This window comes from Apus apus, chromosome 12, assembly GCF_020740795.1.
Source record: "Apus apus isolate bApuApu2 chromosome 12, bApuApu2.pri.cur, whole genome shotgun sequence".
Taxonomy (NCBI): domain Eukaryota; kingdom Metazoa; phylum Chordata; class Aves; order Apodiformes; family Apodidae; genus Apus; species Apus apus.
Genome location: NC_067293.1, coordinates 18,061,564 through 18,133,652, shown reverse-complemented (window position 1 = coordinate 18,133,652; position 72,089 = coordinate 18,061,564). Strand labels below are relative to the sequence as shown.

The window sequence follows — 72,089 nt, the reverse complement described above, 5'->3', positions numbered from 1 at the left end:
CTGAGAAATCACCTTTTGGAGCCCAAATGAGCACTTGGGTTCTGGTAGCACTCCCCTGTGCTGGCTCAATCCCTCAGCAGCCCAACACACTGGGAAGTTCATGGAATGGAATGTCTGGCCAGGGAGCTGGAAACAGGTCCTGGGGACAGCCCTGGTGCCACCACAGGACACCTGCCCCAGGGAGCAGCCAAACCAGGCTCACCTTCAGGGAATGTCCCAGCCACAACAGCCCTCAGCCTTCATTTTGCAACACTGAACCACAGAGAAGGTGGTAATACAATCAGCCTTCACTGTTAGAGGGGAAAAATTAAATTTGCCATTATTATGCCTTCACACAAATCCTGGTGGAGGAGTTAGCTTCCATTTGCATTAAGCAACTGTCTTTCATATTGCACTGGTTAATACCAATGTCTTTGGAGGTCATCAAACTCAACAGTTAAAAAAAAATTAATCTGAGATTTTACAGTGGTTAAATACAGTTAAATAATTAATGATGAGGAAATTGAACTTCCCATTGAGATTGGATTAGGAGCCAATGTGGGACACCACTGCTGTAGAGCCTGTGTCCCTGGGGAACCTCCCAGCAAAAATCAGCCTCTTTATTGCTTTCCCTATCACTAATAAAATATGAAAGCAGAGAATACAATAAGATTTTCATATCATATTAATGACCTTCAGAATGCAATCAGACCAGCAGCTCTCACTGAGCAATTTGCTAACATAATATAAAATTGTTAATATGATATGAAGGTCACTAAGACAGTATAAAAATTAGTGTAATGACAGCAACTAACCCAGGCCTTTCAGCAAAGAGAACCATTAACTGGCAACCTCATTTTTGCAACCAGTACCTTGTGCACAGGTGTCAGGCACAATAGCAACAAGAAGCCACGTAGTGTCCTTTGGCTTGGAGGACTTCATCCTCACCTGCTTTGCTGGCTCAGCCTGGTGCAGGAGGGGGCATCTCACCTTGGTCATCCACCACACATCCAGGGGTAAAGCCAAAATGACAAAGGAAGGAGAAAACATAAAAGTTGAGATGACAATTTAAAAGACAAAGCAGAAGAAAAAGGCAAAGGAGAGAAGGAATACAAAGACAAGCAGAGAAACACCTTCAAAGCTAGTTGGAAAACCCATCAAGGTGGGAATTGGGAGTGGGCTGAGGTGCAAGTGTAGGGAATCATGCAGCTCTGGGAAGCAGGATGGAGGAAGGAGGAAGCTCAGCATGAAGCCAAGGGCCAGGGCTGTGGCTTCCAGTCCTGTCTCCAGCATGGCAAGGTGCTGCTACACCTGGGCAAGTTCTTCACAGGCTTTTAGCTCATGGTTCCCCTTCTGCAAAACTGCAGAAGTCCTTGTAAGAGGTCCTGCCATGCTGAGCTGGTGCCTTGAGCTCTCTGGAGGGACAGAGCTGTGGTGATGCAAAGCAGGTTCCTAACAGAGGAGGTGGACATCTCAAAGACTGCTGCTGGGGAGAGCTTGGAATCAAAGGGATTTATGGGAAATATAAGGAAAAGAAATAAGTGGAACCATGTATTTTTAAATGGAACCATGTATTTTTAAATGAAAATATTTCAAAATGACAGTAGACATTTTCCTCCTGAATAAAATCAACATGTCTTGAATCTAGTCTTAGTAGCCTAAACAGAAGAAGGTCCAACAAAATCTCTGAAGAACTTTGAAAAATTTTTCAATTTAAAAAAACCAAAACACTTTACTTTTAAGGCACTCTGAAGCAGGTAACTTGGGTTTTCACCATGCAAGCAACATTGCTAAGTGCTACAGGGCATAGAGAGTGGTGAGCATCTTGAAGTCATTCTTCTAAGGTCCTCTTAAGTAATACAACCAGTTTAGAAGAGAAACTCTGCCCTTGGTTCACTCTGTAACCTTTAAGACAAAAGCCTCTTTTCCCAAGACTGCCCATTTGGCCTCAGATTAAAAGCCTCCAGTAGAGGAACACAACTCCAGGCATCTTCCTGAAATTCCAGCATTAACAGCCAGGCTTTCCCTGCCTCCACCAGTGACACAGACATCCATACCCCAGAGGACAGCTGGAGAGGGTCAGACTGATGTCCTGCTGAGCCCCAAAATGTCCTCTCATGGGCCCAGGAGGGGGACAATCACATGAGGCTTCTCCCACACTGAACTCCTCTTCCAGACCCTCCAAAACTGTTCCCTGGAGCTCACCTAAATTTCAGCATAGACCATATCCTACAAGAAGACCATCTACAGTTCAGCAGCTTGTTTCATGACAATTCATCTCATTTTAACTTTGGACATCCTGTCTTCATGGATGCCCTTCATGACCTAGACTTTGAGGGACCTTGTCAAAAATATTTGGAAAAAAATTAACTACACACTTCAGATTTCTTCTTTCCCCAGTTGGAATTTTGTTTGGTTATGCCAACATCACCACAACCAAGTGGGGACCTGATTGAAATAAAGGGGAAAGTCTCTGAAATCTTTTCTGAACAGCAGAAACAGGTCAGACCAGGGCTTTGTTTCCACAAACAGGTTTTTATCCAGGTCCTTCAGCATTTGGAATGGCAATTACAGTGGGGAAAAGTGTCTGGGAAGTCATTTTTCAGCTGCACAGTGTGCAAGGGGGGTATCTCCTCCCAGAGACTAATTTTACTGTCTGAGTCAAAGCCCCTTTATATCTATTTTATATGGGAATTGATTGGTATTTAATTAACCCACTCTTTATGCCACAGTCAATCTTTAATTAAATGCATCCTTAAGCATAGAATTTAGAGCATTACCAGAATGGCTTTCAGTGCAGAAAGGCTTTTAATGTTTTCCTCATAAACGAGAAACAGGGAAGGAAGTAAAGAGCTGCTGGAAAGGAGGAGTCTCCTTGGATGAACCCAAAATGGTTTGCAGGGAACCACTGATGGCAGGAGACACCTGAGCGTTCCCTGTTGGGTGTGGGACCCTAAAGCAGCAGCAAAGCTTTGGGGGAAGGATGAGCCTTTAGCTCCATGACCTCTTTGAAGCCTCAGACCTCCCTGCAGGCTTTGAAATACAAACTCCAGGGGAAAAAAAAAAAATAAAAGAAAAAAGGTATTAAGCAAACTTTCTAAAGTAAACGGCAGTGATTAATTTTAATAACTTAAGTAGCTAGAGATTGTTGAAATAACAATACCCAGCAATGAAAAGAACATCGTTTTGTAATTTGCAACAAAATCCTCTTTCCATGCCAGCCCACATCTGCTTGCTTTGCAGAATTCTGTGCCTCTTATGCCAAAATGCTGACATGACAAAGTTTCGAGTCAACTTATTTTCCATTGCCCTGTAATACCCATCATCTGTTTCCCTCCCTTTTACTGCTTCAATACAAGCGAGTGTATTTGCTGCACACATGCAGCTCCTCATCCATACCTTTGCCTTCTGGAGCACCAGTGGGTCCCTGGCTGTGGCTCAGCCCTGTCACTCAGCAGCAGTGCTGGGCAGAAGCTCCCACGTTGTCCTCCAGCCCCATCACGTCTTGCTCAGGGCATCATGCTGAGCACCAGCACCACAGGCAGGAGAAGGCTCAACTCTTCAGCATCACATGCTGTAGGGCACAGGCAGGTGCAGGGACCTTCAGGTGGGGTCTGCTCCGCATCTTCTTGGCAGGCTTGGGAGACTCCTGTGTATGAGATGGTCTCTTCTCCAGTTTCCTTCAAACATTAGAGCAAGATGCCATCCAGGGACTTTGACTCCCTGAGATGGTGTCAGCAGCAGCAGCAGCAGTCTGGCAGCCCTTAGGGTTGTACCACAGATCTCCTGCATTAGTTTGGTTCTCTGAGAGCTCCCATTCTCACCATGCTGGGAGGACTACCCTTCCCTTTGAAGACCAGAAGGCCCAGCTAGCCTGGGCTGAGAAGCCACCATGCTCTCTGCAGAGAAACCCACCTGGTGCTGGAGGGAGCCTGACTCCCTCCTGGGCAGGAGGTGCTGACACATGGACAAAGACCCTGGAGGAAGAGCTCCCCATCTCTGCACATGAAGGAGGAGAGTGGAGCTGCTGGAGCTTCTCATCCCCCTTTCCTGTCCAAACCCTGGCCTTCCCTGCAAGAGCCTGTTGATTCCTATAGATGAAGCTTCAGATGGGCTCAGGTGTATTTGGTGCCAGACTTCCTACCTCAGTTTTTTAAAAAAGCACAATAAATTTGTTTATGCTTCTTCAAAAGACACAAGTTTGTGAGGAGAGCAACCCCCTTTTCTGCCCAAAGCAATGATTTTCTGGTTATTGTCACTCAATGCCCACGACTGTTTTCCCATCTACACTCAGCTGGCTCTCCATGGGTAATGGCTGCTGTGAGGACATGGATGTGGGCAAACCCAGGGGTGGGGAGGCTGAGGTAGGAGCCCCCGTGCCTGGTGGGGAGGCCCAACCCCAGCAGCCTCCATAACTTGTACCCTGACCCCCAGGGACCACCACGGTCAACCCTTGGCAGCTGAGGGACATGCTCATCCCAGAGCATCCCACCACCAGACCACGGCAGGGCATGAGCTGAGGATGAAAGTGATGAAGATGATCTGGAAAATTCATTCTGGCTGTGAAAACAATGGCAATCAATTTTAATAACTTCTGAACAAGTGACCAAATGAATGATTTACAGACTCGGGTGAGCAGAGAGGGGCACAAACTGGATTAAAAAAAAATACAGGAAAAGCCATTATTTAAATCTAGGTAGTTAATAAAATTTACAGTTATTCAGATGCAGTCATTTTCCAAATCTCATTTACTTTTCCACAGGAATGTTGCTCATCTCACTGTACAATGAAAACAAATGAGCTCATCTGCTCTGGGAAACAGCCACAGGGTCCAAGGTTTCAAGGATTCTCATTTAAATATATCTTCTCCTACAGCTTCTGTTTGGAGGCTTTCATCAGCTCTTACAGTAAAATGACTAATGTTTGCAGCTGTATTTGGGCTACACCAGTACCTGATTTAGGGACTTGGGCATCAGGAGAAAGGTTCCATCATGGGATGGTTTGGGTTGGAAGGGACCTTCAAGATCATCCAGTTCCAACCCCCTGCACGGGCAGGGACACCTCCCACCAGCCCAGGCTGCTCCAAGCCCCATCCAACCTGCCCTTCAACACTGCCAGGGATGGGGCAGCCACAGCTTCCCTGGGCAACCTGGGCCAGGCTCTCACCACCCTCATACCAAAGATTTTCCTCCTCATGTCTCACCTAAATCTCCCTCTTCCAGTTTTCATCCATTCCCCCTTGTCCTCTCCCTCCCTGCCCTTGTCCCAAGCCCCTCCCCAGCTTTCCTGGAGCCCCTTCAGGCACTGGAAGCTGCTCTAAGGTCTTCCTGGAGCCTTCTCTTCTCCAGGCTGAACACCCCAACTCCCTCATACATATCTAAGTGTATTTTTTGTCTGAGCTGCATGATTTGGGCCAGGCAGATCCAGAGCTGATCCTGTGAACACTTTGGAGGGGAGAAGGGGGACATGGCAGGAGGCAGCCTGGAGGTTTTGGGCTCATCCAGCTGCTCCCCAACCCCTGGGGAACCCAGCCAGGCTGCTCATCCCCCCAGAGGCTCCTCAGCTCAGTGCCTCACAGCCCTTTCACCAAAGAGAGGTGTTATTTTTTTAAAGAACTTTAAAAAAAACAAAGCCAACAATGAAAGAAAACCACATTCCCTCCCCCCCAAAAAAAACCAACAACCCCACAACATTAATAAGGTGCTTAATGTTCCAAATTTTTACATAGGAAATTAAAATTTGATTTTTATACCAGGTAAAGTAAGAAAATGTGTTCACATATAAAGTAAGAAAGTATGTTCTCATGCTGTGCTTCTACTTTCAAGAAGTTATCTGTAATAGAAAGTAAAGAATTTCTATTTATATACATCATATTACTACACTTACCTTACCAAAGGAGGGAAATTCCCCAAGAGAAATGCTTCAACCAACCAAAAATTCTATTTGATTGTTTAAAAAATAAAATTAAAAAAAAAAAAAAAAGAGAAAGAGGGGCAGACAAAATGTGCTGGAAATTCTGAAGAGGCTTGTAAAATGTCACAAAAGGTGGGAAAGAAGTGAGAGGAGGAGGGGAGGCACAGCAGGACTGGCAGAGCTGTGATGCCCCAGCACCATGAGCAGCATTCACAAGGCAAATGCTCCCAACCTCTCAGGCATCCCAGCTGACTTCCATGTTTTATTTGAAAGGAAAAAGAAAACTGCTGTGTCCTGGCAGATCTGCACTAAAGTCTAGTCTCATTGTAGCTCCATACTGAGGATTTTCTCCTAAAAAAGCATCTCAAGTGCAACAGTTTCTTTTCAGAGTGTTGACAAACATTTCTATGGCTCCTGAGTTGCAGTGGTGGAAGGTCACCAGCTTGGGTCACACTCTCTGGGTCTCTTTCCCATAGACAAAAGGTCTCACCCAGCAACTCAGCTTGGAGACAATGATCCATGAAGAGGCTCATGGCTTTCCTAGGAAATAACCTCTGTCTAAATCATTTGAGCAGGATAACACCTTCTTCCTTGGTGGAAAAAAGTGTCTTTCACAGCCTGACTTATCTTTGTTATGACCAAAAACCAAATGCCTTTCATTCAAGTTGCAGCACAATGATCTTGTCCTACCAGCACCAGACATTCCCTCTCTCTGAGCCCATGTCTCCTAGCATTGGGTCTCCAGCATGAATAATTGCTCTGGCAATGGGCAGAACACAGGTTTTCTTGACATCTCCACAACGAAGTCAGCCTTTCCTTGGCTGGCTCCGTTCCCTCCAGCCAGGAAGGGTAACCCCAGGGTTGGGAGAGTGAGCAGAGACCCCACACAGGAGCACACCACCCTTCTGCTGGTCTGCTCTGAGAAGAGGCTTCAAAAAGCCCTCAGCTGCTCAACGTCTGGGCACCCTCCTCTTTGCCCAACTTGAGGCCACCTCCAAAAGCTGCCAAAACCTTGTTGTGCTTGGGCCAGCCTTACTGGTGATCATTCTCTGTGGCTGCAGCAAGCCCTAAAATGATCTCATGGGTTCAGCTTTACATCCCTCATCCAAGGCTAGTTGGAAAAAGAAGCTATTTTTGGCAGACCTAATTAAAGGGAGGAGTTTTAAGTCAGCCATGACAGAGTCACAGAATTTCTGATCTACTTCCAGTACAACCCAGAGAGAAAGGTTCACACTTCTAAAACATCAGGCAGTTTGAGAAGTTACACGTGCCAGCCTTAGCTCAACCAGGAGCTCAGCACCTGCCAGAGCAGACACACCTGAACTCAACACCCCCTTGACCAGATCATCCCTCTGGCCTTACAGCACATGACACACAAGCACTCCACTGTCAAGACACTAAAAGAGACCTTTTTTTCCCCCCCAATACATCAGCAACCTTCATGTCACCAGGCCAAAATGCAGAACAGGTTTTTTTTCAGGGCTAGATTTGCAGCAACAAAAAAAACCCCACCTTCTTCCTGCCAAAACCAAACCTCCCAGCTGAGCATCTGCCTCTGCCCATGTTCTCAGTCTCTACAATACACTCAGTTATTTGCTTTGTTTTCCTGATATTTAAAGATTAAGTTATTACGTTTCCAGATATTTCCCCGTAGACATTTTCTTAAATAGCTTATGTTGAAATAGTAATAATCACCTGGATGGTCCAGTTGATTGTTCACCTGATTTCTTCTCACTAGGGTAGGTCTGTAAATTAGATCTCTGTCCTCCAAAGTTCTCTTGGACGAATGGTTTCATTAATAAGAAAGGAAACAGAAATCAATTCAAGCACCCAAAAAGCTCCAAAGAAAAATAATTTCAAAGTAAAAAGAATGTAAAACATTTCAAAGCCCAGAGGAAAAAAAAAACATAGGACTTGATTTCTTTTCTGTAACTCCCAGCTTAAAATACAAGGGAAAAAATACAGCAGGTTAAAGAAACCTGCTAAGAAGTGCAGAATTTGACAGTTAGATACACTGATTTTCTAGTGTTTGTGTTGGTTTTTTTCCTGTTGATGGCTTTTTATGATAAGTTTATCCTCTAAGCCACTAAGAAATTGTGTGGTGTTTGATTTGAAATCCCCCTCTCCTCATTTCCTCCAAGCACTAAACTGCACACAGCTTTTTATCTTGGCACCCCAAATAATACCTCTCTCCCCATGATCGCCTGTAACCTTGTTGAGCATCCAAGTTCCTGCTTCTCAAAGGTTTGGGGCCTTCTGCTGAGGAGGAAAGGTGGCTGGAAGGTGTGAAACCAACCCCTGCTAAGAGGCAACTCATTGTAGAAGAGACACCAGGATGTACATGGACACGTGTATTTCTGCATGCTCAAAAAAGGAAAATTTAGGAAGAATTTGTGGTTTATTGAGCCCATTGACGAGCAGGACCTTCCTATAACAAGCTCTGCAAGCAAACACTTTTGCTGAATAGTCTGCAGGGTGTCACTGGCAGCAAATCATCCTATTCTTAGCTCTGTATAATTTGTAAGGACATTTGAAGACATGTGCTAGGGCATAAATCATTTGCAGAGCAACATTGATTCATGAGAAATTTCAGTTAGTTCATTCTGAACTCCAAACAATTACCACTGGGGTGATTTTATAAAACGTCTCTTCCCTTGGGAAGAAAGCATCTAAATCAAGCTCAGTTTCAAGCCACAAAAAATTAATGACAGGTATTCTCATCTCTACATGCAGGAAGCTCTGCACATAAATCCCCACGTCAAGATGAGGCTCATATAATTTTAAGCATTACACAAGCCCAGATTCAAAATTTAAATTAAAAATTCACCTAAACTTGGTAAAGATCTCCCTTCTTATAACTAGTTGTGGGTTTGTTGTTGTTCTTTTTTTTTTCACTTAAATAAAAGCAATATATTAAAATGGTCAGAAAAACAGGGGCTTATAAAATCATGTATCCTTGATGTCATACTATTCCAGGACAAGCTTAGTTACACCAGGTTTAAATAGAGCAAACTGCTGTGGTTCAGAGCAAGGCTGTACCCACTTCTGTGTCCCCACCTTATCTGAAGGACATGACACATGGTTTGGGGACTCACAGAAGAAAATAGTGGCAGAAAAAAGAACCACATGCCACCAAGGTCAGCCACCAACGCAGGGTGGTGGAGCAAGGCAGGACAACAGAGCCTCAGCACCAGCCTTCCCAAAAGCAAGGCAACCTCAAAAAGCAAAGCAGGATGCAGGTGGGAACACAGACTGACCTGTCCTCAGCTGGAGGAGGAGGAACCCAGTGTCTCCACCCAGATTAAGGCTTTCTCCAGACCATAAAGCACAAACACAAAGGTTATCTGCATGGCACAAAGCTTCCCCAGGGGGCTCTGGACTGAGCTCTGTTGGGGCTCTACCTCGGGCATCACTATCACAGATTAAACAGAACTGGGTTTGCAGTGGGAGGGGGTGACAGCTTAGCTGATATTTAGCCAAAAATGCAGTTTTAAGTCAATAAACTGTGTCTAAGGGTTGCTCTATTAATTTGTAACAGGATGTCTGTATCACTGCCATAGCACTATGGTCATCAGTGAGACACCACTTGCTCCATGTTTAGAGCACAGTAAAAAAAGTATAGAATAAGCATTTTGCTCCTCATTGGCTTAAAAAGCTATCAAAAATCTTCATCATCCAAATACAACTAGACCTGAGCATTAGGTGCAAGTGAAAACTTCTTTTTTTCTCTGCTTGTCTCTGTCTTCTGTCTAAAGTCCAGACGTTGCAAGTTTCCATTTCACACGAGAGCCAGGAAGAAATTTTCCTCTGGTGTTTCTGAAGCCCTGTGACCAGGGGCAGAGCTCTGATCCATGACACGTCTGCACAGGCACTGGGAGTATTTCAAAGGATCCCCAAACTTCCCTCACTTAAAATCAAGCTCAAATCATGCAGGTCTCCCAGGACCACAGGGAAGGAAGGTCTTTCTGTGCAGGGGACATTCACTGATGGTGGCAGCACCTGGGCAGGAAGGGGCCCAACCACCCCCCATCCTCCCCAGGGGGACAGTGTCTGAGGGAGCCCCAAGGATTGACCCACCTCAGTGTTAAGGTCACTAGAAGAGGTTGATGTCTCTTGCTTTAACAGCCTGGAGCCAAAGGGGCTCACAAATTCCTGCAGAGCAAACCCTTCCCCAGCACCATCAGCACCACCCTGAGGACAGCACAGCTCAAACCACACAGCGGCTCCTCCTCAGCACCAGGGGGGAAGCTTCCCAAAAATTAAACTTCTGCTTCAAAGCTGCCTCCTGCAGCTGCTTTTCTATATTTAAAAATCATCTTTTTGTCCGGGGGGGGGGGGGGGGGGGGGAAGGTACCTGTGTCCCAGCTGGAAAGCAGCATCACAAGGGAACTTCTGAGTTCAGTGGGAAGCTTGTTTGACTCAAGGCAAAATAAACTTCAGGCAGAGTCAGCCCCCAAGTAGGAGATACCCTACAGAGCAGCTTTCCCAACAGCACCATCAGGAAATGATGCAGAAGGAGCATTATTCATTAAAATCAAGGCAGTGACAATTATCTTGGTGTTACAGGAATGCTAACAAACAGGCTCAGAGCATCCCAGCTCCAACCAAGCACTGGGAATGACATCAGGTAACTACTACAGAGCAAGTGCTGCTGCTTAAATCCAACCCCACCACTCCCAATCCCAACTCATGCCCCATAGCAAGGTGACCTGCAAAAAGCAGAGCAGATCAGGCAGCAAATACTGGCATGAGCCACCCAAAAAGCACCCAAATTATGGTGGGTCAGGTATTTCAAAGGTGGAGTTGGGTGTCTCTCCACTAGGATAATTTCTCTGACTCTTTACTGGACCACACAGAGCTTGGGCAGCACACAGGGATGCTCAGGATGGAGGTGGTGTCTCCCCAGCCATGTCACAGCAAAGGGAAAACAATTTGTGATTTAGCAAGCTAATCAAAACTTCAATTGATCCTCTTTGTATTATTTTTTTCCCCCTCTTTACTTTCCAACAATTTAGGGCAGTTTTAAAAAATTAAATACAAAGGCCTTTCCACTTTTCAGAAAATTAATAAATGTTGGCATGTATTAGTTATTCATTTCTGTTGAAAACATGGTTTAAAATTCATTAAAGTACCTAAAAAATTAAATTCTTAACACCCCCAGGCCCAAAATATATTTAAGTGAGAAAATTAAGCACAGTAATAAATAGTGAAGAATTCTGAAGTATGAATTCAGCCTGTAGCATTTACAATGTTTATTTGCAATAATTAATTTGAAGCCAATTTCCCAATGCTTTTGTCAGTAGTTTGCTGGGAACTTTCAGTTAGGTCACTAATTTCCTCACATTCACCTTTCTGGTGGCATATTCCACCACTGCCAGGGAACTTAAATTGATTCTTGCAGCTGCTTTGGAGTTTGATTGTTTCTGATGAGGCACAGAAAATGAGCCAGGAAGCTAAAGGGTATGTTGTTATTATTATTATTATTAGCAAACTGAAGGTGATTAACAACACAAGGCACATTTTCTGCTCCCCCATCTGCACCACGGAGCCCCAGCAGCACGAGGAAAGCACTTCACACTGGTGCAAATAATGACATATCTGGTGTCAGAAGTGAATAACTGCATGTGCCCCGCAGAGAGAGGCAGACTCTGGCATAAAAGTAGAAGTTAAGACATAAGCAATCCCACCCCAAGAAGCCTCACCCAGGGAGTTACAGTTCACACACACCAGCCCTCACAGGACATGGTGGCACTGGGCAGGGATGTCTCCTCATCGCCCTTCAGCCAAGCAGGTAATTTGTTTTAATTTAGCAAGGCAATCTCTGAAGTCATATTTAATCCCAAAGTGTCTGACGAGAAGGATTTGATAAGAGCGTGTCTGTCGTAGAATGTTCTCCAGCTGCTGAACCCTGGAGGATCACAGCACGTTAAACTGCAATAAACCCCCTCATCAAAATAGAAATCATGCACAAAGTTGCATTTACCAGCTCGAGGTGTCTTGTCACTTTGTAAAGTTGAGTTCAATAGCACTGAAAGATCGCTAAAAACACCCATACCTCTCTATTTTGATTGCAAAATATCTCCATTTATCTTAAAAATCTGTATTTTGCAGATGTTGAGGGGCGGGGGGGGGAGGGTTTGAGGGTTTTGCTCCAGATCAGAAGTTTTCAAATTTGCCTCTTGCTGCTGTTTCTGGATGAGAAGTTTCTGCCCTTGGCTGCCCTGATCTCAAGGGTTAAGGAAGAGCAGATGAGGCGTTAGGAGTTAGAAGCTCTCTGTCCACATAACTGCTCTACACACGGTGTCCGTGTGGGTCCATAGGGTTGAGGTTGGATCTTGGGAACAATTTCTCCCCCAAAAGGGTTGTCAGGCCCTGGCCAGGGCTGCCCAGGGCAGGGGGGGAGTCCCCATCCCTGGAGGGGTTTCCAAGCCCTGGAGATGGTGCTGAGGGACACGGGTTAGTGGTGGCCTGGGCAGGGCTGGGTTGGACTTGGATCATCTGAAAGGTCTTTTCCAACCCGAAGAACTGCTCAGAAGCTGATCCCCGGGCAGGGTGTGCGGGCAGGCTGGGCAGGCAGCTGCCTGCAGCTCCTCTGCCTCTCTGGGGTGAGGAGGACGGAGCTGAGAGGCGGCTGCTGCCCAGCCCGGGGAAGCAGCAGCTCCAGCACCTCCCGGGGAGGCGAGCACCAAAACCACCCCACACCAGAGCAGCGGGGGGTTCTCAGCGGCGCAGCCACAGGCAAAACAACAGCCCCACCGAACTGGCAGCCCCGCAGCCCTCAGGGGGCGGGGGACGTTCCCCATCCCGCACCAAAGCCCCGCACGCGGGTTTCCCGGGCGCTGCCTCCATCTCCCGGGCGGAGCGGGGAGCGCAGGGACGGGGGGGACACGGAAACCCGCGGCAGGGACAGCGGGGACCCCGGGCAGCCCCAGGGAGCAGCGGGGGGGTTTTTTGCAGGGGCAGCAAAGGGGGTGTTGCTGCAGCCCCCCGTCACCCCCCCGGAGGCGGTTGCTGCCTTCTCACCCACACACTGCTGGGTTCAGCCCGAAGAAAGGGAAGAGAACACAGCACCTGCCTCTTAGCACCTTGCTACAAGATAAATATTCGGTTTATAGAATCACAGAAGCATTGAGGTTGGGAAAGACCTCTAAGATCAAGTCCAACAGTTAACCCAATCCCACCGTGCCCACTGAACAGTGTCCTAAAGTGCCACATTACACAGCTTTTGAACACCTCCACTTCCCTGCTGCAATGCTTGGCCACTCTTTCAGCAAAGAAATTGTTCCTAATATCCAACCTAAATCTCCCCTGGCACAACTTGAGACCATTTCCTCCCATCCTGAAGCAACAGAGATCTCAAAACAATCCCTAAGGCTTCTGGCACATCCAGCAATGCACAGTGTCTGTACCACTCCTCCACAAACACAATTACAATCCTCCCTCAAAAACCTTCAGAAGTAAAAGCAAATAAAACCCCTCAAATTAATAAGCATCCAGCCCTCTGTAGTCATGAATCCCAGTCACCTCAGCAGAGACCAGGACACGAACCTGGACGCTGCCAGAGCCAGAAATGTAGCTGTTTAGGAATAAAGCAATTTGCAATTCCATGAAAGCATGGAACTTCAGACCCTGGGGCCTTGGCATGGTCTTGCTGCAGGTAGGAGGCTGTGGATGCCAAAAAAATAAATACATGGAAAAGCAGGCACCAAACTGGCTCTGGAGGCAGGAATTTGCTTCGAGGCTGGAGCTGCAGAGAAACAGACCCAAGGGGAGAGCTGCAAGGCAGCCCTTGCCCAAGAGCTGGGTAAAACCATCCTCTAGGGACTGCAGAACAGCAAGGAAGAAAACTGACCTGCACTGCTCATAAAAGTTTTCTGATGTGCCCTTTCAAGAGCCCGACAAGAAGCCCTGGCCTCTTTCTTCACAAGAAATTCCCCAAAAGTTCTGAGGAAAAATTAAGCAAAAATGGAAATTCATTTAAATCCACGTGCTCTCTCTTCCTGCTGCAGGCAAGGATGTTTTTGAAGTGGAGGGTGTCACAGCAGCAGCACCAGCCTGCCCTGCTGGAAGCTGCCACATTCAAAGTGAATCTTCACTTCTTCTCCAGAGAGACAAGGAGCAGCCCGAGAAGGAAGCCTTCAGCCAGGATTGCTGCTGAGACCCGTGTACCACCCAATCCTGGCCTCAGTCCTCACCTCCTGCTCTCCATCCTCTGGATCCATCCATGAACACAACAGCACACTCTTGTCCAGGAGCACAGCAACACACTGAGCTGTTGATGTGAACCTGACTAATCTCTGGAAAGTTACCCAGTGGATAAAAGCATCTTTTAAATATCTTTGAGAGCACTTTCATGACCATAAAACATTTCTACCCCATAAAAGCACAGAAGACAGACATGGGAAGGTGCCTCTTAACAGTTGTAAAGCTTCAGAGATGAATCATGAGGAAAACAGCTTCTGAGGATCAACATTTACAGGAAAGAAAAACGAGGATGTGATTAAGGCATATCATGTAGTCTCCTCCTTCCCAACACTCTGCTTGTCCCTGTCCTTGGTTTCTGAAAACACTCACTGGCATCTAATGACTCCAGTTGGTTGGTGTTTAATCCATGCCTTGGCTCTTCTCCCACCAGCAACATCTTCTCCAAGCCCACAGGAACTCACTACCTAAGAGTTTGGGGTTGTCAGGGCTGTTTTGTTGCAGTTTAAAAATTATTTTAAAGCAAGCTTTTTGTCCAATTTGCTTACTCTTCCCTGCCTTACCCCCACCTTGGACGTTTTTACACATTGCCTCCTGCTCCAGTCACCTACCTCTTCCTAGCTGAAGACTCTCCAGCTGCAGGAGACCCCAGGACCCCCCCGCTCCACCTCAGCATCCCCAGGCACCCACTGCAGGCCCCACAGCTCTTGTCACAAATGCTTGGTTTTGGCTGGCTCCTGCTTTTTCTTTCTTTTTTTTTCCACTTACCAGCCGATTGAGGGAAACATCCACAAAGCCCCACCAAGCTGCAGCAGGGGGGGGTTGGTCTGTGGGTGACCTCGGAGCTCCCTCCCGCGCGCGGCGCCAGGCCCAGGCCCGTCCCCGACTCCACCACAACAGGCCTGAAACAGCTTTTAAAAGAAGTGCCTTCCGTGAGCAAACAACTTCAGGCAACTCTGGAAAATCCTCTGTGTGTGTGTGTGGGGGGGGCTGACAGGGTAACTGAAAAACAAGGGATCTGTAACCCATCGGGAATACCAACACAAGTTACCAGACAGTCACTTTTCCATGGAATCCTTTCACTCCTTACCTCAGCGCCTCAGTTTTCAAAGGACCAGACCTTTGCAGGAAAACTATGTCCTCCTCCTATATAGGAAAAAATTAATAGATACCTGAAAAACATCTAGAAGGCAGATCATCCCACCCTAAAGTAATACATTCCCTGGTAGGATTGACGTATGTTTTATTGAAAGTGTGGCAGGAAACACTTGGCTGGGAGTATAAATTTATAAACAGCTCTTGATGTATGTGAGGGTTTTGGCAAGGTTTACCAAATAATGCAACTGACAGTACATTTAATTTAGAAGCGTTTGCTCATTGGCTTTTAGGTCATTTAAATAAATAATAATAAAAAGGAGTTGATGAACTTCTAACTCATAAATGATGGATTTTTGTCAATTATAAAATATTATGAATTTGCAACCGTTTTATTCTAGAACTCAAGGAACTGCCAGCTATTTAAAGCTGTACCTTTATCATTATTCACAAAGTTTAACAAAAATAAATACAATTCTGAGGTTGTCTTTGGCATGTCGTAATTCAAGGCAATAGTATTTTTTAGCAGCACAGTGCAAAGAAAAACAACATCCCATACAATGCACTACCAGATTCAGCCTTACAAGGAGAAGAGAACGTAGTACAATGCAAACTTTAATGTCAATATATACAGAGCTTTAAAGAAAACATTTCTTTCTTTCTTTTAAAATTAAATGAAATAAATACAATATGATACAAAATCCACAATATGCTTAGAGAAATGACAGTTACAATATCGGATAACGGGGACCTTTTTTGTATAGTTTCATCTTTGAAGTACCTCAGAGAGCATGTAATTCATTGCACACTGTTTTCAATTAATGCCCTTTCATAGAGAGATCGATCACCAGTCACGTGCCAGAAGAGTTTTAGCTCTAATCAGAGAATCAGTGCAAGATGCCAAAGTGCTTGGGATATGATGACAACGCAATTCCTTAGCAAATGCTGCTCCTAAGCTGGATGCCAACCACACAAGACAGGAACTCTCTGCCCTGCAAAGGAGACCCACCTCCAGCATCTCATCAGTTCTCACATTTAAAAAAAACAACCCAAACCAGGATTCAGTGTTATTCAAACTCACTACTCGTAATAAGCTATTGCCCAAATCTTCATTATTGAGACACATCATCAAAGACCTTCTAAAGCTTTCAAAGAAAGTTTGCTTTCATTACACAGGAAAAAAATCTCAATAAAACCAGTCACTGATTATTCTGAGGGTGACTCCTAATTCTGTAAGTTATTAAAACACTCCAGTCGGCTTTAGCTCTACACTAAGGGTGAGGGTTTGTAAAAATTTGTACTCATTATTCTATTCCCAAAGGAAAATGGAGGCTTATCAACGACAGCATCATTTGGAGGAGTAAATATTTAAAAGTACACTGAAGTAGAGACAAACAGTACCCAGAATGTCCTTAACTAAGGGGGTGTTAATGCAGGAGGACAGCAGGGGATGAAGGACAGCACAGATGTGTTACCAACAGGTATCAATACATACCCAAGAAAGTGTCTGAATAAGCTTTCAAAGAAAGTTTTTAACTTTTTTTTCATCACATAGAGCTCCATGGGATTATGTAAAGACTATTATCATGGCTTCAGAAGCCTTCTGAAAACTTTAAGGGAAACCTGCTCCTCGCCTTCCACAAGTATTTGCAAACTTCTCATTCTGGATGAGACTGAAAAACTTAAGTGCTACAGAAGTACATAAAACCCATGTTTGCATTAATGTTTTAGCCTAATTTCATTGATATAAACCAAGATAATTACTATACTATTGTGTAACTCAGTTCTTAGAAGATACCTCAGCTTTTTAATTGTAACATTTGAGGGCAGAGAGCCCTGGATGCAGCAATCCTGTCACTGCAAAAGACCAGTTTATGAGTATAATGCAAGTAACATCCAATTGCTGATGTCTGCTGGAGGCAATTTTAGCTGTTGGACATAGGAATATTAGCTTTGGGAAATTAAAGACAGAATTCAAGCTCACAATGATGGATTTGGGTGAGGTTTTGGATGCAAGGAGAACATTTAAACCATACAACTGAGGCCTCGGTCTGCTTAGACAACCTACACCTTAAGCTCTTCAAGTGGTCAAAGAGACTTTACTAGTTTTAAGTATAAGGGGAAAAAAAACCCAGCCAACATGCTGGCAATGGCATTGAGGCTACACAAGGCAGGGAACAGTGGCTCCAATGAACCCCCCCCCCCATGATGAGACTCTTCTTCAGGCACCTCTGGCTGAGCAGGATGCCACTGCAGCTTCTGGACACCTAATGGAATACACCAGAGTTCTTCACTTCTTATCAGAAGGGTAACTGAAGATAGAAGCTGTGATACCAAGAACTGAGTGAAAGCTACAACCAATACCTGTGAGAATCTGCTCCTTTTAGTGTGAACATTGGGCTCTACATGGACTTGAGGACCAGCACTTCCTTATAATTGCCATCAAAGAGGAGAGCAGAAGCTATTTTGCTGGCAGTAACAGCAGCTATACCCAAAATATTACATGTTTTGAGATATTAATTAGAAATTCCTCTAAATACAATGTATGCATGCCCATTTCTTTGTGATTAGAAGCTGATCAGAAAGATGGTAACAAGTTTGTAACCTTGAACCCTGCAGAGATGATCTGAAGTGAAACATTTTACACTCCTGACTCCAACCAAAGGCACGTTCAGAGAAAGTGCTCTTCCATTCCAAACATTTAACTGGTTACTCATGAGCACAACATGCCTTTTACATAATTGCTTAACTGCACTAAACCTAAGTTTGAAATAAAAGGATGAGAAGTATGCAAGAATTTCCAAAAGTATCACAAATATGAGCATTAAATACCAAGAGTAAACAACAGATGAACTCTTTTGTATCCCTGCATAACCAAAACGTTTCAAAGATTGATATGTGAACTAGTTACAGCAAGTTGACTTTTCCCTCCAAATTAAGGATGAAAATTGGCATACCAGGGTACACTGGACTGTCAGATACAATGAAGGTGTTTTCCTTGCTTTTAGCCCAGAAGTACCACTTGCATGAAAGGCCAGTCACGATATAAAACCAGCAGGGGTAACTTCCTAGAAGATATTTTGAATTCTTTGTTATGAATCAGAATATCCATTTTGTTTGTGCACTTCTCTTCCCACCTTTGTGTTGCACCACGAGAGGAACTTAAGTACCTTCAGCTGCTTACAACTGCTTTTGTGCAAAATGCTTTTAAGGTGCTTATAACGTGGTGCTTCTAAGCAAGCTAAAAGAAAATACCAGCACCAACACTGTTAAATGATTCATGAATAAACCCATTAAAGACCAGCTGCTACCTTACAGGAAAGCTGAAGACAATTCAAGTTTGACACTGTAGCTGTGTTCCACACCTTGCATTCCCCTCTATCTCCAGTTCTTACACCTCAACCCACATTACACCTTGACCTTGGGCTAAGGGGGCTTTATTTCCACCACTTGGGTTTGTTGTGATTTGCTTTTTCTTTCTAAGAGTCAATTCAAATTCTTCTGGCAGTCATTTGTAAATTTACCAAAAAAAATTACACCAACAGACTGCAGACTAGAGGTTTACAGACATTCTTGCTGGCAAAGGTCTTCAGTAATGAAAAGGAGGATGAACAAGCTGCATAAGGGGCAAATTTTGTACTAAACAATAAGCTTCCCAGGAAGCAGCTGTGTTCTTTGATAAGCTTCCAAGCAGTTCAAACAGGCACCTCAAAACTAGGCACAAGTAGCCCCTAAAGCTTCCAACATCTACCAAACACTCAAGAAATTTAGTATGGGGTATGTTCTGCATGATACAAATAGCACACCTAGGTTTGCTATATTCATTAAGTCTCAAGTCTACATATATTCATACCTAAGTATCTGGCCAGATAATTTCCATCTTCCCCCACCACAACTAGAGAAAGCAGCTTATCTAATAGTACTTCCAATGCCACCAAGTACTTCACAGGTATCAGCAAAAAGCAGCCAGCACCCTCTGCCTTTTAAGAGTTGAGTTACTAGTGCCACTCCTGCAGCTGGGCCAGAATTCTCCCAAAAGCCTTTTTTCCTTCTCAAAATACCTAGTTCTGCCACCACAGGTGTCTTGTAACTACAGGAAATTCAGTAATGACAAGTCAGTCTACAATACATTTGATGTTTGGTCATTTGGATTCTCCACAGTCAGTTCCTAATATGCTTATCTATTTAAAGTGTGCATCATCCTACCATGACAGTACAATTGCACAGTAGTGTCTACAGCTTTTTTTTAAGCTCATAATCTCTGAATGCATTTAGCTCCCTGTCTACTAGCAGTTAGCACTGGTTTTGAGTCAGAAAACCCCAAGATAATTTGGCCCTGAAATCCATTTCCCCTCCATCACAGCAGGTAGAAACAGCTCAAGTGCTGACACCAAGAGAGAGAGGGTGAGTGAGCACTGGCCACAGGATATTGTCAGGAACTTGCCCAGAACTGTGAAACTTCTTGGTCAGAATTCCCTTATCAGGGCACACTGCAAGGCTTATTTATTTTCCCAAGCTACCCCTACAGTTAGGCAAAGAGAATTTTGCATTTATGCTCTGTAATGTTTGTACCTGTGGCCAGAGATTCCGAGAGAAGCGACGCTGGATAAAAAAACCCAAATAAATAAAAAAATAAAATCCATGTGCCAAGTTTGTTATAATAAAGTGTCAGCTTGTCTTTCACATGCCAAACCAACTTAGTATTGGGTATATTCGGTGGAAAAGACTGCTGAGGAAACAGTAACATAGTCAGTGTACAAAGGGATAGACGATGTAAATAAAAACAACTAGAAATGTTTGTTTTCCTGTAAGAGGTCATTTGTCAACCAGCACTTCTTCTGGGTTACAAGTGATCAAATTAAAGTTTATGGGCTAAGTGCAGAGTCCTACACACCCCTTCTGTCTGTCTTTTCACAAATTTATCAGATACTGGCACCATGCAAATACAGACCTTCCAAATTAACACTGGCACAATACATCAGTCAGCTTTTCATAACAGTTACGAACAAGTTGAATTAAGTGCCCAATGACTAAATTAAGAACTCATCCTTCACAACAGGGTCTAAAGGTGTGAAGAAAAAAGTTGAATAACTTAAGTGCCCAATTACTAAATTAAGAACTTGTCCTTCACAACAGGGTCTAAAGGTGAGAAGAAAAGAAAAAGCACACACTGACACTTTACGTACAACTTGGTCATTGGCAATGGTCCCCTCAACCATTTTGTTTTTAAAATGAACCCAGCAAAACTATACAGAATGTGAAATAATATTTGCAACAGATCTCTTAGAAGGACAGTGTGAAGAAATTCATGATGTTGTACCTGATGTTTAAATTAATTGAACAGATATGGTCTGTAAAACAACCGAGTATGAACCTGTGGATTCTTCTTTTTTTTTTTTCTTCTTTTTAAAAAAAGGACTTTTACAGAATTCAAGTAGTGTAGCAGGAAACCATAGATGCCTTTTGATCACAGGTCAGGCAAAAATAGAGCCACCTTTTGGGTTCTCCCCTTGTGTTTGCTGAGGTGTCCCAGTGGATCTACAAGTCTGTTGACGTGAGCTTTTTCATGCTCCGGCGCTGAGCTAAACTTGAGGCTGCAACAGGCTCCAACACTGGCTGAAATGTCTTGTGGTTCAGTGCAGAATATGTAGCAGCCATGGCTCCCTAGAGAACAAGGAAATGCATAAAAGGCTGTGAAGGCAAGTTGGAGCAGAAAATAAAGCAACTGAATATCAAATTCTTAATTGACTATGAAAAAAAGCAACAAGCAGGACCTATGGGAGGTCATGAACATTCTACAAAGTTTCTTTTGAAAAAACAATTATTGCTGAATCCTTCAGGTTTCTAAACACAGGTATCTGAAATTTCTTTTTCCTTCCTGTTGCTTTTACATACCTTAGATACAGCAGTGGTCTTTTAACGTGGGTTAGAAGGACTATTTCCCAAGCAACGTTAGCACCACTTTACCAAAAGCAGCCACTTACACGGCTATTCAGGTCCTGACTCATGAACACAACACAATTAAGACCAGCTCTCCCAGGTCCTTGGTTTTGAATCCAACAAAACTAAGGAAGTCAACTTAAAGCTGTCTGCATACAGTGGGATGTCTTTGTGTTCCCAGATACAGAACAGATAATACACTGGTGGAAAAACTAACACAGTCCTTATTGGGAGGGCTGGACTAGATGACCTTTAAAGGTGCCTTCCAACCCACACATTCTATTATTCTTAATTTGTTAGGCAAGCACAGTATGAGCCAGTCAGAAACCAACTCCAGAAGATTTCCTGAATAAGAGAGACCTGTGGAAACCCCAGTCTCAGATCTGTTTTATCCTATATGGTTCCTATATGGTCAAAGCTACCTTCATCTTTGAAAACAATACCTAGAAAAATCTCTTCCTTTACACATAAGCTTAAAAAAATTAGTTTACCAATGATTTGCCCACTTATGTAACTGAAATATGTATGTACTAGGGAAAACAAAATCCAGTTTATTTATTTTTAAAGAAGTAAGAGTTTTGCCTGTAAGTCTAGAAGCAACCTGATCCATTGTGTGTCCACCAGCAAAAGCAATGTTGAGTTTTAGTTTTTCAGGTTGTTTTACCTTTACTAGATGTGGTGCATCTTGCCTGTTTAGTTGATAATGTGGCAACTGGTCCCTACAGGCTATCCAGGAATGTTTTAACACTTGCTCTGCTGTATATCGCTGATGTGGATCTACGTGAAGCATGTGTGACAACAAGTCCTAGAGAGAAATGAAACACACATCAGTCAAAATCATCTTCTACAGACCTTAAAGCATTAAGGCAGCAGTGAAAAAAAACCACCCGACGTGGGAGGGCTTAACACAATGCCAACACACACAAGGATCAGCAGATAAATTGGATCATTCTGTGCCCTGACACCACGAAGTCTGAAAACAACGTGTTGTACTATTTGATCAGTTCAACAGAACAAGCCTTTATTGTAAAGAAACTTACTACTGTCTGGGTGTTTCAGATTTCAGTTTGTTTAGTATGAATATCATCTCTAAAAGACTAGAAATGCTATTCAAATTTAGCAGACAGATTTTATGGAAGAAAGCTGTTACCTGCAAACATCTCTCCTCATTTTGTCCTGCACATGTGGGCTCTGTGGACCACATGACAACTGAAGTCATAGATAGGAACAGACTACCAAAGAATTTTTCTTTCAAGGAGCTATGTAAGGAATAAAGCCCACAGAAATGGACACTTGTTTTGCCTGTTTGGAAGCATTAGCAATAAGCTACTAACTACAGTGTGGGTCAAAAGAAGAGCTGGATGGGAAGGGCACAGAACAGAGACAGGAATAGCCTGAAAGAAAACAAGATGAACGAGCACGTTCCCTTTGGTTTAGGTACAAAATGTTAAGTGTACTCAAATATACACAAGGGAACTACTTGTGCTAGGACAGCATCAGCCAACAAGTATTCTGAATCACTCCTAATGTATGAACAGTGCAGTTCCAATGGTTCAGGAAAAGATACAAGATTAACAACAACCTTATTATAAGGTAACAGAGGTGACTAAGATGCTCCAGACCAACACCAAATGCAGAGAACACAGCAACTGGTAAGAGGTGCAGGCTTTAAATAAAGGAAGAGTTCCATAACCAAGCTGATCAAGACTTTCAGCAAGATATCCATATATATTGGGTTGTTCCAAGTCCTAATTTAACTGCTGAAAGCACTAACAAAGGTAAAAGACTCGATGACTTCAGCACTGAGTGACATTTAAGAAAATGAACTAAAATAAAAAAATGAACCTCTTAATACAAGACTAGTTAGCTACTGGAACTAAGTTGTAAAAAGTCATCCTTCCATTTAAGGAATCCCACAAACACCTGATTTGATCCAGTAAGAACAGGAATCAAAATTACTAATGATTAGAAAAGCCTAAATTGGGACCTATCTTGCTTAAAATCTCAATCAGTGACCTGGGGGAAGGAAGGGTGCGCTCTTGCCAAGCTTGCAGTGGGGCACCAACCTGGAAGTGTGGGGAAAGAGCTAAAAAGTTCAAGGGCAGGGGCAGCCACCCAAAGAGACCCAGGCAGGATGGAGCAACGGGCTAACCAGAGCCATGCAGAATTCAGTGAGGACAAATGCCAAGTCCTGTGCTTCAGGAGAAAAAGTTCTTGTCAAGATACAGGATGGGGACTGACTAGCTGGGACCAGCTTTGCTGAGAAGGACCAGGTTTGGGTGGCAGACAGCAAACTGAACTTGAAGCACCAATGTGACCTGGCAGCATCCTGCACCAAATCACAGCAAGTGGGCCAAGGAGATAACTGCATTAATTCCATCCAGGATGGCCAAAGGAATGGAGACGGAGAACAAAGCAGAACACAAGATGTTCTTGCTCTCCTCACTGCAGCAGTGGAAAAGGCTGTCCAGGCAATCTGTTGAGTTTACATCCTTGGAGGTTTCCAAAATCAGACTGAAAAAAGCTCTGAGCTACCTGGTCAGATCTCAACCAACTTTGCTTTGAGCAGGAGGTTGGACTAGATGATCTTCATCGCAATAAAGTTTGCAGGTAATAGCAGCAAACTGTGTCAGTCTATTTTATCCATTTCAGTAGATATAAAATGGAATTCTACAAAAATAACAAACAAAACACAATTTACACCTTTGCTGCATCTGAAACTGTGTCCCAGTTGCCTCCACTTAGAGAGAACTTTCCACTGCCTATCCGTACCAGGATCTCCTCTGGAGTATCATTAGGACCATTGGCAAATGGAGTATAGCTGTGGAAAGAAAAAAAACACATGATTGTTATAGGCAAGAAGCTGCAAGAAACTGGTAAAATCTCATTAATCATTCTGAGGAGATATCCCAGTGCTGACAGAAACACACAATATACTATTAAATACTCCTGAGATCAGCATTTTATCTCTGGAACTGTATTACTTTCTTTTTCCTATCATTGTGGTTAATCAAGTAGAATAAACAGGAAATGCAGACTAAAAAGATGTCTTAAACTATTATCTTAATTATCTCTAATCAGTGCAGACTTTCAAGTTCAATAGAAGTGATTCATAAACACAAATTATGGTGGATTACCAGAACATGTCAAGCAATCCAAACCTGAAGAGCACCCTAACAGAACGGCCCAAGAAAGCTGGAGGAATATCATGTTTAGGGTATGGGCATTTAATTAGGCTGAGAAGGAGGACAATGTACACACATCTATCACCTGGGGAAAAGCTTCAACCACATTTTCTTGGTAGTTTCTTTCCTTGAGTTTGGGAGGCTTAAACCACAACATCACAGGGTTTGGAGGCTTGTAACAGTTTAAGGGGTTCCCATAAATTTAGCTTACTTTTGACAAATCCTCCTGGAGTGAACTCAAAAGAATCAATTATTGACAAATCTGAAGACCAACTAGAATCACTTCAATACACTTTTTAACAATGTCAGCATTACCATGTCCTGACATCTCCTACAATCACAGGCTAGTACCAAGTTATTTTAACTGTAAAACCCAAATCTTACTCAGATTAAGCAGTGACATCATAATACCCCTAGGATTTCCAATTAGCTTGCCAACAATAATAAGCAAGCTTAAAGCATTCCTAGTACTCTGAAAGCTCTGCACAGAGGAAACATCTACCAGCATCACCCACAGAGGTTCAGGAACTAACCCAGCCCATTAGTTTAGCCTTTCAGTTGCCGAGCTTAAGAGGAACAAAATGGAAAGACAGGAATTCCAGCTGGACCGTTCCTACCCTGTGCTGTTGACCTGCCATGCCTTTTGTCCAGGCAACACTTCTTAAGTGTGCAGACAGTATATTGCCCAATATCTGCACACTTGCACTTCAGTCATACAGCAATCTCAGTTTTGATGACAAAACTTTAGCAGTGGTGGTGATTTTCCACGTGGAAGTACAAAATCATCAAGTTTCCAATAGACAGTATTTATCCATAAGACAAAAAAAATCTGGTATTTTCCTGTTAGAGCAGAATTCATAAAACCTTTTCTCATTTGGCCACTAAGCACTTTGTAACACTTAATGACATCTTAGAGGTGTAGGAAACGGAAAAGGTTACAAGCCAGTGTATTCTACAAAAGAGCCAGGACTCAGGCCTGTGGCAAGAGATACAAGAAGGTGGACTACAAGGGTACTGATGCGGGGAGGACAAACAGAAGAAGGAAGAAAACCAACACATACTTTTACAGACTAAATTCTCTCCTGGAAACTGAGGAGTCTTTGGCATCTTCCAGTCACGCACTATAGGAGAATCCTTGAACCTACCTGTAAGTTAAGCCTGGTTTATGCACTCATTTACTCCTAGCTCTCTGTTCAGTGCCTTTTTGTCATTCAAACCCATGAGGTAATACCTGACAATTCTAATGACAGCCTGGATTCATGAAGCAAGATGGAATTTTAGGTGAACAAAAAAGCTAAGAAATCTTTCTCACCCTGCCAACATTGTGTAAAGAAGAACACCCAAGCTCCATATGTCACAAGCAGCATCATATCCCTGCCTCATGAGAACCTAGAAAACAAAGTGTCAAAGACTTTTCATATATTAAAAAAACACCCCAAATAGTTATCACTACAAAGCCCAAGAAGAGGTAAATCAATCTCAGGATAATTTCAGAGGTTTGGGTACTTATTTTTCCATACATAGGTTACAATAACGATCACCAGTATTTCTTGCTCCCAGAACATCATCTCTTAAGATTCTGAACAGGCTTATGTCTTATTTTTGAGGGTGAATTCCGCTATTTTTAAAGCAGGTTTATAACAAACATATACACCAATGATTAAAAAACATGTATAATTCTATTTAAGGAAAAGTGGCAGAATTTATTTTTTAAGCACTGCTTAAAAGTTTAAGTACTTGATACACCAAAAACAGCTTAAAGAAAGCACAGGGCAGCTTAAGGTACCTCTGGTGCAACAAAGTTTGCAGTGTAGCAGGGAGTTAGAAGTAGTCCATTTTCTCCTCGAAGTTGTTTTGCAAATCCAAAGTCACAAATCCTGATAGAATCAGCATTATTTGAATCATCCGTATACAAAATGTTACTAGGTTTAAGGTCACGATGCACTACCTTTAAACAAAGACATTTTAAAACCTGTCATTCAGAAGCTGCAGGCACATTTGTTTGTACATAATGTACAATTTATAAAGGCTACTCTTTAGATTGACATACTTCATAACAGTTCTACACAATTCTGTAACTTTCAAGCAAAGACTTCTATTTCAGGTCATGCCATGAAGCAGCCTCCTGGTTCATAATGCAGCTGGAAGGAACAGAACCAGTGGCCAACAAGCATAAGAGAAAAAATAACTGCTCTTTCATAAACTGTAGAAGACCAAAAATGGTTTGCCAGAAGAACAGGATGAGCTGTTTATAGTATTCACCTTTGCCATAAAATACAGAATCATGGAATGGTTTGGGTTGGAAGGGACCTTAAAGATCACCCAGTTCCAACCCCCTGCATGGGCAGGGACACCTCCCACCAGCCCAGGCTGCTCCAAGCCCCATCCAACCTGCCCTTCAACACTGCCAGGGATGGGGCAGCCACAGCTTCCCTGGGCAACCTGGGCCAGGCTCTCACCACCCTCGCACTAAAGAATTTCTTCCTCATGTCCAACCTCAATCTCCCTCTTCCAGTTTTAATCCATCCCCCCTTGTCTTCAATACAAGCCCTTGCCCAAAGTCCCTCCTCAGCTTCCCTGAAGACCCCAAAAATCTTCAACTCAGAAATGTTCTTCTCTTCTGCCATGAAACCAAGCCAACCCAAGCACCTAACCAAAGGCATTTGTTAATTCCAAGACATGGGAAAGAAGGAAGCACTGACCCCTTGGCAGTGCAGGTAGTCGACAGTCTTGGCTATGGTGTACAGCACTGCGCTGGCCTCGCGCTCCGAGAAGAACTTCTGGCGGAGAATGCGATCAAGCAGCTCTCCTCCTTTCATCAGCTCAGTGACAAGGTATATGAATCTACCATCATCGTACACCTGGGGAGAAGTTTAACAGGAGCATCCAGATGTAAAAACAATATGTAAATATGTAAAATCCGTATTTATTAAAAAATAACATCAATAACTATACAGCCTGACACACGCGAACATCACAGCCTGGACTCTTCACCTATTCCCATATGAACATGAAGCACAAAAGGCAAGGACTGAAAAACTGAATTCTGAAATTCAGAAGCCTTAGAGCATGAAGTATAAGACAGTTTGTGTGTCTTGCCATGCAACATTGAGGTAAAATGACTGCAAACTCATGACTTGAAACTTATTTTTTTACTCTAGGTCCATTTGTTTTAAAGAGCAGCCCTACCTCTCCCTCTTGCTCTTCCCCTCCATGGGAAGTTTTAGCTGCTGGCACTTTGCATACACAGGACCACATGCAACTGCTTATTCAGATTCAGTTTACCAACACACTAGCTACTCATTTGAAATAAGAAGAAATAGGGCATTTCTAACCTTTGCAGCATTTCTCACTTCAAGTTTATTAACAGTCAAAGTCCTATTTTGAAATACTCAATACTCTATGTTCTGCTCTCCCAATAGATCTTACTGTGTAAAAGGAATTTAACGAATCCCAATGGGCTGCCTACATTTATATTTGACTACTGTATAGTAAGAGGTAGCAGAGAAAAAGAGGTACATACATCCTTTAAAGTAATAATATTTGGATGTTGTCCATAACGCATGAGAATCTCAATTTCTTCCGAGGGATCCCTCTTACTTTTATCAATTATCTGCAAAATACAGCAACAGGAAAAACAGCTTAGCTAAACAAAGGTTGTTTAATACAGAATTTTTGTGTTCATATTATCACTTCAACAGAATTACAAGAGTTTCTAGAGTTCGTTACTTCTTACTAATCATGACTAATTCATCTTCCAGCTTCACAACCCATTGTTTATTCATTTCTTGCTCCATCCTTGCTACCAGTTAAAACTGTATCATTAATGCAGTCTGTTCTGCTCCAATGGACAAGGACAGGCAATGCACTGGCTGAAGGGTCACTGCTTTCCTGCAGCCCAGTGCCACACTTGTGTATTTTATTTTGCTGCAGGTGTTCTCACCCTCATACAGTATTTCCAAGCTTCAAGAGTGTCATTGCAAAGCCAGTCCTTCAAGGCCATAACTTAAGAAGAGCTATAGAAGCCAAGGCACAATTTAAATACAGGAAAACAGCGTTTTTCATTTCTCACAGCATGAAAACAGTTATAGCAACTGGAAAATGCAGGCAGTTAAGTCTACAAGTCTACTATATAATAATTTCAGAACTGTCAAAGTGAAATTTATTCCAAGTACCTTCACAGCAAACTCCATGTTTGTTGCTACGTGGATACATCTCTTGCAGACAGAGTAGGAACCAACACCAATATCTTCCTTCAGTTCATAGACATCAGTAAACTGTGCACTGTTGCCATGAAGTTGCTTTAAAACACAAACACATTCCTCATCTAAAGCAACACAACACTGCCACAATACTGCTTCCAACAGCAAAAGCTTCTTCTGCTTGCCTGTGATTTCTATTTTGAATTCTGCCTCCAGAAAGACAGAAACTGGCTTTTTGAAACAAAGAAAAAAAAAATACCCCATGGAAGCATTTCCATAATTCCCATTTTATAATTGCCTCCCCAACCAAAAAGAACAGACTGTAAACACTAACTGTCCGTCAATCTTTATCATGTCAAAGAACTTGCCCCAAGAAAATCAAGCATTACCTGTACTATTGGCAGTATGTTGGTGAGTGGTGATATTTTATGATCTTCTACAGTAGTAGTTGCAACAAAACTAAATCCTTTGAAGAGCTGATGAGCATTGGCACTCGGTGGGACTCCTGGAGAATCTAGTTGCACACACATCTGATTAGCATGACTTAATCCTAGCAAGGCTTTTTTAACATTCAGAAGATGTTAGAAGAAACATTTTGAAGGAAGCCAAACAAACAAGAGCAGCACCAGATGCTGAGTAAGACTTCGGGTCAGTTATCTGTCTTCTCTCACTTCAATAACACAGAGAAAGCAAGTGTTCCTGGCTGTGGTGTAAAGCTACAAAACACTGCAGGAACTAATGTATGAACACATGCTTTTAGGATGAAGCTTACTGAAACACAACACTAATGAGAAAGAAATTAAGATCTGTGTTCAAGGAGTGCTTAACAAAGGAGACTGTTCACAGATTTTGCTACTTCAGTGATTTATCTTGTTGCTGGCAAGGCAGAAGGGAGGCAAAACAAGACTAATCAATTAGTAATACTACTGGAGAACTAGAACCAATTTTCCCTCAGACTATATTATGTGCAGGTCAGAATTCACTGAAATGTCACAGGAAGCACAGCTTGACAATTCTGTGTAGCCTATTGGAACCACAGCCATTCTCCAAACAAATGTGACAAGTGGTTTTAAAAGTTGGATGCAGCAGTACAGAAAAAAATTCACCAAAAAAAATCCTGCAGTGAAACTTGAAGGTGTTTTTTCACTTGCTGTCTTTCTTTCCAAGTTCAGTTACTTGGAAATTTTCATTGTGAAATAATCTGAGGGATATTTTAAAGATAAATTTTTCTCAGCTTCTTGAAACTATTTAGGATGTCTTTGCAACTGCTGTAGTAGGACAGGTACCCAGTCCACTGCACATTTTCCCCATGTTTTCCCACTTTTGAATCCCATTTGCTCTGGAAAAAATTCAAATTCAGTATGGGTAGTGAGAGGAGCTGCTCGATGAAGAAATATTACAATGCTAGTTTTAAGATTAAATTTTAATAATGATACTAATAGGCTCAAGAAAGTTACTTAAAGCAAGTCATTTTCAGTGGAATACTGACCTTAAAAATAATCACTGCTGCAATCCAATTTAGTTTACTTCTGGTGTGAAATACTTCCCTTCCAAACACTCCAAGGCTGACTTTAAACCACAACTAAAAACCGTAACTCAGCTGTTAATATTTTTTTTATTGGAGAATCAAAGTTTTGCAGAATATTTCAAAATAGAAACCTGCTGAGGAGAACATCCTCCTTCAAAGCACTACACCATTTCCTTTTCATTTTTCTGGCTTTTTCCCTGGATTTTTTTCCACTGGACACTGGATTTTTCTCAGTAAGCATGTTGTTGTAACAATTATTTGACCCCTCTTGTCCCACAAACCACACCAATTTATAACTATGCACAATTACCTTTTGGTGTTTTCGCTGTGAATTCTGGATCAAAACAAAAGGTATCTTCAGGCTTTCCAGAAGCAGGTTTAAATGGGGGTTGAATTTCTCTTCTGAACAGTTTCTGAAGCAGGACAAAATCATATAGTTAAGAGTGAATGAAACTTCCATGGGTGCTGTAATTTTGCCAAGTTGAAGGGTAAGTAACTCAAATGTTATTTTTCGTCTTCAAGCAGATTTCTGAGTGAATAAAATATAGAAGTAGAGAACCACAAATATCTATGGAAAGACTGAGCTACTTTCACATACCTTTAAATTGCTATGGGAAATATGGAAACAAGTCCAACAACAGAGAGCTGTTTTGTCCTAATTCTTCTGAATCTGCCCCACCACTCAGCTCTGTACCTCTACAACCAGGACAGCAGGCTGCTGTTTATCACTAGCTCATCTTTGCCTTTCTCAGAACATGAAACAGCCCCAGCACATCTCACCTTCCATCATCACCTCAGCCCTGGGTCACTGCTGCTTTGTCAGAACCCTGACTAAACCCACCTCAAGCAAAGACATGGAACACAGTCTGGACCTTTCTGTTCTGGGTCCCAGACACGGACCTCTCACAAGTGACAGGCATGTTCCTCTTGCAAGGAACTGCCAATTCTCCAAGTTCTATTCCAGACTTTTCCTCATTTACTAAACTAAGTCGTGGGGAAGGAAAGGCAAGCAGAAAACTGCTCCTCCTTTTTTGCCTCTTTACCTGCTTTAGAAAAATGCATTGCCCAAGTGGTGCCAGATCACCATTAAGTCCTATTTACAGTTAAGGAAGAGAAAATTTGATGTCAAATGATGTCAAAGCCCCACAGAAAGATAAGGAAGTTCTGAGAACATTTTCTTCCCATTTCTCTCATCCTTTCAGACCTATTTTTTGCAGTTCATAGAATCCCAGACTGGTTTGTCTTGGAAGGGACCTTAAAGATCGCCCAGTCCCAACCCCCTGCATGGGCAGGGACACCTCCCACCAGCCCAGGCTGCTCCAAGCCCCATCCAACCTGCCCTTCAACACTGCCAGGGATGGGGCAGCCACAGCTTCCCTGGGCAACCTAGGCCAGGGTCTCACCACCCTCATAGTGAAGAACTTCCTCCTAATGTCTCACCTAAATTTCTGTTATCTAAATCTCCAGTTCTTTTCATTTAATCTTCCTACACAAGAACATGCAAAGTATTTTTAAAAAACCCCACATAAGGAAGAGGGGACTTGTATCTCATCATTTCTTCAGAATTAATTCAGTACAGAAGTGGTCATCAACACCACCACAAAGAAACAAATATAAAACAGTGTTAAATAGAAAAAATAGAATAAAAAATAGTTTATTTCCATATCAGTCCCTCACAAAAAAAAGTGATCAAGCCATAAGAAGAAACACAGGCTTCTTGTACAAAGTGTACTCATAGAAACAGTGAAGTTTTGCTTCTTCTGAAAACTACCCTGCCAATCAGGACTGTGTGGCAGATGCTGCCTAAACACAGCTAGAAAACTGCCTTCTCAGAAGGAAATAGAAGAGATAAAGAGAAGGATAATGGTAACAGGCTTTAGAGAAACAGCTGAGCACAGTCTTGGCTGGCATTGCAGGTAGTCCTGTCAGCACAGCATCATCTCTTGTTATGTCTATGCTTTTGTAGGAATTACAGCAAGGGAGTTTTCATCAGAGTGGATCTCATAAATCCATCAGAGTGGATTTATTTGATATAGAGCATCTTACATTTTGTGAATGTTTCTGGGACACACATCTCAATAGCTCAGAGAAAACGAAAAGCATCAAGGTGCTCGTTAAAAATTGAAGGAAGCAATGATGAACTCGTAGAGACTTCTGATCATCTCAGAGCACCAGAGTCAATACTTCAGCTGTGAATGGAGCAGGACTGACAAAACAGAAATGTGCTGTGGCTAACTCAAAAGAAGTCAGAGAATTAGAGTGAGTTTGTGTGCCCAGCATGGAAGCACTAGACAGACACTCACTAGGAGGAGGATTCTTGCACACAGGGAACACCAGCATCCACTCCCAACTACAAATGTTCTAACAGACAATTGAAGCTTTAGCACCCTGCAACTCTTAATTACTTTAAAAGTGCACTATTTGTAATGAATACTCTCCATCCCATAAATACTACAGCACCAGGTGCCAAGTAACATTACAGTAGGAGCCAGAATGTAAGTCAGCAGTGCTGCAACGTTTACTGGCCCCTGTTCAGATGCAAATACTTATAATGCTACACATAGAAAATTAAAAGCCAGCTCCATCATTCAGATCATTTTGCACTTACATTCCAGTCAACAGTAGAAAAAAAAGGATGTCTCTTGATTTCTTCAACTCCATCTGAACCAGCTCCTGAACAAGGAAATACTGTATTTAAAACACCTTTGGGTAAAGTCTTTGAAGAAGATTGCACTAAAAATTAGTTAATTTCTAAAAAATTTGCACAGACATGATTATTTGAGGGAATTGTAAATACAGAAATATTCCAAGGATGTGAAATACTCAATTAAGCAGTGTACACCTTATCAGGGAGGCAAACACAGTATAAGAAGCCCATGAACACAAAGGGGCAATATTCTTTGCTCTGACACTGCCAAACTTTGGCTCACTGCTAACAGTCACTGGCCCAAGGAAGTCATCATTAATCAGCCAAAGTGAGGAAGCCATGATCCAGGCTGACAAGAAATGGTATCTAAACCCAAACCTCACTGGCCATCCAGAGCTTGAGAGCAACTACTCTCTTTAAATAATCAACTCCACTATTTCTATTTCAAAGATCCAAATACAAGAACCAACCTAATCTGTTTGATGGGTTCCTTTTAAACAACATCCTCAGAAGGCTTTGTGCTTCAGGGCTGAGGAACTGAGGCATTCCAAGTTTTGCTCTAAAGGAAAACAGAAAACAAGGGAAGAAATGTAAAAATGTACTAAAAATTGTCTACAGAGACTTCACTACACAATTCGATGTACAAGGATCTATTTCAAAGTCTTGTAGAGGTGTAAACATTTACTTCAGCAGCTTTTAAGTTCCACATTATACAGTGGTTTTCAAAAACAAACAAAAAAAACCCTAAAAAAACCCAAACCCACCAGACCAAAAACCCCAAACCCCACTCAAGTGCCCAAAACAAGCTTTAGGCAGAGTTAAACAATTATCTCAGTAATATATAAGTATCTTCAAAGCACTCTTCATGTCACCAGCAAGTTACCACCAAACTACCACAATCAACACCAGAAGTGACACACAGAACCCCAAATTACTTGCCCCTGAAGTGATGGCTAAAACACCTCTTGAAGCAAGAGCTTCAAGAAGTAGCTCACTAAGCTGTTACACAAAACTCACTGGCTTTACCAAGATTATTTTATTAAAACAGTTCTGCTAAGGTAAGAAATCCTTCTCCAGAACTAGAGGATCACTTTGAGTTGAGGCCAGTGATCTAATCCAGCCACTTTCCCAGGTAATATTGCTATAAACTGGAGGGAAGTTCTAACTGCTGGATGATGGAAAGAACGGAGATTCTCTCTCACTCTTACCCTCTTTCCTACCTATCACCCCCCAAAAGGCAGAAGGCTCTAAAGGAAATTCTTTGTTAGCTAAGCACAAATAAAGATGGGAATGTGTTTACCCAACAACTTAACTAATCCTCAGTTTACCCAGTTTGTCTGGTTAGACAGCTTCTGTTGTAACCCAGAGAACTGAAAATGAGAAGTGTCAGCACTTAAGTGCACCCTCCAGAGATACCTACCCAAAGCACCACCTGATTAACTACTGCTTACAAAACAAGGTAAGCTGGAACAGTAGCAGGAGAGCATAACCACAGGAGTGGTAAATAATGCTGCTGTAATTCACTCCACTGTTTTTATCTTTATTATACAGCCACAATGAAAACAGAAGTTGATCCCTAGGATTTTAATTCCTGCAGATACTTAACAGTATTTGCATGGTCCATGATCTAAGCCTTGTTGGGGGGGAGGCTTGACTTTTTTGTTCCTGTTCTAGCTTAACGCTCATCAAGCACAAGGAGTTATAACAAGCTGTAAAAACATGTTTTAAAAAAAATATATATACATTTTCTGACTTTCCAAAGAACAAGGAGATATACTTACTTCAGTATCATATTCATAGTTTCATTTCGATCTTTACCTTGAAATGGCAGTGTACCAGTAAGCATTTCAAACTGAAAAGAACAAAATAAAATCAAATCCCTTCCAGAACCAAGTTTAGATGCTGCCATACTCTGATAACAGCAAGAATAATAAAACTCTAGTAAGGTACATGACTTTTAATGCCAATGTGGCTATTTCAGCCTGATGCTCTAACACACCACAGCAAGGGTGGAAGTGCCAGTGGTTACTGGCTTATTTCACTACTCCAGTATTCATGCACCAGTCTTACTCTTACAAAAATGCAATTAATATTTCAGCAAACCAAGTCTTTACTATCAAGTAACATGCAAAATAAATATGCAGACTCAAGTTTCATAGACTGTTCTAACCTACTAATGGACTACACAGGATTTTAAGGTTCTTGGTAAGCACTCCTTAGAGGGCTAAGCAGGTAGATTTTATTCAGATTAGTTGCTATTTCAGTAGCAATTCAGTGATTGAATCCTGTCTTCTCCAAGCAGTTGAAATATGACCTGGACAAGCTTATTCTAACGACATCATTTCACGCTGACTTTGACATCTGCAGTGTATTTGTGACCTTAAGCAGGGTAAGGAAAGAAGCATACAGTACCATGAGAACACCAAAGGACCACCAGTCAGCACTCTGGTTGTGCCCTCGCCTGTTTACCACTTCAGGTGCCATGTATTCTACAGTACCACAGAAAGAATAGGCCTTCTTCTCTTGGTCTACTGATTCTTTGCTGAGTCCAAAGTCTACAACAACAGCATTACAAGAACACAGCCAGTAAAGAACTTCAAAAAAACCCCAACATTACTGTACATGGTATTTCAAAACTGAAGTGCTGACAGCTTTTCTTTGTTTGCTTTCAGGAACACTATGTAATTACCCCAACTCTTCATGGAACAAACTGCAGATAACTAGAGATATTACAGACATTTAGCTGACCACATCCCACCAAACCCATTCTTTAAGTCATACTACACTGATGATTAGCCATCAATATTTCTACTCTGAATAACTCATTATTTGAAAGATGACACATTTAGAGCATTAAGGTAATAAAAAGTTCTCATTTGTTTTGCTTGCTGCCTGCTTTATTCCTGAAAAAAATTGGACAGACCTAAAAATGAGTTTCAAAGAACACAGTCTGCATGGTCTAGTATTACTGAATGATGAATAAATAAAATCAGCCTAAAAATATTGTTGTTATGTAAGACAACATGGTTCTGCAACCTGACTCAAGCTCAGTAGTCTTGCATATCTGCTCACTTTATTTCCAGAGTACTTTTTTTACCCCCTAGTTTGAACAATGTCACTGAATACACAAATCCTTGAAAATAACCCAGATCTCATGTGTCTCTTTTTTCAAAGGGGTAGTGTCTGCTGATCAACAACCCCATCAATTATCCATTCCAGTTCCAGAAGGAAGTGAAGATTTTAGGACTGAATTTGATTTAAATACACCATGCAGAATACTAAAAATTCAGCATGTTATAAACATGATACCCATCACCACTATTCCATCAAGTCTTTGAGAGTTTAAAAAGCTTCATTTTCTCTTGGAATTTTACAGCAGTATCTACAGCTCAAAACATATAGTGAAACTTGTAACACAAAAACATCATCTTAAATGTAATTTAAAGCTTTCAGAAATTCATAGCAATTTGGTTTCCATAAAGTGAGTCTTTTGTATATATAACTTCCTAGAATAAATGCATTTTAATTGTTCCTCATAGAACATCTTTCTGCAATTTTAGAACCATTTAAAAGTGATAATCCAGAAATGAATAAAAGCCATAATATTCCAGAAGTCCTACTGAGCACTACAATTTTTACCCCAAAAGCAACCCTGCTCCCTTTTTTTTTTAAAAAAAAAAGTCTCACAATCAGCAACTTCAGCATGTGGTCTATAACCTCCTGATCTTCATTTAAAGGACATTTCACAGTAAATCTTGATCCAGCTCAGCTTCTAACCCGAACAGGGGACAGTTTTACTTACTAACATACCAGCACCTGAACTATAGCTCCTCTAAAAAAACACATTCCGTGTCTAATTTTGTATTTTCAACTACATTTCTTCTATTTCACAGCAATATTGCTGCTACCACTGCAACCTGATCTATGCAAATAGTGGCCAACATGCAAACTAACTTTGAGGGAAGCTGTGTAGACATCAGGATCTGGTAAACAACCAAACCCATCAAAGTCTCCATGTAAAACACTGCAATAAATATACTGAATCCTGTATAAATAATCATGATACAGGGAAGAGACACAGATTTATCATTAAAAGTCTGTCCAATAAATCAATGTCTAAAGAAGCTAAATACTGGCTTGCACACCCTCCAGCCCCTGCTGCACATATCTTAGGCTTATAACTACAAACTTACACAGAAATATGTTTAGAAAGTGTTATAAGTGTTACCTACCTGTTAACTTGATATGTCCTGCTTCATCAAGCAAAATGCTGAAAATTAAAATTCACATTCACCAATACACATAAAGAGGAATGTTTACATACAACATTTAAAATATAATAGGTAACAGTTTTCATTATCAACTTCTATTATTAAATTAACAAGCCAGTATCATTACATTTAAACGACATCTATTTTTTACATATGATGCTTGTTTACACAGTCTAACAAAAGTATTTTTTGCTTAATTTACATCACTATAGTGGAAACAAAAATGCAAAGCAAGAAGCAAAATACACGTAAGAGTGGTAAAATACATTTTACTTTACTTTTCTGGCTTCAGGTCCCTGTATACAATTCCCAAGCTGTGAAGGTGATCCAAAGCAAGGGCCAGTTCTGCGAGGTAGAATTTCACATCTTCCTCTGTAAACATAACCTAATAAGAACTGTATAGATTTACCTTCTGATCTTGTCTTCAGTTTTTAAAACTGCAATCTAAAAAAATAGTCCTCTCTGCCTAAATAAGTTTTAGAAGTACCTTATGAACTCATAATTCATGAATTTACCTAACAGAAATGATATATTGACATATGCTGATCATTAAGTAAACAGATGAACTACCTGCAGTACTTTTAACAAAAGCATCAGCAGTTACTGCACAGAATTAGCTAATTTTGAAGGTAATACATTTAATAGTTATATTTGTTTCTTGACCACCAGCACTCCTTCTGCCACAATCCTATACAGACTGTTTTCCACTGCATCATAAAATTTAGTATATGACTGCTGTGCTGAGTGACTGTGAATTCACACTCATCTACGCTTTGAGTTGCACATATGTCATCAGTTCTACTGGCAACAGGAATATTCCTGACTTCCATAATGACAGGCACTAACATTGCATGAACAATGAAGCTGTTAAGCTACACAAAGTTTCACTTTTCATTTTTAGAGCAACGTTGATGCTGTTTTTCATGTGTATCCAAGTGAGCAAGAAGAAACCTTGGATATCACTGCTTTTCTGAGAAGCCAAAATGCAAATCTTGGAATACAATCATAATCAACAGTAAGCTACAATCTCCCAATAATAATTTTGTTTCAAATTGCTTTCTGTGTCAAATTAATGAAGTTGACTTGCATCATGTTTAAGTGTTACCACTGAAAACTTCATGATATACTCATTTCACCTCCACAGCCAAAACTCTCATACTCACACTAACATCTAAAGACCAAAAGTGTTCTAATAACTTCATCCTAAACCAAAAGAATTTCAAAGAATCTTTGTGTGGAAAGCATGAAATTCCATGGGGGATTTACCCTCATGTGCATCCACCACTGCCTTTGTTTTACCACATATTTGTGAAAAGTCTTCCCAGCAGAAAATAAAAAGGCCTGTTTTTTTTTTAATCTATACACACAGGAAGTGTTTTAAGAGCCCTCATAGAAGATAACTGAGGTCTTACAAAAAACATGTAGAGATCTAACAGTGAACAACTTGACAATTATTACTTCTTTATTCCCAAAGGGAATATATATATATATTTGCCTCGCTAGTATTATTTGGATAGACTTGCACCCCTTATTCAACATACTCAGTAATCCCAGCTGTGTTTGTGCAAAAGAATAATTCTTCCTGCTATACCAGAACTTCCTCTATAATTAGACATCCTATATCAAAGCAGAGATTGACCTCTTTCCTACTCACTGGTGCAACAGCCCTTTACAAGTTGGTCGGTTTAAGCTTTTAACCTCCATTTTAGCCTCAAGGTTAATTATTTTTGAGCTCAATTCTTAGACATGTTCACCACTTTACCAAGGTCAACTTTTTATAAAAGAGGAAAACAAAAACCCCTTTAAACTCGTCCTTCTCTTTTGCCTGTTCCTAAATTAAGGCTTTATTTTTACAAAATGTGTAAAAGATTAAAAAAGTAGCTCATGTCCTTACATACTAGGGATCCAACCACCTCCCCCCTTGTCATGAAAAAAAAGCCAGATACCCAGTTTTCTCCTTTAAGAAAGTGGCTTTTCTTGTGCATGAGCAATATAAACGTGTTTACACTGGTGAAAACACTGAAAAGCTCTCTCACTGTGAAGTTGTTGAGAAATTGCCATTAAAAATTTAGATCTTTGTGACAGGTTTGCAGAAAGAAGTCTCATAAATGTTCACAATACTTAAGGTAATTTCTAATAAATAATGACATGTTTAAAACAAACAAACAAACAATAGGCTGTATCATGCTCCTTCCTCTGAAGCTCTCTCTCCAGAAAACAAAAATAGCAATGTAAAATTAAAGTTCCAGTTGCATGTCAATGTTAGATGAAGGGGAGTGGCCTCAAAAAACCTCGATGTTCACACTTTGTGAGATTAAGCCTCAGGATTTGTATTACAGCATCATGAAATTTTACAATGCAGCAGAAACCTCTTAGAGATGTAGGCTTCCAGGAGCACCTAAGCTAACTACAAGCATGAGAACTACACATTCATTGCCAAATCTTGATTTTTCTCCAGTTATGTTTCCAAGCAACAACATTTTTATACAAAAGGACTGTACTTTATGGATAGGAAATTAAGACTGAGGTTACTAATCACTACACAATCATGTTTGTTAAGGTTACAGAATATATTCTAGAACATAAGTAAGGGGTGCCCAGAAAAGTTATTAAAAACTTGACTATGACAAGATATATAAGGGGAAACAGCTATAGAAGACAACCCTATACTGCCCAAAACACCCCTAACACTGAGTGGAGATAAAATTTTAGGTACTTACCTCTTTGGATAATCGCGTGAATACATCTCCTCCCCTGAGAAAATCCAATATTAAATATAGCTTCCCTTCAGTCTGAAAGGCTTGGAAATAAAATAAAAAATAATCAATAGTTGTATGACAAAGATGATCCACAGAACAGATCTGAATGCTCTTACAACTTGGGGATTTCAGTGAAAGGCAATACTTCTGTTGTGGGACCGAAATAGCAGCACGGGAGGTAATTCAATCTTAGTCATAAGAGATCATTAAAATCCTGTTGTTTCTCCTTTGTCAAATAGGGAAACACCAAGCATGTGAATTACTGTGTTTTGGTTTTACTCAAGTGAAAAAAAACAAACAACTCTGTAAAACAGTTTTCAAACCTTTAATTTCAAGAGGACGTAACCTAAAATGTTTATACACACGTGTATTTACGTTCCTTTTTTCAGCCCCGTGACTTAAAGTTACTGGAACTTAATCTGGACACTAAACCAGTCACTACAAAGCTAAGAAAACCAAGATCAGCTGTGCCTTCAAGAACTGAAAGAAACTGTAGCCAAGAGAATACCAACCATAGTGCAGTTTGACGATAAATGGATGATTTACTTCTACTAATATATCTCTCTCCATTTTTGTACGAACTCTATCCCGAACTGAGGAGAAAAAAGGAGAAGACTAGTATGAAACAAATGTATTTGGTACAATACAAATGGAGCAGAAATTAGCATACAGCAAGTCTTTGCTGTCTAAAGAAACGCTTGGATTGTTACCTGATTTTTTTAAGTCTCCCACAAAACGTGTTCAGACAGCATAACTCTATTTTGTTTCTCCCTTTCCCCAGCTTCCTTACTGCCACCATCATTTTTTCCAACACATCTCAATATTTTGAGATAATCCATGTTATTTGCATGAGAAAAGCTCACATCTACATTTCCAGGCAGCTAACTTCAACTTCTGAATTAACTATAACTGAATATATATATATATTTAAATTTTATTTTATTTTTCCTGCCTTTTGAGATTACTTCTTCCCCTTCAACTAGTAACAGTCTCTATTTACACACAGTGGAGCTGCATCCACTGAAGTTTCTTCTGAAAGCCAAAACAGTAAGTTAGCTTGTTATGGCACCTATAATAAGGGAAAGACTTAATTTTAGCCACAATAGAGTTCTAACTTGACCAAAGACAAAAGGAAAATTGTTTACGAAATTAATTTTTAATATAATGAAAAGACTTGACAGAATTAAATAAGGCAATTTTAAACTTTGAAAGAGTTCTCTTAACCACATCATTAAAGCTATCTGGCCAGATTTAAAATCATTCTTAAGCATGAACTTACAAGTTACTCTAGAAAAAAAAGTTACTGTCAGAGAAGAGTTATGAACTCACAGAAAACTATTTAAGATCAAAGAAAAGCTTTAAAGAAGTAGTATTGGCAAGACTTATTTCAGTGATACAGGTGCACTGAAGACCATTTCTGAAGTTCCAATTCAAAAGACACACGTACCTTTTAAAGAAGCTTTTTTCAATACTTTCATTGCATAAAGTTGCCCAGCATCAGGACCAATTATTTTCCGTACAAGGAAGACCTGGGAACATAAACCCCATTTTTAAATTCCTGCTAAAAATCTTCTGTGTGAACATAAAATCAACCTAACTGGAAAAGGATTACCATGTCTTTACTTTTAGCTTCATTAATACAGCCAAGTAGATACTCCTAATATCCCATCCTACATTCCTAATCCCATCCCATTCCTCAGAATCTCAAGGAATAAGAAGATAACAAATATTCACAGTAAGTCTTTTTGCATAGGCAAGTTTAGCAATCAGATGCACAACTACCACAAAGCATTTGCAAACCTCCTATTAATTTTAGGCAGCTTCCAGTGTTCCTTTTCTCAATAAATACCTTTCAAGGAAGGGCAAAATTGCATTCCCTTAATCAGATGAGAGGGACATGCACCACCAAACTCCTTGAAGTATTCAGACTGGTCATAAGCTAGATATTCATTCCTAGAGTAAGCTGTTTAAATAATTACTTATCAAATAAATATGTTTTTATATGTGTTTATATTACTTTCTTGGAGGACAATTCTGACTGGTCTGCCACCTTTATGAGGTTTAAGGCCCAAGTCTCAAGGATGTAACAGGCTGTATTAATGAACTCTGGAAAAGTGGTGAGACGAAAGCAAGGAAACCTCACCATTTAAGATCAAAGCACCCTTTCCCTCTGGAACAGCAACTCCAACAGGTTTTTCTACTCTCTCCTTTCCAGAGGAGTTTTAAAGATAGATGGCATATAACTTCACACTAAGGAAAGCATATTAGATAATGCAGTACAAATACATGTACCTCTACTGACTAATATTCCAACTAGTAGGTCTTTCCATTTACAAAATTGCTTGGGATGTGCTCCTGTTTCTAAGTTGTTGTTGTTCTTATAACAGCAATTACGAGTTATGAGGAATGCTTGTACTGGGAAAAGAGTACAAATCATAAGGTAACACCAAGAACTACCCAAAATTGCCTCTCTGATCTTACCTTATTCAGATTTTCATTAACACTAGATTTATTTACATATACACTCACTTAGAAGTTATTAGATATTGGAAATTATTTTTAAAAAATCTTGTCAACTTTTCCATTCTAGAATCAGAAATTCATATGCTGTCACTGACTAAACAGTACAGGGTTGGGAAAGGGTGTTTTTTTTATTTTAAGCTGTGGTTAGATGAAAAATGTCATCATGTTTCAAGATTAATCAGGCTTTTTAAGTTTTGCCCAATTACGTGACATCAAAGCTCAAACAGTAAAGGGAGTAATTCAAACACCAGAAAATAAGAAAACATCTGTAGGTTAATACATGTACAATTCTAAAATTAATAAGCATGCATCAATATTTACAATATTTAGTGCATAATAACTAGCAGCTAGTGAAAATATAAGGGAATACAAGTTACAAATTCTCATAAGGACCAAAACCGCTGCCCTGCGGAAACTACTAAACTAGTGAAATAGATTTAATCTGCCAAGTCTCAGTAATCCTGCACCTCGTGGATATGCAACAACTGCTTAATTGTAAAGCACAATCAAGATAGACACATTGTGCAAGGTGATCCACCTAAGGAATCAAAGACCATCCTCAGCAGATGAGGTGCTGATGCCTCCGAACATTATCTAAGGCTGAAGAAACTCAGTAACAGAGACAAGGTTTAACCCTTCATTGCTGTGCAGCAGTGTTAAATTCTGCATAGATGCCCATAAAGACAGGTAGGGGATGGGCTGTAGCACTTCACAGCCAAAGCAAACCAGCCTTGTGTTTGCTAAACCCAAAGGGAGATCTTGGGAAGCAGGAACTGGAGACAGAAAACAAACACTATGAAGACAACAGCCACTGATCTTCATTGTTTGTTTCCTCTTCTCACTAGAAAGTTACAAATATTACATAAAAAGAGCTCTGTTCAGATGTACAACAGTTACTGTGATTCTTAAAGCTGGTTCCTGAACCAGGTGCTGCCAGGCTTCAAAAGCTCCAATACAGATGTCTCACCATGCCGGGGGGAATCTGAGCAACATTCCTTAGGCTCTAAGAAGGTCGTGGGCTTGGTAGTGCTGGGCTAATGGTTGGACTTGATAATCTTGAAGGCTTTTTCCAACCTAAATGATACTATGATCCTAAGCCTGAATTCTGTGAAGTAAGAATCTGTGTGAGGCAGGTCTAAGATGTCCAGGTTGCTCCAAGCCCCATCCAACCTACCCTTAAATACTTCCACGGACAGGGCAGACAAAACTTCCCTGGGCAACCTGAGTCAGGGTCTCACCACCCTCACAGTGAAGAAATTCTTCCTAATGTCTCACCTCAATCTCCCTCTTCCAGTTTTAATCCATTCCCCCTCGTCCTCTCCCTCCCTGCCCTTGTCCCAAGCCCCTCCCCAGCTTTCCTGGAGCCCCTTCAGGCACTGGAAGGTGCTCTAAGGTCTCCCCAAAACTCTCTCTTCTCCAGGCCGAACAACCCCAGCTGTCTCAGCTTGTCAACCCTTGTAGGATTCACAGCATGTCAAGTACCATCACTAAAAGACAATCTCCTCAGTAACTGTCTGTTGATGGTTACTACTCCTCCCAAGCACCAACCTAAGCTGAAGAAGATGTGAGGCAACCTACAAGGAAGAGAGACATAGTTCATCCTGATTCCTCAGCAGATGCCGCAATTAAGTCTCGAGGCAGTTGAAAACACTATTATTTTATTTCAAACAGCCATGGCACCAGGCAAACAAAGCTTGACAACACCAGAGCTGTTGCATAAAACCCATCCCTAACTCCCTAACTCAACTGGTAACATCTCTTGCATTGGTGCCATTGTTCCCATGAAGCTGCAGATGCCAGCCCAGAGGAACTACAAACATACCTCTGGTCAGCTCAAGCAATCCCATGGCAGACCTCCTAATATCTCCTTCTGACTCACCTGTCTGCCTAGAGACTGAGGTTGTACATCTACCTGCACTCAGATTTGTCAGGTTTACACCTCACCTTGTACTACTGCAGAAATATGGGAAGCAAAACATGAATAAGACAAAGCAGGTTCAAAGTGAACAACAGACGAAAAAAAAAGTTGATCATCTTACCTTTCCAAACGACCCCTGTCCAAGAACTTTAAGTAGTTCAAACTGTGCTGGATCTGCTTTCTCACATCCTTCTTTCACATGGTGTGTAATAGGAATTTCTTTCACACTTCCTTCATCCTATCATTTCAAGGCCAACAAAAATACAACAATGAACAGGCTTGAATTAAGCAACTCTCTTCAGAAGTGCATGTAAATGCCTGCTCCTGTTTTGTTGGGTTTTTTTAATACTTGAAATTCTAATAAGGCATAAAAGAAAGCTGTTCAAATGGAGAGTTTTCCCATCCATCTTTTCTTAAAAGAAATGCACCCAAAGTTTTTAAACTGAGGAGAAATTCTCAAACAATGCTCATTTCAGATACTACAACTACAGCACAGATGGATTTTCTTATACAAAAGGAATAGATTTTTAAACCAAGTCTAAGATGATCCTTCTATGCTTAACCTCTGTTTTATAAGCCTTTACTTTTCCCAGTGATTACTCCTCTCATCTCTCCCTTTCCTGAAATAGTCTTAATGAAAGGTAAATGAAATTTCATCATTTTAGGTAATTATTACTTCTCACAGCAGTGAATAATAAATATGGTCATTCAGTTGTAGCTGGAGGAACACGCATCGTTTGAAGAGCATCAATAAGATACAAATCAGCCTAAGAACTCTCTGAATTCTTGCATCCAACAGAAGAAATCCAGCTCTGGGGTGCAGAGCTCAAGGAAAGGCCACCCTATGTGGAGACCTCCTTCAGAAAGCTGAGGGGTAATTCTGAGAGAGGCAGAAGATTCAGTGTCCTGGTGACTTGATCCTGTCACTCTCACCTTTAGCAAAGCAGAGCAGCTACAAGTGTGAGAAGACAAACAGCTATGATGAAAATAAATCAGATTATGTATTGCAGCTTTTATGGTGTAAGAGAAGTTTCTGTGAGACAAAACAAGCGAGATGTCAAAATAAGCACCCCTGAAACCGAAAACTACATGCTGAGGCCTACGACAGCAGTCTCAGCTTGCATGTAAGAGAAGGAGCAACAACCCTCAGCCCTATCAAGGATACCAAAGAACTTCCTGGACACCACACAACAGAAAATCCCATTTGATTTACTTTTAGGGTATCCACACTGTTATTAACTGTCCTCCTATCCTCTCTCCAGGTCTTCATCTAAGAAGCTTCCTTTAGCAAAGCCCAGAGAAACACCCTACTAACCTACAGTGCACTGCTTTCCCTCAGCAACAGGAATCAACATTGCCACAAAAAGACCTGACCACTTGATGAAACACCTGGTTTTAGCAAAGAACATCATTCTGCAGTCAGGGAGATGACAGTCTTGCTGCCAAAGACTGTAATGCCATGCGTTCAGCCTTATAATCAGCACTATCAGACTTGACAGAGAAGTATCTAGATGATACTCCTCAGGTGGGGTTACAGAGAAATTCAGGGTAGAAACCTGATAATCTAAATTATTATTTACTTACTGCAATAATAAAAAACCATAAGAAGTGGGCCAACCACCACACTGCATTAACTGTCTCTGCATTAAACACCTTGTTTGTCCAGAGAGGAAAAAAGTATTCAAACTAACATTTGAGTATAGTCACAAACTGCACCCCAGCTGTTATTGCACAGAAGCACCTTCTCCTCCCCTACATCTCTTATTTCATACTCTTTCTGGAAAAGACCTGTTTGTTCTGCCTGCTTCCCATGCAAAGGTAGGTATTAACAGAAGACACTGATGGATAACAAAGTTAATTCTTTAATTCACACTCTAAGCTACTTCATATCCACCTTTGGTCACAAAAAAACCAGCTGACTACACTTGATGACACAGTGTATGCATCCCAACTTCATTTCATCCATCTATCTTGTTGCCTATGCATCTGTGCATCCATAGGAAAGATGCACATACCTTTTCATTTTTATCTTTTTAAACACATGCCTGGAATTTTAGGCAGGTAAGAACACTAGCACTTCAAGTCATCTGAGGAGAGACGAAAGCAGCAAGTCGTCTAGTTATACCAAGCTGTACAACAGACTTAATGACTGGTTCTATGAAATATGTAAATACTCTCTTTAGAAGCCTTTTTACTTGAACATCCTAATTTGTATTCCTAAACAGTGTGAATCTTTGCATGAGAAAAGATCTTTCAGGGTTCACCTGCATTTTTGTTTATCACTCACCTTGAGTCATTAGCCTGTGACATCACAAGCGGCTGAGGCAGAGCCTGACAGAGTATTGCTAAATGTGAACTAAAGGGAAAAATCCCTTCCATGCAAACACAAAATAACTTGATATATGAAATCAGTTCTTTTTCATAAAGCATTTTACCTTCACAAAGAGTATCTATATCATTAACTATCATTAGAGTACTAAAAATTGGCATGACTGAATCTAAAAGGACCTCTGCATCATCAACAAGAAACAAGCAGGGAAAGAGCTGAACAGGTACAGAAGCCAGTTTCATTTTCACTTCTGGTTTGGCTATCTGATTTTGTGCTCTGCTGCATGAGCTGCACACCTACTTGAGGGCTCAGGTACCAGCTCCCACTGAGTTGCCTTGCACAAGAGGTAACTATTCCCAGCAGGTTCCAGAGAAGACAAAGCACGGGAAGAAACGCGGCCATCGGTTATGGCTTTGTGCCATCTCACTTTGTTGCAGCTTGACTAGTATGTAGCTCCAAGCACCTAACAAACAAGCTCAGCAACATCCTTCTGGTTCAGTACAGGGAAAGACTGAGACAACCCACTGCTCATCTTTCTTTGCTACATGCAAGATGACTTATTTACCTCACACCACGCAATGTCCAAGCACCACATGCTTGCAGCCCCAAGAGTTTCTGCTCTAAATCACTTACCTAAAAAGTTATTATTGCAACACAAAGCAGTAGCTACTTGCTACCTTCCCCCCTGATCCTGTGCAAAAACATATGGATGTGTGTGCTGAAAAATGATGGTGATTCTTCCCTGCTAAGTCAGGTGTTTCACCAGACAGAGAATGAGCCTGAGGTTTAGTCCAAAACCTACCCAGCACACCCAGCACTGATCTTCCACACCTCCTACATACACACATCACCAAGGCACTGGATAAAAATCCTGCTCAGTAGGGTTTATCTGGGATATTTCTACATAAAAATCAAATTAACATACGGGTGTAAAACTAGTTCTGTTCTAAAAGAGCAGAATTAAGTACCCTCTAGATGCGACTGCATTAAAAAATACAAAGGAAGAAGAGACAACAGTTTAAGAGAAACAACATTAAGCACATGGTATATAAAAGGTTTAAGGCTGGACTATTTTTCTGAGGTTGAGGGACCTGTGAATCATCTCCCCAACACACAGAATCTGCTTTCCACAGAGCACTGCCTCATGCAGCAGATTTTTCCCAAACAAGACATTTACGGCCCCTACCCAGGTACTAATTTCCAAAATCATCTTTGAGACTTAGAGCCTCTTCAGATCTGGTCAAATAAAATGATAGGTTCAAAAGTTATCAAAGAGCAGGGAATGCATAAATTCTGCTTCAAAAGGAAGTCATGCTAATGAGTGTCTATACTGACCATCTATCAAATATACTTACATGGTAGGAATATGGTTCACCTTCTTCCATAGGCTCATCTGCCATTTTAAGGCCATTTAGCTGGACAGGGGAAGGGTGGGGAAGGCAGAAGGGAAAAAAAGAAAAGCAAAAAACAAAAACATTAAGACCTAACAATTTCAAAGAAGCAGAGTTCATCATTTGACCAATTTACATTTCAGATCACACAAATCAAAACTGGTGTTCTTGTTGTTCTAATTTAAAACTGTAGTTTCAAACAAATACTACTGCATAGTAGCTATATTTAGCATCTCTCTTATGTATCATGTAGCTGATCCCTTTGTACATGCCATTCCATAGTTATTTAATTGCAATTAATTTAAAATTTATTCTGTAGAAGCTACAGATACCATGCACACAAGATGACACTAATTCTTCCATTATGCACAAAATGTATGTTGCAGGTGCTTTTCAGAAGCCTAAAATCTACTGCTGGAAATTAATTTGCAGTTTAAGAAGATTCAAAAGTGATTTCAAATCTTTTTGGGGCAACAGGGAGAAGTTCTAGGCCAGGCAGAATGAAAAACATACCACAGAATTCTTATGCACAAATATAACTGCTTATTTCCTTAAAAAATTAGATTCCTCTAAAAATATGCTTGTTTCCAAAGTTATTTAGATATCTAGCAAACAGAATACTCAAACTTTAATGAGGTGCTTCAGAAACTGTAGATCTGTGTATTATGGATCAATTTCAAAAATAATACCTTTAGGAGGCAAAAAGTATGAAATGCAGCTGGATAGAAGCAAATAAATTACATGCTCTTAAATGAGCACACTTGCCAGCATTTGCCCACCCCACTTCACACACTTCAAACAACAAAGAAGGTATCAAGCCCACAGTCATAGTTAAAAGGAGTTTATTTATAGATAAGTTTTTTTTGTTTAAGTTGTCCTTAAGTGACAAACAATTCAATGTTGTTTTTTTTTTAACAACAGAAACTAAAAAAATATACAGAAATATAAAGGACATGTTCTGTTTCAACAGGCAAAGTAATCACTAAAAAACTGGAAAAACCTGACAAAATGGGTGAAGCCAATTATGAATTTTGCTAGTGACCATTGCTAATGTGTTTATATGTGAATTGTTCAGCATCAGTAACTTCATATGGCACAGATCTCACACAATAAAACACTAAGTAGAAAGTAGAAATAAGATAACTCAAACTACTTTTTTTCCTGAAAATTGAAGTTGAAGAAATCAAATTCTTGAACCAGGTAATGACTGCTTTTTTTTCCCCCCTTGTACTTCTGAATTTCTCTAAAATACCTCCCTAAGCTCCTGCAATACGGTATGATTATCAGGGTGGGAGCTGGTTAAATACAGACCCACAAAGAGCCCTGAAATGCCACACAGACCATGTCCCTGTTTAACAACACACCAGAAAACCTGACCAACAGGCAGGGCTGAAGTGACAGGTTTGTACCACCCACCACTGTGTCACCTGAGCAAACTCAGCCACTTCCCCTGCTTCTTCTAGGGTCCTTGATCTCTAAGTAGATCTTTGAAGAGCTAAATCCTAAACTAAACATTTGGATAAAATTACACGTCCAGTTTTTGTAACAAGACACCAGCACTGCATCCTCACTGAGCAAAACAGAAAAACCAAGGGAAGGAGCATGAGGCTTTGGTTACTTTCACTCTTCTCCAAGTTTCTATTTATTTTAGCTAGGGTTTACACACAAACTCTTCACATGAACTGTAAACCTGCAGTTTAACCCAGAGCTGGCACATTCAAAAGGTTCATCATTCATATATACCATGCACTGCCACCCACATTTCTCAAGGCAAAACCCCTATGGTACTGCATTCAGAAACCTCACATATGCTACCCATGCTACTCACTGGTTTGCTACATCACATTTATTTTTTGCTCAACTATTTTTTCCAAATTAAATTCTGGGAGGGACAGGCCAGCTATAATTGTTATTGTATGAATTCAAGAAATAATGCCAAAGTTGAGACCAGAGATGAACTCCAACCTCATTTCAGATGATTCCCTGCCATGTGATCTCTTTTCACAACATTACATTCAAGAGTAAATTGATGTGAGGCCCAATTAAGCTGTCTAAAAACTTATTTGGACCACTTCAGGTGCTCAGAAATATGATACAATTCCTCACTAATGGACTTCAATTAGAAGTGAATTTAGTGTGCATGTCACCTTTCTTTAAATATAGCCAACACTTTCAAGGTTTTAAACTGAAAATTAACTTCCGAAACCATACCACTAGCCAGAAGATCTGCAGATACACTGAGAACAGTAGCTTAACTCCAGACAATCAGATGGAATGAAGTTTTGAAACAAAAATCAGCACATTATTTGATCTACATACTTCCTGAGCACTCCACAAAGGCATTCACCAGCTTTCTGGCAAATCAAATCTAGCAAGTCATTGGATTTTTATGGCAGGTAATCAAATGTTGTCTTAATTAACAATTTCCTATCGTACACTTTTCCCCTTCATTGTTGCTCATGTGTTTTCTTCCTGTCCAGTGTCTCTATAACTACAAACACTGGGATACCTGCCAATTTTTAGCCAAAGAATTTTATGTTCAAGTGCACGTATCTACTTTCATTGCTGGATACACAGGATTACACTTGTGCCTTAGATGTTTGTGAACACTGGTCACTATGCATGAAAAACCCAAAATAAAGCAACAAACACCAACAAATCTGTTGGACTGCAAACAAAAGGCTACCAGTTTTTAAGAACTAGTAGTTATTCAGTTAAAAAAAATATATTAAAAACATCAAGCCACTAGTGTTCTGTATAGCCATTTATATTGAGCAAGTTTCAGCACCTAGAAGCTTCCACTGTCTCTCACATTAGGCAAAAAAGGAAAATTACAATTAATACTTAATTCCCACCTTTATGGAAAGCAAATACAAAGCTCTGCTTCTGCAGCCCACCTGAACCCCTTTCAGTTCTTTAATCATGAATATTAATGCACAAACATCTACAGAATAAAACTGTTTTAACCTTGTAAGTTATTACTTAGTATCTATGAAGGTACAACTTTATCTTACTATTGAGAGTCACAAAGAACATCTCTAAGAGAACAGGTGAAAAGAAGCAAGTACTGTTATTCTGAACGAGACTCTTTCATCCGTGAATCATTTTGCTGTTCAGTACTGCTAACGTCCTACAACTAAATGAACATTTTAAATATTAACTTCCACTAAAACGCAAACTAAACTCAGGCATTTAGGCAAACAGTGTCAATACTTTCCAAAGAAAAAAAAATGTTCAAGTATTCCACATTGTTCATCAGTATAAAAACAACCAAAACCACTACATAAACAGAGATGAGAACAAAGTTCAGGTCAGACAACCTGGCAGGTAAACTTACTTTTCCAGAGGTGCAGGCTAAGAGATCCAATACTCTGATGCCAAACTGCCTCTGTGGTACCACAGTGCAACCTGCCTTTGGATTTAAATAGCTGCCATGGATCCCATGACTAGCTGGGACTATACCCTATTGCCTTGGGAGAATATCCAAAGGGCTTTTGTGGGCTGGTAAAAAGCTTAACTCCTATTGCACATAGTTTTCCTCTGACAATTACAGCAGAGCAGAGGAACACCATATTGCCAAAGACTAGAACCATCTTCCCCCATCCTCCTTCTCAGTATTAAGGATATTTTATCTGTTTACAACATAATTCCATTATGGTTTGGTGGGTCTGTAGGTTTTGGCTGAAAGAAGCTAGACAAACCATTAGCAAAAATGCTTAACTACAAGGAAAACCAGCAGAATATGTAAAGCTAGTTCATTCTGCCCTGTTTTTACGTGTCTTCATTTAACCAGAATTAAAAATGTTCTAGGAAAAAACAGCACTGGGAACTTTAAAATAAAAGTATTATTAGAAGTAGAAAGAGTCCTTCATCATCACTCACGTATAATCTTGCCTGGCTTCAAATAGGTAAAATTCTACATAAGGATCAACAAAATCTTCTGCATCCTCCACAGTTCCTCCTTCACTGTGCTCAATTTGCCAAGTTACTGCAGCTCACAAGTCACAGGACCTACACCTCGCAATTCTTCCACACAAACACAGGACAAACCAGTTTGCTTCCCCACACACAAAAGCACTACTTCAAATACTTATTTCAAACTGCTAGAGAGGAAGCTTACAATAGAACCCCCCATTTTTTGGAAAAGACTGGAAAAAAAAATCCTGTTAGGATGGCCACATTTGCTCCTCGTTTATTTTTATTTACATTTGCAGAGAGTTTGCATCATTAATCTAATTAGCAACACACTGGCCTGCTGAACCTTATTTCCTGAGAACTCTGGGAAATTTGGGGGTTCTGTCCACAGCCACAGGTGAGGGCTTTTATTTTTTTTTAAATAAATGGCTAAAAATCACTGTGAAAAAAAAACCCTGAAATTTAAAGGCACCTGCTCTAAAACACCCACAACTTTTCTCCATGCAAGAGATTTGTTTAAACAGCAGACATTGTGATTCCTTGCAGGTGCCCAAGCTGGATTCCATGCTCCTTGCTGCCTGGGCTCATGTGCTTTTGGGAAGGAACAATTTCCCCCAGTACAGCAGCCAACACCATGAAGAAGAAGAGGTGTTATTAGGGTTACACCAACTAAAGCCAAGTGCCACCCTCACATGCTGGGACCAGAGGAAAGATGTCCTGCTCACGGCAGTGCCTACCTGGGACTCCTTCAGGTCTACAGTGAATTTCTCTCTCATCCACTGCCAGCACACACCCTGTGCCAGCCTCACTCTCTCAGTTCCTCTCACAGGACTAACTCAGGTAACTTGCTCCCACTCTCTTTGAACATACCAAGTGAAAGAAGAAGATAAAACCACCTACCTCAAAAAAAACCCCAACCAACCCTAAACCTATAATCAATTACTAGGGAGAGTTACAAAGTTTTCCTCCTGTGGCAAATAAATCACATCCAGACAGGATAACCAACCTTCAGCAACATATAATTACTGATTTTATGAGAACATTTTGATCCTTCCCATTATCAGAGGTCAGGGGAGAATTACGTGTCTCAGACTAGTTACGGTTGTGACAAGACACAAACCCAAGCAGAAGTACAGGGATCACTGAGCTAGTGAAGGACCTGGGATCTTTTCACTACTGCCTGTCTGGAAATGACTGTAACCCCATAATCACAGGGCACAAAGCAGCCACTCTGAAAATGGTGCTCAGCGGCAGACTGGAGAGTATTGGGAAAGGGAAAGATTTAAACTCAAGAATAAAATCGGTCGTTTTCATCAATTTAATGAAGAAGCACATCTAGATAAATATTTTAATATTATATATTATGAGTTAATGCATCCTGATGTTTTTCTGTTTCAGAGTTATAGCAAAGTCTCTCCAAAGCCACCCAGCAGGAAACCCAGGGGAGCCACAGACCCCTGCTCCTTTCAGAGACTCAGAACACCACAGATGATTTGTAAAACTATCTTTCAAAGTTGTATGCCAAAACAGAACCATTACTGTTATATTGCAGCACTTTTCAATGCATAAAGACACTCATTGTTTTCCATTTAAGAGTATTAATGTGCTTACTTTTTTCTTTTAAGGCAGCTTGTTCTCTTAAGACTTTATAAAAACTGTACATTGTTGCAGTGGCTGAGGGCACTTAATTCAAGTTATGGGCAACACTATCACTTTCTTTTCTTAACAACACCTAATTGGGGAGATTTTCAGAGATGCACAAAACTAGGTAGCTGAGTCATCCACATCACTGCCAGTAATTACTCACAAGGAGTTATGCAACTCTGAACACTGACAAAATCCTGTGTCCTTTGACAGACCAGGCTCACAACACGCTTAAGAGGATGGACTGAAAACATTGGCCAAAATCAAAGATGCATTTATTTAAATTGGCACAGGCAACACATGATGTACAACAGCAGCAAAGCTCAACTCAGGAACGTGCCTTTTGGAAGGCTGCAACTTTCAAGGCAGCCCAGTTTTCTAGCCGAATACCTTCATTTCCAGTCACATTGTTGTTCCAGCCTTGTCTTCCTTGTCACTCTCAGCCAGGGAAGCAACTGGTTTCTGAAGTATTTATTTCAGAAACAAGTATTTGAGTATGAGATTGCATGCACGCAATTCACAATATTCATGTATTGCAAACAGCATGCAGTCAATTGCACTTCTTCTAAACACATGCAAGACTATTCTACTAAACAGGCAGAAAATTACAAAATGACTGTATTCTGCCCAATTCCAAATATTCTTGCATTTCATTCAGCTTGATCAACAAAATGTTTACATTTCCTGTTTCTTTGTAGACTGCAATAATGCTTTTGTAACCTACAACAGCTGATTATCATCAACACACTTGTACCTACTTTTATTACCATGAAAATACTTATTAGACTGATATTTATGAGGAAAGAAGTTCACTCAGTATTTGAGGCTTAAACTGCATGACAATGACCCTTCCTACCTATGCTTAAGGAATCTCCAGAGTCACAAAACAGCTTCACAAGTGACACTGCCATAGCAATACAATCCCAGTCAGGAACAACACAGTGTACAGTCCAAAACATAACCCTCGGCACTTCCAAGACCACCAACACGAAAAGGGGCAAAATAATTAAATCCTAAGTTTCTTCCAAAAGTTTATGCCTTGAAGCTTGAAAAAAATGTTTCCTTCAAGATCACATCCTTCCCTTACTAACTAATCTTACTTCGTCAAGTCAGCACAACCCCTGCTTCACTGGCAAAGCAGTGATTTCTCACAACGTAAACCTAAAATTTAGTCAACAAGCAGGTTCTTCAGAAAGAATAATTTTTCAAATTTTTCCTTCTATGCTAGAGTTGTCAGACAAGAGCACCAGTAAGTTAGTTTTTCAAAATACAGAATGCCTTCCCAGTACTGCTGCCTGCAGTTCCAGTAAGGCCAAGGTCACAGAGATCTACCAGACTGTCAACATAAGGTTGTAGTAAGTACTCTAGGCTATTATTAATTCTGTAACATCTAAATGAAGAATGCAAAGCAGACCAAAATTCATATTAAATATAAAATAAACCCTTGTTAAATCCCCAAATGACACCAAGGCAGAATTTCAACAAGTGAAAAGTACTACAAGATACACTTTGTATTAAGTGTCATGACAATAACAAGTATTTGTTAATGTAATTTGGGAACTTCATTTGCAACTTTTAAAGAAACTGGTTCTGGTAGAAATGAAGCCTCCCAGGCTGCTAACCAAATGTAACATGGACATAACAAACATGTTGTTTCATTTTAATCAGAGTACAGCTGAAATAGCTTTACGCAGACCCTGTTAAGTAGGTAGTTCATGTACAGGCCTGAGGAAAAAACAACTTAAAGAAGAGCTGTTGCAAACCTTTGCCTTTAGATGTTACAAGCACAGAGCTGTTTCAGCTGGACAGCCATCACCCTGTGGTCTGTGTGACTGCAGAACCAGGCTCCCACAGCATCGCCCAGCTCCAGCCTCTTTACTAGCCCCGGTCCCGTCAAGTATTCAAAGAGAACAAACATCAGCACCCGTCAGCAGAACTCCCCGCTGAGCTTTGCTGTGCTGGAGCTGGTTCTCCAGCCTCTTGCTCACTGCCGATGCAGTAGTTACAGCAAAATCTGTACACAAAAGCAGCACAGTGCTCTGAGAGCAGCACCGGCCTCGGTGGAGGGGGACCTGGCCACCCAAAAAATCCTGAGACACACCGTGACCATTAACGTTCCCATTTCAGCTGCAGCACTCTGAGTTGTACTATTTCAATGCTGATTTATCACAATATTCTTAAACAACACACCGAGAGGGCCAAGAAAGTTCTCAGACCTTCAAGAGGCTTCACACCTTCACGACAGCATACTGTTTTCACAACCCATAAGATGAATGAATAAGCCTAATACTTCTGCTGACTTTTTAATCCTTACCCGTAGCTTCACTAACATCATTAGGATTTCTTGAATATTACAACTACAGGGATTGCATCAAGGATTATTAGATCATTAGAATACTTTCAAGTCTTACAGGGTAGCAGCCGTGCTGTAGAAATGCATGTCCAGTCATTACAGCACTTGGAAGTGTAGACACAGCTAAGGAAAGCAATAAAATAAAAAAAGAAATGTAAAAATCTCATGGCTTTGCTCCTATAATGGATTACTACTTTTTCCTTTGCACGTATATTTTTTTTTTAATTAGAAAACACAATGTCAGCAAGATCCTTTAAAGGTTATCCTTTCTCTCTCCCCAAAACATCAACCCTGGCCCGCTTTGCACACTCTGTACTCAGAGATGAGTTGGCTACAGACCATTCTACTCACGATAAGAAAAGCCTAATGCAGCGTGGAAAGCAAGCCCGACCAGTTTTAAGAAGCTTCACTTCAGATAACATCTTCCCTGTGTCTCATACACCCAGGTGTAATCTTTTATTTGCCAGCCTTGATGGTACTTAACACACGATGCTACACTCTGGGTTTAAAAGTACAAAAGTTCTAATACTCTAGTGTCACATTCTGTTGAGCTCCCTGCGTTATTACAGCATAACCAGTTTTACCAGCGAATCATTTGCTTTTCAATAGCGTTTGGTGCCCGCTTAGGGATGCAGCTAGAGTGCTAAGCAGCACCTCGGAGTCGTTCCTCGTTCCCTGCAACACCGAAGCAGCCAAACCTCAGTCACACACTCCCGCTTCTTGCCTGGCAAGTCCGGCGTGTGGCATTTATCGCGCGGTTATTCAGTGAGGAAGCAAAGGGACCTCTCCCCGAGACAGCCCACCTGGGCCCGCGACCCGCGCGACACAAGCGCGTTTGCAGAAGAAGTTACAAGAAACTTTCCACCGGAGCCACGGCCACAGCAGCGAGTGGACAGGACAGAAGCCCTCCAGAGCTGCGTGCTCACCGGGAACCGAGGGCAGCGACGCTCGGCCCGGCCCGCAGCAGCCCGGCCCGCAACGCCCGCCCGCGCGCCTGCCTCCCGCACGCCTCTTCCCGAACCCCACGCGTGTCCCGCCCGCCCCCCTCGGGCCCGCGGAGACGAGCCCTCGGGAGCGCGCAGGGGCCGCGGGGACGAGCCCTCGGGGCCAGGCACGGAGCTGCCGGGCAGGCCGGTCCCGGCTGCCGGGCGGCAGGGGCCGGGAAGCGGGGGGGTGAGGGGGGGGGGGGATCCCGAGGGGAGCGGCGCCGGGACCCGGCGGCCAGAGCGGGAGCAGCGAGGCGGGGAGACCCGCGGAGCCCGGGAGGGGCGGGGGCCGCCGGGGAAAGGCCGGGGGCGTCGCGGTCCCGCTCGCCCGCGGGTGGCAAGGAGGGCAGGTGGCCGCGGGGACCGGCCGCGGCGCGGGGAGCCCCGCCTTTCCCCCCGCCCCGCACTGACCTCGCCGCCGCTCACGTACAGCTCCATTTTGTGGCAGGGCTCCGGCTCCTCCGCGTCCTCCAGCGGAGCGAACGGCACCATGTCCCGGCTCTCCTTTTAGCCGGGCAGCCGCTGCGCATTCCCCGGACGGGCGGGCGGGCGGGCGGGCTCAGAGGCGGCGGGCGGCCGGTGCCGTCCGGCTGCCCATGGAGCGGGGCTGAGGCTGCCGGGCGGCGGGGGCGGCTCCGCGCTGCGCTGCCCCGCGCACACCCCCCAACATGGCGGCCGGCGGGGGCGGGGCCTAAGCGGCGTGGGGGTGACGTCAGCGCGGGCCGGAGAACCCCGGTAATTGGGGGGGGGGGGGGGGAGGGAAGGCGGAGCCGTTAACGGTCCCTGCGGCGCGAGGCGCCTCCCTGAGGGGGCGGGGGTGCCCACTGAGAGGGGTGCCCACCCACAGGGGTGCCCACCCACACGGGTGCCCACCGACACGGGTGCCCACCCACAGGAGGGACCCACCCACACGGGTACCCGCCGACAGGAGGGACCCGGTGGCCGCCAGGCCCCCCCTGAGGGGAAGCGAAGGCCGGGCCTCGGGAGAGCGGCACCGGGGGCGTTTGAAACCAGGCGAAAGGGGGTTAAAAAAAAAAATAAAAAAAATAGGCATCGTGGGGAGGTCGGTGAAGCTCCCACCCCCCCCCCCGACAAAGAGACCCCTCAGCCCACCCTACCTGAGGAGCCCGGCGTTCCCCTCCCGAGCCGCGGGGTGTGAGGGGAGGAGAGAGGCCCTGCTGCCCCTGGAGCTGAGGGAGGAGAAAACAACAACAAAAAAAAAGAAAGTTGGGTGTTTGTTTTTTTTTTTTTCAAAATTCAGAGGTGGCAGGGTACGAAGCACGGGCGGCTGGACAGCAGAAAAGCCTCTCCTGGATGCCAGGTGCCTGGTGAGGACGCTGCTGCGTGTCTGCAGGAGTGAGGAGCAGCCTGCTTCACCCTGGTTACAGACACCAAGGGGATGGAGTCCTTTTGTTTCCAGGCGTGTGTTCTGAGAGAAGTACTACAGTATTTTCAAACCTGAGGAGGTAGAAAAACAGTCCAAGGATGAAAAAAAGTATTTCTCCACTGCCTTTTGATCTTGGGAGCTGGAAAACACTAGATGATGCTCTCAAAAATACGTCTTTTTAAGGATAGAAAACTGCTGCAATTACACCGAGTTTTTATTTAAACGCTCTGCATGACTTGCTAGTAAGCCCTGCCCTTTAGATAAAGCTAGCAGAGGAAGCCTGAAGCCGTTCCAAACTGCCAAATAATTTTGATGAGATCAGCGTGACTGAGGGAACAAGCTGGTACATCCCGTGGTCCAGAACACTTTCCTGTAGGGTGGGTGTTTTTTCGTTAGCAGTCAGTTGTCGTGCGACCAAGCGCAGAGTCCCAAGGTGCTGCTGCAGCCCTCTACGAAATGGAAGCCACCCCTCTCTCAGAGCCAACCGCTGCCATTCCCTGTCGCCGGGCCTGCTGGAGAGAGTTGCCTGTTGTGAATGTGTCATTGCAGCAGCTGGCATGTCAGCATTTCCATGGCAAGCCTATTTTTAAAGGTGTCTAATTCAACCCTGGAAGACAAACGTTTTGGACTCGAGCAGGGAAGGGTGCACCAGGAGTGCTCATCCTTCAGAAAAATAAAAAGAGTGCAAGGAAAGGTAGGACCAAAGGTGCTAGTACTTCATGTGGAGAGAGAATTTAGGTTTTAAGTGTAGAGCTCTTTAGGCTGGGGCACTTGTAAACATTATTTTTTTGTTAGAGTAGGATTGTACAAAGATGGAGCAGTGAAGCGACAGGAGAGGAAGGGACAAGGCCCAGCTTTGTGGGCTCTGTTTGTGCAAGCAGTGTGCACCCACAAGGAGCCAAGTGGCCAACTCTTTGCTGTGGGATTAACTGTGTGTGCACTTGAGCGGTGCCATGAGGCAGATCTACCATAAATAGAATGGAAATCAAGTGAGAAGTGACTTTTTGGATGTGCTTGAGTGCTCAGCAAGAGCCTGTGTCTAACACTGGTGTTGCAGGTGCCATGTCCCTGTGTCTGACTTTTCCTCTGGCTTCAAACAGTAAGACTGCACACAAGTGTTCTGCATCCCCTAAGTCTTAACACTATAATATTTGAGAAATTCAGAGAAAAGCAATATTCAGATAAGTTAGGATTTTTATGTCGAAGACTACACAAGGGAAATTAATGTATATGTAGATATAATAATGACTGAATAAGAAAAAGATAATTCAGAATTTCCTCATTTAGGTCTCACAGCCAAAGAAGCAAAACATATTCAACAAAAAGGCAACAATATGTCAGTGAAATTTAAATCTTAGAAAGACAACACCCAGCAGTCTTTTTATAGAGAAATAAAACATCAGAAACACAATAGAATGACCAATGACCCATGTCTTGGGTTTCAAATTAATATTTAAATATGATATGTTTGGATATTTTTGTACCTTTTTCTAGGGCATCTAATCTAGCCCGTGTCCATGACTGTATGGATATCAGATCTCATGTGCTGTGCAGTTTTCAGATGAGGAGATGAAATCTCATGTGGTACTTAGTTTTCAGCTGAGTATTTTTGATATTGCAGTACTTTAATTTGTTCAGCAGGGTCTGCCCATTATGTTCCCCAGCAGCTCAGTGTATGATCAGCGTGACATTACAACCACTTTTTCCCGTCAGGTGCTTTTCTTAGATGAAGGTTTCAAAGTAACCAGTTTCTAAATGTTTATTCACCTGCTAACAATGCTATTTTACCAAGCCTGATAGGAATATTATTATTATTAATCATCGAATCATTAAAGCTGGAAGGGACCTTAAAGATAATACTAATAATAATAATGGGGATCTGCAGCCAAAAATTCAGCTTCTTCAGTGTCAGTAACATGAACTCCAGCCATTGAGATGTCCCTTTTATAGACCTCAGGGCTGCATTCAAGCAAACACATCCATGCTTAGTTTGCTCATTCAACTTCCCTGAAACTCTCAGTCTGACACTTGAACATATGAACAACAGATTATGAGGTTAAAAAAGAAAAATTCCCTGCAAATTTCCTAACAGGACATTTCTCAGACAGGCATATTACAAAACTGCATTATTCCCTCTTAAGCTTTCAGTTAATCTGTATCAACTTTGTCCCAAAAGAAGGTAATTTCAGAAGAATCCCAGAAACTTTGTATTCATTCACTGAGAAGGAGAAGAAAAATAAGAATATTATCGTCAGGCCAGTGTCTTTTGTTCCCTGCCTCCCCCCAGTTAATGATCTAGGAATCTGAACCAGGCTAACCATGCAGCTCCACCCTGGAAAGCAAAGCAGAAAAACCAGTGTGAATAGGGGAATATGTGAATAGTTTCTAGTTCAGCAAGATCCTAGGAAGGAAAATCCACAAAAAGCAAAGTTTGAGGCAACTGCCCAAGCTGAGGCTGATGGTTCTATTCTGCTTTTTCTAGGATGGTGAAGCCCCTGAAAGGGAACAGGCACCAATGTAGCTTTTGTAGATTCAAGTCCATTCATTATGGCTTTGGAGGGGATATAGTTAATTTCTCAGGGCACGTTTATTCAAGTTAATTATCATTTCACCTTTAATCTTTTGTACGACACAATTTAACAACGCTTGCACAGAGCAGCCTGGGCCTTGCCTCTTGTGTGGCTGAATGGACGTGGGTACAAAGCATGTTTCTGTTGGTGTGACCCCTCAGGAGGGAAAAGAACTGCCCTGATGCATTGAAAATGTAGAGTTCCATGTCTGTGTCTATGTCAGAATTGTTCCAGAGGAAGAACTGATCTCTAGGGATTTGGGTTGTTGCAGAACTGTGACAAAGCTCTTCAGGGAATGCTGTGTAAGTCTGAATATGAGATAGAAACCTGAGTGTCCATATTCCGTCCTATATGAACTGAGATGTAAAAAATGCAGCTAGAGCCAGGCTCATGTATGTGTGTGTGTTTACAGGAATGTGCTATAAAATATACTGCAAACTGATGTTTATTGTATACTTTGCCCCACCTCACAGGGGCAAGAGGAGTCGCGTAAGGAAACAGCAAGAATCACTTGAACACTCAGTTGTGGTTACACTTCACTCACAGAGTGAAGAGGCCCTTGTGAATCCCTGCATCAGCTTTAGTATTATATTTGTATATATCATACTTTTGTAGCAAGTTTTTAAAACTCACTGATCAAAAAGGAAGCCAGTTTGAGATGATGCACCTACATTAACACCTTAAGAAAGATCCCTGATGCTCACTATTTTGCTGCTTCATCAAAGCAGCACTCTTCTCTCCAGCAGTTTCATGACTACAGGGCAAACTTGGTAGCAAATTTTGGCACACTTGTCCAAAATGAGCTAAAGAAGGATCTCAGGCACAGGGAAAATACAGTGATTTTATCTCTGCTGATCACATTGCTTTGACAAGGAGGGGAGGAGACTGCAGATAGGCACCGTGAATGAAGGTCCTACTAGATTTTTTGATGCTCATCTAAATTTGTTTCACTTAAACTTTTTAGTTCTTCATTTCAAAATGCATTTTTAAATCAAATGTGCTACGATATGTGTTTTCTTTTTCCCAAAAGATTGAGTGGATGCTGCACACCAGCCAACTGACTCACCTCAGAAATGCTGTATGGTCAACTAAAAGCTATGAACAGACAAATTAAACACCCAGTGTCCTGGCTCCAACACTGGCCAAGAAAGCAGATGCCAGACAAAAAAATACAAGCAGGGCATGTGGTAGCTAAGAATGCTTCTTTCAGCCTCCAGCAATTTAGGTTTCATGAGCCAAGGGTGGTATCTTTCGTACCTTACGGCAAAAGTATCTCACTCTGAGCCTGCTGCTTAGTTTCATCTGATGTTTCCCAGCCTTACATTCTAAGGGAGAGGGATTAATTACCCTTTCCACATCATCTGTAATTTTAAAAGCAGTATATATCCTATCTCCAGTGTCCTCCTGTGCTCTGTTTCCCAGGCTGAAGGTTCCTGTGCTGTTTAGTCACTTGTAAATGAAGGCTGAGTAAATTCCTATTTCTCTGGACACATTTTCCCCAGTGATTTGGAAGTAAACATGAAATAACCACCAATAATATGAACAAATGACAAAGGGAAAGGAAAGCAAGGAGCAGTCCTTAGCTATCAAAGCCCATTGGGAAAGGGCAGGTGAGTCACAGTGAATTACAGGCCTGCCACAAAGAGTGGGCACACAAGTGGTGCTGTAGTAAGGAGGGAGTTAGTTTTACATTCAGGAGCAAGACCGTGGAGATGGATACTCAGGCTTTGCCTGTGGTTCTGGAGTCTGTGCTTGGAGAAGCCCAGCAGAACCACAGAGGTGCTCCAGCCTCCAGAGAGTCACCTTCAGTGAAAAAAACAGAAGCTCTTTCAGACCTCATCCTGGGTACCCATCCACAGGAATTTTCTTGGTAATTCAGTTCATTCCAAAGACTGCGAAAGAAAACTTGAGCAACTCTATTCCTTCTATCAATATCTAAGGTTAGCTGAGCCAAATGCAGGTCAGGAAAAGTGATTAAATCCTGAAATAAGTCACCAGGGCAGTGAATACACCAACAGATGGCAAATCTGCCACAAACAATCGATCCTCTCTCTTTTTTTTAACAGAATCTTACCTACTTTTGCATTTCCCAAAACTTCCTTCATTGTTTGTTTTCAAACCTGTTTAATCCTTGATTCTGTAAACCAAGCCTGAAAAATTCAGCTTGGATTAACAGTGAATTTTACCTCAGGGCACTGGATAAACCATCATGATGGTCCAATATGCAAATGTATCAACACGGATGAATACCTAAGAAATCAATTGTATCTAAAATCATTAGGATCTCAATCTTCAGGGAAGTTTTTGTGGCAGCAGAGGGTGTTGTTTCTGAAATGGCACAGAGCCAAAGATTTTGCCAGTTCCTAACTTTAGTGAGGAGCCCACATATGGTGCCTCAAACCAGCATCCTCATCATTTCAGGTGAAAATTCTTCCCATTTTGGAAGATTATCATTAACTGCCTCCTGAGCCATGCTTAGAAAAATGTCTTAACCTGGAAGATGAAACAGGGACTTGGTGTCTGTCAGAAATAATTCAGCAGCAGCTGTTTGTGTCTTGCAGTGTAAAGATCCTGATTTAAAATAATATATTTAGAAATTGTTTTCTCCTTATGGTGGAACAAAAGGACTTGACTGCATGAGTAATAGACACATTACAGGGAAGAGGGAGTGGGTCGCTGAACACCACTTCAGTGATATTATTTTAGGTCTCTAGATGACTGCTGTAGTCCTTAAGAAATCCCTGCTCCTGAAGGAAGAGGAATCAGTGGACCTTCTCAACCCAGTGCTCTTGTAGCTTTGGGGGGCAACAGAGCTGGAGCTGATTGCTGTTTCTCCTCCACTATTTTCAAGGTTATTTTCAAGCGGTCTTGACTTTGCTTCAGTTCCAGTTGGGGCACAACTTGACTCATCAGTTCTTTATTTGGAACGCACATCACATTTCTTCCCTTCATCAGTTCTCCTCCCACTGAGGTCACTTGTTTGTGGCCATTCAATACTTCCTGCAAGTGCCAGTTTCCCTGTTCCACACATTTTCACACTGCCCTGCGCAGAGTCTTGCTTGAGGCCAAGCTCAGCCAAGCATCCCCTCTGCAGCAGCGTGACTTTGGGCTTCACAGGCTCTGAGCACGTGGTGAAAGCTGAGGACATGCTGAAATACATCCCAGAACCAGTATCCCAAGCCCAACTTCTTTTTCCATTAAAAATGGTGACAATATTCATAACAATTTCAATGGGAGCACGATCATTCTGTAGGTAATTGCTATCAGGAATTTAATTTAAACCTCGTTTGACTGACATTTCTTGTTTGCAAGATCTCTATTTTAGGAACAATGTCTTGCTGGTGTGTCTCTCTCCATCTTAGTCATGACTGATAACAGAATAATCATCTCAAGCACTTTCCTTTTCTCTTCCTGCCTAATGGCTTCACTGCATTTTTCCATACCAAACATACAAGAATAGAAACAATTAGACAAATAACAGTATTATATGCAGATGAGCAGGTAAGTGACTAGAACTTACTTGAAATTCTCTGCTGGGCTGGATGTCAGGCTGAGAAGCCTTCTCAGTGTATCAAATAGAGAATCTAGGCACCAGAACTCCAACCTGCTCCTTCTTGTCTTTCTACTGTAACTGCTGCTCTGCAGGAGTCAACTGCTCAGTCCTGTCAGTGCCATCTGATAGCACAGCCCTGCCAGCAAAGTCAAAACCATGTGTCCCAGTCACGTTGTGCTTCCCCAGGACAATTCTGAAGCAGCAATTAGGATTGCAATTTATCTTGAAGCCCTGTCTTTCATACAAGGAAATGCCACGAAATACTTTCATGATCTCATCTCTTCTACTGCTTTAATAAAAGGCAGTGGTCGTGGGGCAGCTGAAGGCTAAGTGGAGGGAGGACATTGCTTGCCACTGTTCCCAGCTCTTTGTAATATTTCCTCATTTCCTGTAAATCCACGAGGACAAGCGATTAGGGAGAGTTTTCAACAAGTTGTCTGTGCCACAGAGAGAGCTGCTTCTCCTCTTAATGATGAGCTGTCGGGCACTGATCAGCAGCCATGGCAGAGCAGCTGAAAGCAGTGAAAAATGACAGACAAACAGACTTCCTAATGAGAAGGGGGGAAATACAGCCCAGGCCATCTGAGAGGCGGATTCTCGCCGCCTTTCATGGCAGGTTTTTTTCTTAAATGTTGTGTATTGGCTTCAGGGAGAAATGAGAGCACTCAGTGGAGGAGGCATCTAATAGAATGAGGTCAGACTTGTAAAGAATGGCTCTTACCCAGCAAACCAGAACATCAGCAGAGCACTAGAGAGTAAACAATAAATAATCTTCTGTTAACAGGAAGAATGATGCTGGTAGGGGGGTATCTTGAAAACCCTAATGAAGCTCCCAAAGGTCAGCTCCAGCCTGGTAGAAGTTAACAACATGTCACCACTTAGTGGTGTTTCACTGAATTTAAGCAATTTACAGCTGAGCCCTGCAGCTGATATGACAAGACTTTAAAAAATACAGGAGAAAGGAGGTAGATGGAGAGCCTTGCTGCTGAAATGCTGCTGGTGTCTGGGCAGCCTTCCTGGGAGAGGGGGAAAGGCAAAGGCTGCAGCAACAGGCAGTCCTGGAGCAAGGAGCAGGGAGTGCTGATTCTCTCTCAAGTCTGGGTAACCCCAAAAACAGTTCTAGCATATTCTAGCAGTGTAGGCAACACGGGAGGAAATTAATTTCTTGCAACAATAAACCCCTGTGTGCTGCCCTCCTGGGAAGTGCTCTAGGGCTGGTTTTGCACCTTCCCTCTTTTGGACTATGAACACAGCTCAGCTGATCCTGACCCCAGCACGTAAATGGGTGGATGCTGAGCGCCCTGGAGTTTAGAACCACCCATGTATCTTACAGCTGGGGAAATAAAGTAGTGCTTTCATGAGATGCTGGGCTTTTAAATTTGTAATTCTGAGCATTAACCTTTATCTAATTAAAGGAGGAGGAGGAGGAGGAGCCCTTCACATTTTCTCCTGCAACCAACATAATCTAGTACCATCTTTGGAAGAACAGCAAAAAGCAGGACTCTTAAAAAAGAGGAGGATCTGATGTCTTAATATATATTAAAAAAAAGACTCACTTAAAAAACATGCTAATGGTAATATAAAGAAAAAAAAGCAATAATGCTGGGTTTGTGTGGGAAGGAAGCATATTTAAGTCTAAAATGAATGATGTACCTTGCAATTACAGGAACCTGTGAAAGAGATAGTCAGAATTAAACTACTTTAAATATTCAGATTGAAATATGAATTTGAAAATGTTGAAGTCTATATAAGTGCACCTAAACAGATTATAAAGGGCCGAAGTTGAACTCCAAGAAAGAAGTCAGCCTTGTGAAATGAAAGCTGAGCTGCCCCTGAGCTCAGCAGTGGGGGCTCCAGGCAGCTCTGCAGCTTCTGAGCTGGTGCTGGACTCTGTTTCAGGGCACCTCAGCTGCCCTGCCAGCGGAGCTGCTCTAAAGCACATGAACCCTGAGAACTCTCAACAATTTAAATCAAAACACACTGCTATATTTTTAATCACCAAACAATGGGTGATTCAGCACAATTGTTAAGCTTGAAGCACCGGAAGTAACGGCTTTCTTCAGCTTGACAAACTCCTCTTTGCTTTAATGTGTTTGTTTTTATAAGATGGTTACAAAGTGTTTTCTGTGTTTACAGACATTTTACATCCAGCTACTAATACTTCTTATTTAGTTTACTAGATGGAAGGTGTCACAGAGTCACAGAGTGGTTGGGGTTGGAAAGGGCCTCTGGAGACCATCTAGTCCAAACCCCCTGCCAGAGCAGGATCATGTAGGGCACATCACACAGGAACACATGCAGACAGGTCTTGAAAGTCTCCAGAGAAGGAGACTCCACAACCTCTCTGGGCAGCCTGTCCCAGGGCTCTGTTACCCTCACAGTAAAGAAGTTTCTTTCCCAACACTTTCCCCTCCATATTCTGATCAGCAAAGGGTCTCCCAAGCTATGTGAGACCCACCAAGCACAGAGTCTGACCAAAAGGGACCCCTCCAGCTGGAAGCACCCACCAGCACATCAGCAAAGGGGCTGCTCCTCTCTCAGACCCCTTGGGAACAGCCCTCCCTGTGTCCTCCTCACTCAGAGGTTATTCTCTCTGTATCAACAGCCTCAGATAAACCTAACTACCCATTTAACTTTTTTTTTGAGCAAGGATGATGCTTATCTGAGCACAGAACCAGCACAAGGCTCCCACAGTGCCCCAAGTCCCTTTCCAAAGTTAGACAGGATTTCAGTGGAGTAAACCTGTTGTATTCTTTTCCTATACAGGAGAACATTTGGCCAGAAATATTTTGTTCACAGAAGATTTTCCCTCTATAAAATGTCTCCTTGACAGCTCAGTTTCCTTCCAGCTCCCCTCATGTCACACTGATAGATCTGCTTAACCCACCCAAAGCTGCAGAAGCTCCAGGGAAATGAAAATTATCATTCCTTGTTTGTCTGCTTGTTTGTTTAACTTCCACCCTGCCATTCTGGCTTCTCCCAGAGTTGTCTGGAGACTCTGGAAGTGCTTTTTTTAATGCTGTTGGCATCTCAAAGTGACACCTACATTTCATTATCATCACCTACAAAACACCTTGGCTGCTGAGCGTGGCCAACAGCTCCTCCCAAAGCACAGCCTCAAACAGGGGTGATTCATCTGCAGAGGTTGGTGGTTTGTTGGGAAAAGCACCTGCCAAAACAATTGCTGCTGCACTTCCATTACTGAAATATTCACATGGACTGCATTATCTTCTCTCCACACGCACCCCCCAAGGACCTTAGTCCCTCCTCCCTCAAAGTGTTTTTGAGCAGGAAATCTGGTTGATCAGCCCCACACAGCCCCAAGCCCTTTCTTGTGATCCTCATCCCACTCTCTGTGTAAAAACATCTCCCTTCTGTTTTACACAGAATACAGTGCTTCTCAATTTGGGTTTTAATTTCTTCTCAAGCCTGCTGAAAGTGATGAAGCACCTCAAGTGCTCCAGAACTGTTTTGGCTCCAGACTGTCCATTGCTCAGCTGGCACCATTTCACAAGGAAATGCAAAAACCTTTTTGCCTCATCTTTCAGATTTCCAGAGGGATTCAGGCTCCTCGGGGAGCTCCAGTCCTACAGGTGGGTTATCATAACCCTGCTGCAGCACATTCAGGAATCCCTTAGCAACAGCATCTTAGAAATTCTGCCTTCAGCCAGGGTCCCAGCATTGGTTCCCACCAGCAGGGCACAACGCTGGCTCCACCAGTGCTGGGTGGTTCCTGCCAGGCCCCCTTAGGGGTACAACCCCCTCCTTTTACTACAAAGAAGAAATACACATTTCTAAGCCTAGAATTGTATTTCAAATGACTAACCAGTTGAATGACTCACCAAAAATAAAGAAAGTTAACTAAAGCTTTCAGGTCAGGTCTTGGCTAGAGAAGCTGGAGTGACTCAGGTTATTTCAGAGCACGAGTAGAATCGGTTCAAGATCTCTTTCCTTCAACTAAGAAATACTTTTAGAAAAAAATGCTCATAAATGTATAAATTTTAGGATATGGAAAAATCACAGAACCATAGAAAGGTTAGGGTTGGAAGGGAACTTTAAACCCATCTAGTTCCAAATGATATGTAATTCAGCATTATTACTAGATAGGGGTACAAAGAGCCCTTAAACCCTCTTGAGCAGGAGATTTTATGATGGACTGTATTTGATTTTTTTTGCTTCTAATTATTATTCTGCCTTTAATACAAGTTGTTATTTTGTGCACAGGTTGTTTTCTGTTGGGTTTTTTTGCACGTCATAGAGTCCTAAAACGTTTCCATGAGGAAAAGCCACGACTGTAGCTTCTAGCGAGGATCTAACCACACACACACACCAAAAAAAAAAAAGGGTTGGCTTCTTCTTTTTTCCTGCTTGAGCCAAAACCCAGCGTCATTTCCTCCCACGGCGACACCCACAGGCAGCACCGAGTGAGGCAGACGGAGCCTGTTCCTCCTGACCAGCTGGTGCAGCCCCAGCTGACACCCCGGTCTTCAGGTGCCTTCTCCAACCCTAGTTCTCATTTGATCAACCAAGAGCAGCCCCCCCTTGCACCCCAGCGAGGAGGCTCTTGTGGTTTGGTTCCCATTCCCTGCCACTCTTCCTTTCTCCCCCAGGAGCTGTGTGTCTGTCTCTGGCATCAGGGTGTCTGTGACCTGACAAGGCTCTCCTTGCTTTACAGACCCATCTTTCTTCATCTTCACTTCACTTCATCTTCATCTTCACTGACATGTTGTCTGTCAGTGGAATCACAGAATCATGGAATGGTTTGAGTTGGAAGGAACCTTAAAGATCATCCAGTTCCAACCCCCTGCATGGGCAGGGACACCTCCCACCAGCCCAGGTTGCTCCAAGCTCCATCCAGCCTGCCCTTCAACACTGCCAGGGATGGGGCAGCCACAGCTTCCCTGGGCAACCTGTTCCAGTCTCAGTGAAGAATTTCCCCCTCTTCTAGTTTTAATCCATTCCCCTTTGTCCTCTCCCTCCCTGCCCTTGTCCCAAGTCCCTCCCCAGCTTTCCTGGAGCCCCTTCAGGCACTGGAAGGTGCTCTAAGGTCTCCCTGGAGCCTTCTCTTCTCCAGGCTGAACACCCCAACTCTCCCAGCCTGTCTCCAGAGCAGAGCTGCTCCAGCCCAAGGATCGTCTCCATGTTCTCCTCTGGACTCACTCCAGGAGCTCCATGTCCCTTTTATGTTGGGGGCTGCAGAACTGGACCCAGTTCTCCATGTGGGGTCTCATGACAGCAGAACAGAGGGGGAGAATCACCTCCTTTGACCTGCTGGCCATGCTGCTTTGGTTCTGATCCCTTATGGTTCTTCCATGGTCTCCTGCTGCTTCCTACATCCAAGAGAAAGGTGAAAGGAGGATTTGGGTGATCTCAGATCCCAAATTTAAATTCAAATCCAAATCTTGATGGCCACAAGCCTGTAAGGACACAAATCCAGGCCCTTGGTTTATCTCTATTCTTAACATTACAAATGGCCTTTGCCATTTGTACCTGCAGAGCCAGGCCAAGACGGGGTGACCCAGGTGTCCCCATCCCCCCCCACCTACCAGAGCATCCCCTCCCCTCACGCCTGCTCCAGAGTTTTCCCCTCTTCCTCCATGTACATGAGTTTTCATTTCATGCATTGAGAAGCAAAGCTCACAAAGAGATGTGTGTGCAGCTCTGGGGACTCCTCACACTCCACCAATTTAACCAATATTTAATTACTTGTATTTTTTTCCTGGAAAGCCAGAGGGAGACCATAGCAGTTTCCTCTTTCTCCTGGAGGAATTTCCTCTATCCAAGAAGACTCTGTACAGGCAGTGATCCCTACGTGAGGTGTGGCAGCAGCTCAGGAGCCTGCAGGTGGGCAAGAGATGGTGAAGAGCTGCAAAAGCAGCAAACAACATGTACCTGGTCCCTGGATTTGACAGAAAAATCTGAAATGGCTCATTAGCAACTGCCCGTGGTCAGGATGTGACCTGGAGCTCTGCAGACCCCAGTGGGGCTGAGAGAACCTCTGAGGCTGAGCTGCTGACTCCAAGAGAACCCACCCAACCAGCCCCAGCAGCCTCTTGGGGGGAGCTGCAGCAGAAACCCCACGGCCCTGCCCAGCTCTGCAGTTCACACGCAGCCCTCTGAGTGCCTGTGGAGACAGATCTACACCCAGTACACGTCGATATTTAAATATAATGTACTGCCAGGGGGATGAGGTTTTAAATATCTGAAGGATGTGGTATCTTGGAAACCGATTGTCTCGAGTTGCCCAAATCAATTACAGAGTGAATCAACACATCACTCCAGCGTGGGAGCAGCCAGCAATGCTGCCTGTCCCCATCCTTGTCCCCATCCCTGTCCCCATCCCCATCCCTGTCCCCATTCCCATCCCTGTCCCCACCCCAGGTGGGATCACCCTGGGGAAGGCTCCACCAGCTCCAGCACCTCCTGTTCCCCCCTAGGGCAGGACACCTGAACATGCAGCTACAGTGACTGTCTGTTCTCTTAGATGGTTTCTTCAGCTGGAAGTTGACTGAAAAGGGGGGAAAACAACGGAAAGAGAATATACAAAGGGGATGTGACTCTTCATGATGAATATTTGCACAGAACTGGGGCATTCCATTAGCTGATGGCTGAGCGAGGCTGGTTTCCTCACTGCTTTTACCCACGTCATTCAGAGAAATAAGCAACACACCCTGAAAATGAAGAGGTGTGATCATCCTGTTTCTTGAGGAGGAAACAGATCACAGCAGGTGTTGAGTGAGCTCATAGCCAACTGATGGCAGCAAGAAACGACATTGGCAGCCAAGCACTCAGGGATTTATAAGGAGGAATTTTAGATAAATTCATGTTTTAAGGAAATGAAAATCGGAGAGCCGTGTATTTCTGAAATGTGGTGCAAAAATCCACCTCTCCCAGCCCTGAGCTCATGGGGAGGCAAAAGGCCCAATCAGAGGGTTAAAAGAAGGGACCTGGGCCAAGGTTGGTGCCAGTCAGAAAAAAGCTGTCCTGGGACCTCTCAGATGTACCTGATTAGGTTCAAACCCTGCTGCTTGGCAGCAAATCACCTGATCCACAAACAAGGGCTGAACAGGTTCATTTGTTTTAGTTCTCTCAGACCAGTTTTGCTTCTTTGGCCAGCTCTGTGAAAGTGATGAAATGTTAAATAATGGTCCAAAAATGGGTTTATGTAGCTAGGAGAGTGTGGGTTGCTGAGAGAAGAGATTGCTGAGCTAAATATTTGGCAGAATTAAGAAAAGCAGGGAAGACATGTGGGCATAAAGAAATAATTCAATATCAAATTTCTGGCAGAATTCATAAAATCTGTTTATAGTTCAGATCCCAGGGAGCCATTTACTTGCTATTCCTGGAAACCAGGTCTAAGGGGTTTTGATTGCAAGGGGTTTGCAACTATTACAGGGTGAAAGAAGTGAGAGGATATCAAACACAGGCCAATCACCCCTGCAGCCTTGTGGGGTGTCCCTGGGCGGCAGGGCACCCTGCTGTGCTGGTGTGTGGCCCTCAGGTGCCATCTCAGTGACCTGCCTGTCCCTGTGGCCTCTGCTGCTGCTGCTGCTCCATCCATCCTTGGTGGGGTGTACTTGCTGGTTGTCTTTTTTCAATCCAGTTCTGTTCCAGCTGTGTCCATGGGGTTTTTTTACCCCTCCCTGCCCTTGATCTTCCCCTCCTCTTACCAGCTTTCTCATCTGTCACAGTCGGTTCCTTTTTCCTTCCCTCATTCAATCTTGATTCCCTTCCTTTTAGCCTTCACGACCTGTTCCCCCACTGCCCTTCCTCTCACTCCTGTCTGCCCTGGGAGCTGC

The 72,089-nt window shown here is 42.4% G+C and overlaps 1 protein-coding gene and 1 long non-coding RNA gene across 8 annotated transcripts; both read right to left on the bottom strand.

Moving 5' to 3' along the window:
- Positions 1–15,320: 15,320 nt before the first annotated feature.
- RPS6KA6 (ribosomal protein S6 kinase A6) lies at positions 15,321–57,963 on the bottom strand. 7 transcript variants are annotated; one of them, XM_051630672.1, is made up of 23 exons: positions 57,192–57,273; positions 55,853–55,917; positions 47,847–47,906; positions 44,284–44,400; positions 41,169–41,250; positions 40,234–40,314; positions 39,683–39,762; positions 37,241–37,347; positions 36,924–36,961; positions 35,104–35,246; positions 34,473–34,543; positions 33,162–33,250; positions 32,653–32,717; positions 30,355–30,457; positions 28,906–29,030; positions 28,490–28,615; positions 27,838–27,927; positions 27,017–27,175; positions 26,101–26,262; positions 25,627–25,703; positions 23,833–23,950; positions 21,794–21,934; positions 15,321–20,853 (listed from the first exon to the last, which is right to left on the bottom strand). In XM_051630672.1, exons 2-23 carry the CDS (start codon positions 55,889–55,891, stop codon positions 20,728–20,730), a joined length of 2,199 nt encoding a protein of 732 aa, XP_051486632.1. In that variant the 5' UTR covers positions 55,892–55,917; positions 57,192–57,273; the 3' UTR covers positions 15,321–20,727. The 7 variants fall into 7 exon arrangements, with proteins under 7 accessions (XP_051486632.1, XP_051486634.1, XP_051486631.1 ...); XM_051630674.1 differs by lacking the exons at positions 55,853–55,917; positions 57,192–57,273 and adding an exon at positions 57,899–57,963; XM_051630671.1 differs by lacking the exon at positions 55,853–55,917 and having other exon boundaries at positions 57,192–57,439.
- A 215-nt stretch (positions 57,964–58,178) lies between these two features.
- Positions 58,179–64,389, bottom strand: LOC127389827 (uncharacterized). The gene is made up of 3 exons (XR_007890709.1): positions 64,258–64,389; positions 58,515–58,679; positions 58,179–58,238 (listed from the first exon to the last, which is right to left on the bottom strand). It is a non-coding gene; the product is annotated as an uncharacterized LOC127389827 (long non-coding RNA).
- Between the last annotated feature and the right edge of the window lie 7,700 nt (positions 64,390–72,089).

Coding starts and splice junctions, on each gene's coding strand:
- RPS6KA6 (XM_051630671.1), bottom strand. CDS start 57,272: ATGGTGCCGTTCGCTCCGCTGGAGGACGCGGAGGAGCCGGAGCCCTGC. Junction 44,401..47,846: donor GTGAACCATATTCCTACCAT/GTAAGTATATTT, acceptor TTGAAATGATAG/GATGAAGGAAGTGTGAAAGA. Junction 35,247..36,923: donor AGGACATATCAAGTTAACAG/GTAGGTAACACT, acceptor CTGTTGTTGTAG/ACTTTGGACTCAGCAAAGAA.